The following is a 72,089-nucleotide window of genomic DNA, read 5'->3' on the forward strand; positions in this document are numbered from 1 at the left end:
AACAAACAAAATATTAAAAACAAATTGCTTTTCACTTCTCACATACTCTTGTCATGGAAGATTTTTTTGTTTTCTATGGTTTTCTCTTATGAATGTCTTGTATTATGCCTGTGTGGTCCAATGGAGATTTTTCTGTTTTCTGAGCAGTCAGGCAGTTGAACTCATGTAGTCAAGAAAGCTGCTAGTCTTTGTTGTCTTTTTGGGATAACATTTATATTCTGTTGGCCAGATATGAAACTTGCAGGATCATAGTGTTCTGTACTGAGGATGAAATGATACAGGGCTGTAGGCTACCATGATTGACTCTATGACAAAATTCTGGAAATTCTCAGATTGTCTTTCTTGAAAAACTTCCCCAAATACTAGCCATTATTTCCATTAAGGACTTTAGGAATGGCAATCACAATGGAAAATAAAACATGCTTTCTTTTCTTTCTCTTTCTTGCATGTTTTGAATATGAAATGGGGGAAAGATGACCATTGGGTGCTGTTTCAAAATCTTTAAAAAATTACGCAGGCATGTAATAATAATAATAAAGAATGCATTTGACAAATCTAACACCCTTTCAAGATAAAATACTCAATCAACTAGAATCAGAAGGGAAATTCCTCAGCATAATCAAAGATAGAGATGAAAAACCTACGGGAGCATCAGGTTCAAGAATGAGAGTCTGAAAGCTTTTCCCATAAGATTAAAAAAGACAAAGATGTTCACAGTCACCACTTCTGTTCACCGTAGTTGAATAAGCAGCAGTTAGGGGAGATAAAGAAATGAAAGGCAACCATAATAGAAAGGAAGTAAGTCACAGATGACATGATCCTTTTTTTTTTTTTAATTAAAAAAATTTTTTTTAAGATTTTATTTATTTATTTGACAGATAGGGATCACAAGTAAGCAGAGAGGCAGGCAGAGAGAGAGGAGGAAGCAGGGTCCCCCACTGAGCAGAGAGCCCGATGCGGGGCTCGATCCCAGAACACTGAGATCATGACCCGAGCCGAAGGCAGAGGCTTAACCCACTGAGCCACCCAGGTGCCCCCAGATGACATGATCTTACATATAAGAAACTCTAAAGAATCCACAAAAGGCTATTAAGAGCTAATAAATGAGTTTATCAAAGTTGCAGTTTATAATATCAACATCCAAAAATGGGTCATATTTCTTACTTCTCAAGATTTTGTGTTACTTTTTAGAGAGAGAAAGAGAGACTCATGACTAGGGAGAAGGGCAGAGGAGAAAAAGCATTTTCCCCTATGAGCAGGAAGCCCAATGCAGGATTCCATCTCAGGACATTGGGATCACGACCTGAGTTGTAAGGCAGATGCTTAACTGATTGAGCCGCCCAGCATCCCGAGTTATAGTTCCATATACAAACAACTGGGTGTTTCAAAAAAGAAATTAAGGGAAAATTCCATTTACAATAGTATCAAAAAGAATGAAATATTTAGGAATAAAATTAACCAAAGAGGTGTGAGACTTGTTAGTGAAAACTACAAACATCGCTGAAAGAAATGTTAAGAGACTTAAGCAAATGCAAAGACATCTTGTGTTCATGAAGACAATACTATTAAGATAGAACTTCTCCCCAATGTGATATACAGTCTCAATGCAATCCCTCTGAAAATCACGATGGCTTTTTTGCAGAAATGGAAAACCTAAATCTTAAAATTCATACTGAATCTCAGGAGACCCTAAATAGCTGTGACAATTTTGAAAAAGAGCAAAGTTGAAGGACTAAAAATTCTCAGTTCAAAGTTACTATAAAGTCACAATAATCAAGACAGTGTGGTATTGGCAGAAGGATAGACAATAGATCATCAGAATAGAGAGTACAAAAATAGACCCATATATCTATGGCCAAGCGATTTTGACAGCAATGTCAAGACATTTCAATGGAGAAAAAGCGTCCTCTTCAACAAATGGAGCTGGGACAACTGAGTCTCCACACATAAAAGAACTATAGTTACATCCTTACCTCACAGCATATACAAAAATTAACTAAAATGGATCAAAGACCAAGATGTACGAGCTAAAGTTATAAAACTCTTAGAAGACAACATAAAGGAAAATCTTCATGATCTTAGCATTAGTAATATTTTCTTAAATATAACATGAAAGCTACAAGCAATAAAAGGAAAAAATGGTAAATTAAACTTGATCGAAATTAAAACTTTTGAGCATCAAAGAACACTAGTAAAAGACAACCTACGAAATGCAAGAAAATCTTTGCAAATAACGTATTTGATAAGGGCCTAGATTCTAAAATAAAAAACTTTTACAACTCAACACAAAAAACCACAAAAACAAACCCACTTTTTAAAAAGAGCAATGATCTGAATGACCGTTTTTCTAAAGAAGATATACAAATGCTAATGAGCACATGAAAAGAGCCTTAAGACATTAGTCACCAGAGAAATGCAAGTCAGTCTCAAAAGATACAATTTTACACCTACTAGTATGGATATAATTTAAAATACAAAACATAACAAGTATTGTCAAGGATGTGGAGAAATTGGAACTCTTTTTTTTTTTTTTTTAAGATTTTGTTTATTTACTTGACAGATAAAGATCACAGGCAGAGAGGCCGGCGAGAGAGAGGGGGAGGCAGGCTCCCTGCTGAGCAGAGAGCCTGATGCCCGGCTCTATCCCAGGACCCAGGGATTGGGGATCACGACCTGAGCTGAAGGCAGAGTCTTTTAACCCACTGAGCCACCCAGACACTCCAGAAACTGGAACTCTTAACACTTTTCTGCCAGAATGTAAAATGGTCCAGCTATTGTGGAAAACAATCATGGTTAAATAGGTCTGGGGTGGAGTCTGAATTTTTCATTTCAAAAAAGCTCTCAACTGTTGTTGGTCCATGGTCCACACATTGAATGACAAACTGCCAGGGTAATCTAGGAAGATATTTACCTCTCAGAGAAAAAAAGGGAGAGAGAGAGACTGAAAGAGAAACTTGCCTTCCATCTTGCCTTTGATATTGTCACATAAGCTGTGATTCCTGGAGCTGCTGTAACCTTTTTGTCACCGTGAGGACAAAACAAAGGAAACCACAGAGGAGATCACACAGAGCCCTGAATGACCAACCCTGAATCCCCAGCCCTAGACTTCTTGTTAGATGACAGAGAAAAGCCCCTTATATTTTAGGCTGTTTTGTGGGTTGAGTGTCCTATCACAGATGAAAGCCCCCAACAGACACAGTTCCACTCTCTACTGAGTGTGTTCCCTGGAGAAAAAAGGAGTGACATGGGAGCTGTCCACCTGTTACATTTTGAAGTTAGTGTCAGGTTCCATATTTCTGTCACCGTGAGGATCTCACTTGACTGAGTGTGAGATGAGTATTTTCCCCCATTGGAAATGCATTGGAAATGACCTGTGACGTTAAGACAATCACTTCACCGGTCCTCTTCAAAAAAACAAAAAACCAAAAAAACCAATCACTTCACTTGTCCTCTAAAAAAAATCTGTTTCTGGAGAAACAATCAGTTTTGTTTGTATTTACGGAAAGTATTATGTCAAATCTCTAACCAGGCACGCAAATGTGGCCAAAATGAACCTAGCATTGATGGCCATCAGCAGTCACTCAAGAGACATTCGTGGGGAATTTTTGGGTGATTTAATGAATTTTCTAAGGAAAGTTTAACTATATAAATTTTCCACATTACATTATGGACTGAATTTGGAATCTAATTTCTATTTAAAATGTAATCCCACTATTATTCTATTTTTTCCCCACAGAATGGAATGGTAGATTCAGAAAGTCTATCGTATCCTCTCTCTTTATTTTGTAGATGAGTGAACCGAGGGCCAAAATGGTGAAATCCCAAATCACACTACTCCAGGACTCCTGATGCCCAGACCAGTGCCTTGTTTTGCAAGAAGATAAGTTATTACTGCATTTTTGGTATATCGATTGACTTAAAACACAAATTTTCGAATGATAAAGAAGCAGTTACAATTGCAGACAGACAACCGGGCCCTGAATTTTGATAGGCAGGAAAGTGAACCAACATAGAAGGTGAAAAGAGAAACGTATGCAGAAGTATGGAAGAGAAGAAGTCAATAAACTAGAGAAGTCCTTCCATCAAGAAGGAGCTAGAACATGTGATCATAAGTAAAGGGTTAATGCTAATAAATGCAACAAATAAGAAAGCAAAATTCCAAATAAAAGCAGACTGAAAGTATAATTAAATGTTAGTGGTACAATGTCGGTGTAAATTGATGGGTATTTCTGAAATTTTTTTTCAACTTTGCCATATGTTCGAATTTTTTCAAAATGAAATGTTAGAGAAAAGCAGACAGACATCCTGATGAGGCAATCCAAAAAGAAGAAATACAAGTGGTTAAAAAAGATAATGAAAAAGTGTTCTAACTCCCTAGTAAGTAAATAAATACGAACTACTGGATACTCAACATTTGACACTTAATTAAGCATTGGAGACTGGCTCAGCTCTCCCCACCTGCGGGGCACATCAAGGGCACATCAAGGCACAGGGAAAGCACCTGAAGCAGTCAGACGCTATCCTTGCCCGGAGGGGCCGCCTGGCCTGCATCTAACCCCAAGTCCATTTAAGGCAGTAGTGGGGTCAGGCAGAATGGGGGTGGCCCTACGGATGCACCAACACTGGGTTTCCGGGGTTGGGCTTTTACCAAAACCGGGGGTCATGCGCGGTACCCAGAGGCTCTTAAGGTGGAGGTGAGGTTTCTTCAGTCTGTAGTCTCCTCCCAGGTCCTCCTGTAGGTGTGAAAACGAGCAGATGGGACTCTGCTCCCGAGGATATCTGCATCTGTCTGATGAGGGCCGATGTAACTACGGGGCTAGAAGAGGGCTGTGGGTACAGGTCAGCCTTTGCTTGGGCCTCCCTGGGCTCATTCAGGGGTGCTCTGCCTCCACTCGGCCACCTCTACTGACTCCCGGTGCAGAAAACCTAGTCTCTCTCCTGCAGGCCCCATTGGCCTGAGAGGATCGACCCCCACATTCTTAGTCAAACACATTTATTTTCATTAAGACAACATAAAACTAAAAATAGTCCTCACTATTGTGGTGGCTTTCCCTTCCAAATATATCTGAAATTTTTAAACAAGTATGGAATCCATTGAGGGCCCAAAGAGAACACGAAGGTAGGAGTAGAGCAAATCACCTTCTCCCTGTTGGAGCTGGGGCGCTCATCTTCTCCTGCCCTTGGACCTTGGTGCTCCTGGTTCTCGGCCCTTTAGATGTGGCCTGGGACCGACACCACTGGACCCCCTCCAGGTCCTCAGACTTCAGGAACGGGACTGAGCCACCTCACGGCTTTCCAGTTTGCAGATGGTGTATTGGGGACTTCTCAGCTCCCACACTCTGGAGAGCCAATTTCTAGAATAACTCTGTCTCTAGATAGATAAGAAGGCAGATAGATCGATCGATCGATCTCAGGCCAGTAATTCTACCCTACATCTATTCCCAAGAGAAATGAAAACCTGTGTCCACACGAAAACCTGTTCAAATGTCCATTGCTGCATTGTTTATAATAAACAAAACACGGAAACCACCCAAGTGTCTGTCAGTGGAGAACCAGATAAATAAAATGTGGTCATAGTCACACCATGAACTGTTCCTTGGCCACAAGGAGGAACAAAGTGCTGATACGTGTGAAAACATGGATGAACCTTGAAAACGTGTCAGGTGAAAGAAGCCAGGCACACTGGGCCTCCTACTGTATGATTTCACTTTGATGAAAAGTCCAGAACAGGCAGAGAGATAGGATAATGGGACTGGGGAGGGGGACAAACCATAAGACTCTTAATCTCAGGAAACAAACTGAGGGTCGCTGGAGGGGAGAGGGTGGCTGGGTGATGGACATTGGGGAGGGGAGGGTATGTGCTATGGGGAGTGCTGTGAAATGTGTAAGACGGATGATTTACAGACCTGTACCCCTGAGGTAAATAATACATTATATGATAATTAAAAAAAAAAAGACAAGACAAAAAACAAGACAGAATGTGGATAACAGTTGCCAGGGCCTAGGGCAGGAGGACATAAGGGAGGGACTACTAATAGGTACCAGGTTTCTTTGGGGCAAGGGAAATGTTCACACATTGATTGTTGTGATGGTTGCACAACTCTGTGGGTGAAAAACGCTTTAAATGTGTGAATGATATGGTATGTGAGCTACACAATAACACAGATCTCAATAAAAGTACTGGAAAGTGCTCAAAGGGAGGCGACCCCTCCAGTCCCTCAGACCATCTGGCAGGCCTGTGCCTTCACTCACTCTAGAGTGGGAAAGCCCTCCACTTTCAGCTGCCATTCTCCAGCTGGCCCCACTTGGGTATTCTCGGTGGGGTGGGGGCTTCTCCTGTTCTCAGGTCCATCAGCTGCTGCATTCTTTCCTCCTCTGCTTTGTCGAGAACAAGCAGGTCTCATGGCTGTTCGGTGCGTTGTCCCCCTCCCCCCACTTGTATTTTGGGGACACCTGTCACCTATTTCTGTTGTAATTATTGCCTGCGGCTTTTCAGTTTTGCTCTCTAGATGCCCCCACGTTTATGTGGGGGGGTTTAGAAAAATCCAAAAATGATCCTGGAGTCGATGCTACCATCTTCCCAAAATTCCTGTGGGAGGCCTTTGAAAGGCCCTTCTTTTTTGATATGAATTTCAACACTGTCCTTCCTTCCCCATTTACATGTCTTCTGTCATTTGAGCTTTTGGGGTGTGTGGCTTGGAGGTGAGTCGTGGGGGAATCTCCAGGGGAGTGATTCCATTTCCCCTTCCCCCACCCCTAATTTTTAATAGCCTTGAGACTGGTGGAACAATTTGGACTTTCTCAGGTTACTAGTTTCTCCTGGGCTTCTCCCATAACGCAATGCAGTTCACCTCTCGCTCAGAAAATATTGCTATGGAAACCTACGCAGGCAAGAGAAGCAGGTCCTTAGAGGTGAGGCGGAAGATGGACAAAAGCAGAGTCCTCCAGGCTTTTGGTCCCATTTATGCCCCCAGGCCCTGAAAGAGTTAAGGGAGGTGCACACATAAAAGTTAGTTGCCAGGTAGTTGGGCTACCCCCACTGGATTTGTCGGGGGACGATTCTCTAAGGCAGGGAAAGAGGTGAATTTAATTCCAGGCCACAACGGGGTTTGTAGAATCGTCCGTCCTGAGGCCGCTAAGTGTCCACTTTAGGGTCGACACACAGCTTGTCTTAAAGTTCCTTCAGTTCCTGTGGAGTTCCATTAACATTTAACCTTAGTTTTTATAGCTGTGAAACATGGTCCCAAGACTGAATACAGCAGCCCGGCTTTTTACAGCTTCTTTCAAATGGTTGCCAAGAATCCTGAGAAATGTGCAAGTGTACAAGCAAGTCCTTCAACTGGCAACAGAGGATGCAGAGAACGAGGTTGAGGCCGCACTCATGTGGTTTCTAACCTTGTTTGTTCTCCTCAGTGAAAGCCGGTGGCCCAGGTAGCCATGAGGCGTGGTGTCCTTGCCCGGGACCGGCAGCCCCATGAGGACTCAGGCTCTCAGGCACTGACCACTCTCCCCCGCCTGCACCCGGACGCCGGCGTTCCCTCTCCTGCAGTTCAGCCCACCCAGGAGCCCAGTGAGAGGGATGGTGCCCGGCTTCCAGCCGAGGACAGCACCACGGAGACAGTGCTGTACCTAAGTGGCCATCGACTGAAGAGCTATTAGTGACCTTCCCTCAGCTTCCTTTTCCTCTTAATGTGGGGAGGATACCTGTCCTGCCCAGGGATGTCGGGATGCAAGTGTAAAGGAATTCAAGTCTCCGGAGCTCTTAGGTCAGAGCCTGGTCTCTCTGAGGGTCCTCAGTGTCCTGAATGCTCGCTTTGAGGATGATAGAGCCCGGTGGGTGTTTGCTCCTTGCTCTCCCCCAGACTGTCCCCTTCTCTAGCTGGAGAGAAGCAGCCCCCTGCAGCCCTCCTCTACCACAAACCAGAGCCCGGGAAACCCCTCACTCCCAGGAGTCTATGCAGAGATGTGGGGGGGAGAGCCAGTGGGCCTCTAGCAGCCTCACCCCTTCCAGCCCTGGCTGAGGGCCCTTCCTCTGCTGCAGAGCTTTGGGAATCAGAATAGGAAGAAAGGCCAGTTTCTTGGCCTAAGGCCGCTGAACACATGACATTCTGGTGGTGGGGAGAGCAGGGAGGTCCTAGAGAATATCATTTTGTCTTGTTTCTGACCATGTACCTACCCCCTTTCCTGATATTCTTGGAAGTGGTATCAACAGCTGTCATTTTTTAAAAAAGATTTTGTTTATTTGACAGAGAAAGATCACAAGCAGACAGAGGGGCAGGCAGAGAGAGAGGGAGAAGCAGGCTCCCCGCTGAGCAGAGAGCCTGATTCGGGGCTCGATCCCAGGACCCTGAGATCATGACCTGAGCCGAAGGCAGAGACTTAACCCCCTGAGCCACTCAGGTGCCCCAACAGCTGTCATTTCTAATAGGTGAAATGCTCTGCTAAATGCTTCTCTAGCCCGACTGCACTTAATCCCATGGCCACCACCGCTTCCCCTACAGCTGAGGATCCTTGGCCCAGAGACGGAAGTTACTTGTTCAAGGCCTCATAGTAAGCAGTGGAACGGAGACCCTACCCAGTTCTGTCTCCCTCCAGAAACTGCTGCCTGGGGCCATCCAAGGACTGTCAGCCTGCCCCTTCCCCTGGCTAGTATTCCTCAGATGCTGGGGGTACCACTTTCTCTGGCCTCCGAAAACTCCAGCAACACACCAGCTTTTCCAGAATCTGTCCTGAGAGGTGACGAGCTTGTCACTCATTCTTCCTTTGATGCATCTTTGCCTTTCATGCTTCCAGTCTCAGCCTTGCTACAAACCCATCCTTCCCTCTGAGCTCTGGAGCAGGGTGGCTCTGGGAAAGGAGAGCTTGAAGGATAGGAAGCAACCTAGATACTTTACCCACAGAGGGAGAGACCAGACTAGTCTGAGAATCACTAGATGTTAGAAGGGCCTTGGATTCTCAGTTACGAGCAACAGAGAACTACTCTGAATTCATCAAAAGGAGTGAATTCAAACAATGGCAACTGTAGATGTTTCGGGGACCAGGGCTGGAAGACCCAACCAGTCATGCCCCGCAGTCTCCTGGGTGGCCCAGCAAACCTGACCTCCTGGCACAGTGGCCTCTGGAGCAGGATGATGAAGCTGCCACCTGCTTCACTAGTATCTCCTTCAGAGGCTTGGGGAGGCATAGCTCATCTGTCAAAGCTAGGTCACAGACCACTCCTGGCTACAGGGCACCTTTCTGATGGGAAGTGCTATGAGGGCCCAGCAGGACTTAAATAGCATGGTCTCCAAACATAGGAAGGTAAGACACTGGGCAGCGGTTCCAACAAAAAATGTCCACTAGTGTCACCCACTTTAAATTGTCACATTCCCCCTTAAACATGGATGAGGAGACAGAGTCCTAGACAAGTGGCCTCTCCTATACCAACACCCATCAACTGAATTCCAATTGAATGGGGGTTCTGGAAGCTCCAACTAGAGGCAGTGGGGGCCATGGCTGTTAGGCTGAACTACAGTGTGCCTCTTCCCATGTAAACTGTTCAAACCAACCCATAGCTGTTCTTTCTGGAAAGCCCGGTCTGTGTGCCTCCTTGGGGCCACCTGTTTGTGGATGACTAAACATCCTAACACCATTTCCTGCATTGGGCATTTTCACCCTGCAAGATGAGAATGTAAAAGCTTTATTACTTTCCATATCCATATGCATATGGATATTACTAAACCTATCCATACATAACAACACTCTAGAGGTTCTTCTGTCCCACCAAACACATCAATCACGATATCCTGGACATGCAGCAAGAAAAATCTCAAAACATGTTGCTGTTTCTTAAGTAGCTATTCTGGCACAACCAACATTTGGTAACTCCCATGCCAGAAAAGAGGGCTACCTTCTACATGCAGAGAAAGTTCCAGTACTTTTCTACCAGCTAACGTTTACCAGAATCCAAGAATGTAGATTTCCCAGGCTTAGAAATGGTTGAAATCTCTATCTTCCAAGTCATGCAAAGGCTTGGAAAACAATACTCCAATTGTTTAGGACACCTCTTTCCCTTTGCTGTACTGTAACCAGGTTTCTTTTTTCTTTTTTTTTTTTAAAGATTTTATTTATTTATTTGACAGAGAGAAATCACAAGTAGATAGAGAAGCAGGCAGAGAGAGAGAGGGGGAAGCAGGCTCCCTGCTGAGCAGAGAGCCCGATGCGGGACTCGATCCCAGGACCCTGAGATCATGACCTGAGCCGAAGGCAGCGGCTTAACCCACTGAGCCACCCAGGCGCCCCTGTAACCAGGTTTCTAAGAGGAGCTTGGCGTATTTATTCCTGTCCTCTGGCAGTGAACAGGCTTTCGATTCATGATGACCTGGGATTATCCGAAGGCACAATTACTGCCTCCATCTAATACACAGTACGATGGAGAGTAGCCCTGAAAATTGCATTCTTCTATCTGACAGCTGCCGGAGGAAGACGCTGACCTGGAGCACTTTCCAAAACCTGGGCCAGATCACAACTCCAGGGGACTGAACGGCCAGAAATCTCGTGTGCACTCCAAAAGGCCCAAGCTGGCTCTGGATTTGATGAGCCACTGTAGCTGATGCTATTAACAGCAGGCCTTTCCTCTGGAGTGCGCTCAACAGAGAGCATCCTAACCCTCCTGGATGAAGCCACTTAAATCCTGTTTGTCCAGTTCATGGCCTCAACGCATACCACCAGTGGCTGTGCTCATAGCATAGAAGCCCAAGTATCTCTTCCTCTTGTACAAATGAGTCTTGCATATGAGGCTACCCTGACCCTGTTTCTGCTTCTAGTCACTGGCTCCCTCACATCCGAATCCTGGCCAGGTTGGTCAAGAGTAACTGTTAGGTCCCTTGTCTGGGCCACGCCGCCAGCAGAACCTCCTGACTCTGCAAGGACCTGGAATGAGCCATTACTATAGAAAGCACAATCTTTCCTACTTAACTCATAACATCTCTGCAGACTGACTTCTACTCCTACTGGATGTCAACCATGGCAGGACAAACAGAAGCATGAGACAGGTTGAGACAGGAGAGTCCCTTGGGGACGAGTAGGGACTTAGAACCTTGGTCTACACAGACCAAGCAGGGGTTAACAAAACAGTCATAAAATGAAATATAAAATGGATGTAATTATTTAATGACACAGGAAAATAACATGTTATGAAACAAGCTGGTTACAAGCGGGGAGTAAAGGATGACTTCATTTCTGATAGAAAATTTAAAAGTACGTATATAAAACCTCTGATGGCTATGTATGAAAATACTGAGTTTTCATTCTTGCTCTGTGATTAAAGAGTCTTCCCTTTGTTTTTGTGTGTTTTTTTGAGACATGATTATTTCTTAAAAAAAAAAAAAAAAAAGTCACTAAATGTCTTAGGTGAAGCATTCTTAAATGCCACGAGTCTAACAGTCAAGGCCTGAATCTGAGGTCAGGTCCGGCCAGGGGACAACGGTCGAACCCAGACACAGAGGATCACTTTTTAAAAAAAATTACTGGGATGCTATTTGTATTAAGCTGTTTCCACCACATTTGATGTTCTCAGTGTATTTGTACTTAACAGGAGACTATGAATATTAACTAGCACAACACCAAAACAATGCCAACAACTTTGGTTTCAAACTGATCAAAATGTAATAACCATTTTATAGTTACAAAATGTACTGGAAATAGAACAAGACATACTAAATACTCTGGAAGTCAAGAGTTCTACAACAAAAACCCCATGTGATGAAACCCCCATCTTTGCTGCTCTTTTTGACCGTTGTTCATTTCCAATTTCATCATAAACCTACTTTCCATTTCACAAATCTAGAAAGGGCAATTTTTCCTCAAAAAATGTTCTGCCTCCCTGAATACTCTGCAGAGTTAGAAGGGTTCAACAAAATCCAAACCACTTGGAACAAAGTTGAATGAGCAGTATCATCATTATGTGCCTTTTGCAAAAAGATATTTGCTAAGTTATTAAAGGGAGAATAACAGATGATTACACATATATTGGTGTAAATGAGGCTCAAAAATCTCAGGTTCCCACTGTTTCCAACAAATGTTAGGACTGCGAAGGGTGCTTTATTCAAATAACAATGACAAATAACCTACACTGTGGGCTCTTAAAAGAAAAATTAGGAAAGGCTCACCGCTTTAAAATCTGGAGTATACAAAAACCTAACGCCACCTTTAATGTAACATGCTTCCGAGCCACAGTAGCATTTTCAAGGGAGGTCAAGAACTACGGTTAAGGTCCAAGAAACAACCAAAACAACAAAAAAACCCAAAAACAAAAACAAAAAAACTGAGATAATTTTCTGCATCACCACCCCAGTGTACCAGGTCACTGCCTCCGAAGGTAGGCTGAACTGGGTAATGGACATTAAGGAGGGCACGAGATGTAATGAGCACTGGGTATACAGAAGACTGATGAATCACCTAACTCCACCTCTGAAACCAGTAATATATTTTATGTTAATTACTTGATTTTAAATAAAAAAATAAAAAATACCCTGCCCCCCAAAACAATGACAAATTCGGAGGCAAAAGATCTAAAATTCTCTGCTGCCCAACAAAATCCAAAAGATCCCTTGTTTTGCTCTTGAACAACCTAGAAAAATTGAACTCTGTTTTACATCCCCAAATAAGAGCGGTATCTCCCCGAAGTATCAGTGCCTGGAGCTTGAAACCGTCAACTCATACTCTTGTTCCATCAGTCCCAATCCTGAAGCTACAATTCCTTTGTTAGAGAAAGGGGAAAAAAATCCATTTCAGGACAAAGCTACTCGAGACAAAAGGAAGGTGTGTCCTCAGTGGGAGAACTGCCGGCTGTCAGAGGACTTCTTGCTAATGTGTTTGAAGATTTTGGACTTCTCGACTTTTTTGGCTTTCTGGTAGCCGAAGCCACCACCGCCTCCTCTCTTTTTAAGCTTGCCGTCATTGCTGTTCACGTCTAAAGGTGAAGGTTAAGGAAATTAAGCAACACCAAGACAATGAGCTCTCATCTAATACTCACACAGAGAACAAGCCAGCATGACCCCCACCGCTCCACTCCCACAACCCCTTCCCACACTAGGAAAACGGGACCTTAAGCCCACGTGACCCATTTCCAGGAAGTCTGGAGTGGTCACGGGATCACCGACTAAAGTGAGCAGGTGGGACTTTGAAACCCAATGTAAAAGCTGTATTGTTTTCCATGCACAATGAAACTGAAGACCATGATTTATAAGTTTGAGAGGTACATCAGCAAGTCTAGAGAAACACAATAAAAATCACCCTGTCAAATGACTTTCACCTCTGTTCGGAGTGGATTCAGAAATGCTTAGCCACCTGAAGGAATTGCTGCTCTTCCTCACGATTCAGCAAGTATGCATCACAGCAGACACTTACTCACTACCTACAATGAGGACGGGGACCCCTGTCTCGTCCCCTTGGAGTTGGCGCCACAGCGCTCACAGGCCTCACTTTTGCTGTTTGTGCCTCGCTGGGAAACACGAAGATCAAATACAGATGATCAACTGCAACAGAACCAATTGCAGGCGTTCCCTTGGCTTTTACCCTGGGTAGCACTTATGTGTTTCTGTCTTTTGCTAGTCTTGCAACTTCCTTGCACGAAATCCTTCCACGGCTCTGAGGCGATAAACATTCGGAGGCCCCATCTTCTCCCTTTAGCCCCAGGGTGTGCTGCTCTCCATGACCTCGTAAGGGGAAGCCTCAGAGCAGCCGAGCCCTGCCACTGTACCTCTCTGGCTTCTCTCCGGACGCACAACTCTTTCGCTTTCCCGGTCTGCCTGACAAGTTCCTAAAGGCCTAAAGCCCAGGTTGTCCTGTGTCTGCAATCCCCACCGCGACAGCTAACCCCTGCCCACGTTGTGCTATCGCTGACAAGCAGTGACCAGAATGAACTCCCAGGGCTCCAGATAGTTGAAGCACACCCCAAACCAAGTCGACCTTCTGTCAACCTTCTGTCCCTCAGTTCCCAGATGAATTCCTGCCAACAAAGAAAAGGATACTCAGATCAACAAAAGGAGGCACCTTGAAACCAAAAGAAAGAGCAACCTGAGGCAAATTTAAGTTATTAACATTGAAGATCTGTTTCAGAGAGTGGGAATCATATGCTCGAATGTAGGACTTATATGCTTCCTGGGCTGACTTATGAAGAAAGTAGTTCTTTTCAATCAATTTTTCAAGCTGAAACGAAAAGAGACATTGGTTTCAATAAAATACAAAAGCAGATTTCGTATATATTAGAACAAAAAAAATTTGTTCCAATACACTTACTACAAGTTTTGTAATATTTGCAAAATTAGGATGCAGTAAGAATAATGTCATACCTTATAAGGTATGAACTGGAACAAGGTAGGGAACACAGAAACATGGTAAGCAGCATAGCAAGGACCCTAAAAGATCACAGTCCAAACCTGGTTCATGAAAGGGGAGAGTCAGAGGACAATGATTACCAACTGAGACTCCCTCTTCCTCACAAATGTTTAAATAAAAAACCTCCAAAAAACAAAAACCATGCAAATAAAAATACCAAACATACCTGAGACTGAATGTCAGAAATTTTGGACCAGGAAAACTGAAATTCACTTAATGGAACCTAGAAAACAAAAGCACGAAGATTAGTAAACCAAGATGGATCAATATTCAGACTTGTAAACGATCCAGCAGTGACAAGCGTCTTGTCCCATGAAGAACCAGAAGGACAGCCAGGCCTGCGGGACTCCCTCAGGACAGAGAGAGCCACTCCTCTGGTCTCCTGCAGCCAGTGGAAAAGTCTTATCTAACCTCTGCTATCTTCACATATACTGTGCTGAGGAACCTTCCTGAAAGGAAAGCCGAGAAACTAGACAGGAACATAAGTCAATGAAGCCCTTTTCTCTACGGATGCAGCACGAGACAGCCTGATGCTTCCAGTCAGGACCACTGGTCCCTCCCTCCAGGTCAGGAGAGCTGTCCTACTGCCACCCTGCCCTGTGACTAGGGTCTGTGATACTAGAGCTCATGATGACCACACACCCTCTATGGGAAGGATCTCTCACCAGTCATCACTTATTAGGTAACTGAAAAAATGCCAGATCTCAGAAAAGTGCTAGAAAAACAGCTGTCCAAGTCCCGCCCTCAGAGCCTGCAGTCTTGCAGAGAAGATAGGTTGGGGGTAAGGGTACAGCTGGATGAACACTCGTGCTGTGGGAACTCCCAACAACAGGAGATCAGTGATGGCGTCCCACAACATAGCACAATTCACTGAAACCAGGAGCATTCAGAAGATCCAGAAATGGGCATTCTAGAGCAAGGGCACCAAGGCCATTTCTGGGAACTGCACACACTTTCAGGGTGGAGGAAAATCCTCCCGGTAAGACTGTGCCAAAGGAGGCCAAAGGGGAAGCAAATGTCAAGAGAAGTCCTGACAGGTGCACACAAGATCGAGCAACAAAGAGGTCAGGTAGGAGTCTAATAAAATCAGGTGTGGTGGATGGAGTTGAGGCCAGAGCCAGATGAGGGTGGGCCAGGGATCAGGCTAAAGGGACAGTAAACAGAGGAAAGAAAAGCCACTTTCCAAAACAGCAGAAGGAAGAAAGACAATCAGCAGCAGCCATGGTAGAGGGAGAAGGAGAATAGATTAGGGTCAAAGTTGTTTTTTTAGTAGGAGACTTGAGATGTAATAGGAGAGACGGGAAGTAAAAGAGGGTCAAGGACTACGGGACAGAAGAAGGAGAAGAGGCAGGAGTGAATGGAGTCCTCATGAAAACAAGGCTGCAGCAGTGGGGCACGTGGAGACAACCTGGTGTGAGGGAGCTTAGAAGGAGTGGAAGCGGTTCCACACAGGGCAAGGGAAAGGGACAACACCTGGGGACACCGAGATGCACTGTTGAGCAAGAGGGGTCAAGGGCTGTTCACTTTTCAGGCCAGATGCTCATCTTTTCTCCGCGGCCCAATCTAACTGTTCTAACTGTTCCCAGAGCACTGCAATAACTCCCGACGCCTCAGACCCATCCAGAAATGGTGCGTAAGGCCAGTGGTACCGAAGCAATTTCTACCAACAGGAATCTGCCCCCAGCTTACAATTTTCCAAACCAAGATCTTTACCTTGGATTGCTTCAAGTAACGAAGGAAACCCAATTCTTCAGGGCGTAAAATGAGCAAGGCATGCCCTCTCCCGTTTAGGCCTCTGGCTGTTCTTCCTACACGATGAATATATTCCTTTGTTGGAGAGAGAAAACCTGAATTAATACACCAACTTCCATGGGTACCTGCCTTTCTAGAACCTGCACCGTAATGGACAGAGCATGTCAGCCCATTTGGATGAGATAAGCGCTCTTCCCCTAGGGCCACGCCACACACATGCTGGCCATGTTCCCTACTTCTGTATGGACCATGACCAAAGAGGTAACGGCCATGATTGAGGCCTGATACCTACTGGATGAAATATTCACATTAATGACTACTAAGTGTGCTTTGTCTTCAAATTACCTTTTGAACATGTTTTTGTGCTAGCTAACAATTTTTATCATATATCGCTGTTGACAATATTTAATAAAACTTCTTCTACTACATATCCTGCAGAATCTTACCTATTTTCTGGAAGTGAATTTTATTTTCTTCTAACACCTACCACTCTTCAAAGACCATTCTAGGGTGCCTGGGTGGCTCAGTGGGTTAAGCCGCTGCCTTCGGCTCAGGTCATGATCTCAGGGTCCTGGGATCGAGTCCCGCATCGGGCTCTCTGCTCAGCAGGGAGCCTGCTTCCCTCTCTCTCTCTCTCTGCCTGCCTTTCCATTTACTTGTGATTTCTCTCTGTCAAATAAATAAATAAAATCTTAAAAAAAAAAAAAAAAAGACCATTCTAAGCACATGACATTCCTAACTTCAGCCGCACTGAGGCTTCTCAAATCTTGGCACACCCCCTTTGGATCTTGCTACCGTAGCCCTAGCTACCAGAGAAATACTGCAGTCAGCGTGCAGTACAACAGGATAGTGATAAATATGGATCAATCTCTGAATATGAAATACGGTGTGTCTCAGGGAAACCAGAAAGTTCATTCCTTAGCACAGAGCCCTTGGGGAGAAATCCCAAGGATGCCAGTTACCTTGGGGTCATCTGGAGGGTCATACTGAACAATCCAGTCGACTTCAGGAATATCCAGCCCTCTCGCTGCCACGTCAGTACATAACAATATCCCTGAATCTGCGTTGCAAAACTGGAAGAATGTGGTTGTACGCTTATTTTGCTTCTGCCTTCCCTAGAATCAAATCAAAGCATCCATTAGAGCTGGAAACTTGAGGTCATTTCTGGGAGGTCTGGATGTACAACCCCCTAGCTGTGGAGTTGTTAACCTGCTTCATTTCCATTTCACTCTCTGCCCTGGATCTCATTTCCCTAGGTGAATGGCATCTCTTATCCCTTTGTGGTCTGCACCCTCCCACACCCAGCAAAACTCCCTCCACATAGGATCATTCTATATTTAGAGAGAGTGATACCGAAAACCCCACAATCCATATACTTGATAAGTGTTAACTGTTTTTTAATAAACTCATGATGACCACTTACATGAATGGCCAAGACAGGTAAATCGATGTAGTTCAGCAACTCATAGTGGTATTTCACGGACTTACAGGATGAAAAGAAGACCATCAGTTTCTTCTTCCGGTTCTTCTTAAGGAATGTAAAAAGTAGGAGGAATCTCTTTTCCGAGGGACAAACAACATAGCCCTAGAGTCGTTCAAGTGAACAGATAAAAATATAAAAATAATCACACTTTCAGCTTCATGAACCAATATAATTTAATGGAGAGCTCAGATAAATAGTGTGTATATACCAACGTGCCTTACCTAGAGCAAAATTACTGAGTTCATTATAGTAAAGCATCTCTAAACTGAAGACTAATTGTAGCCCTTCTGACTCCGGTTACTGGATACAATCACTAAATACTAAATACTTTTTGTATTTCTGAGGTTACAGACTTCTGGTTATCCACAGTTTGTGCAACCATAATAAAGTAACATCTCTACATGTTAGAACCCTTAAAGCATAGCAACGCTTCATTTTTGAAAAGGTCCCTAGTAGCAAGATCTCAAAAAACTACAGCCTGAAGGCACTGTCTTAAACAAGGTAACAAAGCCTAGTAAATATATTTTTAAAAATATACAACGAACACAATTTTTAAGCAAGATCATTATTTGAAATATTTTATTCAGCAAAATACTCAAAAGTTCTGTCTTCAGTCCACCTAGTTTGGATCTGTTACCTCAATCCACCTAGTTTGGATCTGTTACCTCATTTCCAATTTTTCACAGCAATGTCCTGAAGCCAGCCTCTCTATCCGCTAACTCACCTTGCAGCTTAGAGCAAAAGATCATTAAAAAACACTTTCACTTTTTATTGCATTTACACTTGGTAGTGATTAGTGTCTCCTATGTAGCAAGCAGTATTAAGAGACAGAATAAAGAGAGCTGATCAAATTATTCAGAATTCAACATTTGTGATGTCAAGAGCCCATACCCAAATTCACTGTATTTGAATTAAAAGTTCACCAGTCCATCTGCTTTTGGGATGATCCTCCAAACAATTATAAGGACACACCGAAGATGATCCGAAAATGTAAGATCTTGGGGCACCTGGGTGGCTCAGTAGGTTAAGCCTCTGCCTTCGGCTCAGGTCATGATCCCAGAGTCCTGGGATCAAGCCCCGCATCGGGCTCTCAGCAGGGAGCCTGCTTCCTCCTCTCTCTCTTCCTGCCTCTCTGCCTACTTGTCATCTCTGTGTCAAATAAATAAAATATTAAAAAAGAAAATGTAAGATCTTGACAAAGAGTACCTGCTCAAGACCATCCACTGTTGCATTAGCTTTATCGTCATCAACACCAACATACAATGGCTCCTTTTTCAAAGAAATCCTTGCCAAGTCCTCAACTTTTCGAGTTTGTGTGGCAGAAAAGAGCATGGTTTGCCTGCGTGCTGAAACAGATACAAATAAAAATAACCCCAATATTTCAGGGACTCGTTAGCATTGCCACCGCTAGAAATACTGAGTAGAACTAGCAAGAATGGGATGTGTGATATCACTACAGATATTAAGATGGGAATATCTCAAACAACTTTACGTCTATAAATCTGACAGATAAAACGGACAATTTCCTTGAGAGATAAATGGTTAAAGCTCGCTTGAGATAAAAGAGAAATCCTGAGGGGCACCTGGGTGGCTCAGTGGGTTAAAGCCTCTGCCTTCGGCCCAGGTCATGATCCCGGGGTCCTGGGATAGAGCTCCGCATTGGACTCTCTGCTCAGTGCAGAGCCTGCTTCTCTCTCTCTCTCTCTCTGCCTGCCTCTCTGTTTACTTGTGTTCTCTGTCAAATAAATAAATAAAATCTTTAAAAAAAAAAAGAGAAATCCTGAATAGCTTTGTATCCATTACAGAAACTGTAGTTAAAATTGTCACATAAAGAAAACTCCAGCCCCAAAGATTTCCACTGGTGAATTCTATCATATACTTAAGGAAAAAATATTAATAATTCTGCACAGTCTCTCCAGGATTTGCCGAGTTTTTATTTCCCAACTCATTCTTTGAAGCCAGCCATTACCCTGATACCAAAACCGAACAGTGATTCTTAAGCACAGATGCAAAATTTCTAAAAAATTTGAGCAAAGGTGAATGCAGCATATAAAAAGGATAATGCATCATGACCAAGTGGGATTTACTTCAGGAATGCAGAGCTGTTTAATATTTGAAAATTATTATTTGATAAAATTTACTGAGTTAACAAATTTAAAATTTAAAGAAACATTTAATGAAAAAAGCAAACATCTGATCATTTAACAGGCATGGTAAGAGCATTTGATAGAATTTAGTATCTATTTCTGATTGTGAGGTTACTGTTCCGTTTTATGCTGTTCCTGCATTTTTTTTTTTAAAGCTTTTTTTAAAAAAAGGTTTTATTTATTTATTTAACACAGAGAGAGATCACAAGTAGGAAGAGTGGCAGGAAGAGAGAGAGGGAGAAGCAGGCTTCCCGCTGAGCTTGCACTGCAAACTACCTCTAGGGCTGACTACCACTACTGCTTGGCTTGGCAAGATTACAATTCGGGGATGAATGGCTTTCCTAGAGGAACCGCCCTCATCTCTTCCAACAACCACTTGGCAAACCACATGCAGCTATTAAGCCTACTTACTTGGCAGAAGTTTAATAATTTGTTTTAATTCCTCTTCAAACCCAACATCTAAGATACGATCAGCCTCGTCAATAACCAGACACTGCAGATTTTTATACATAAACCCTGGGGTATTCTAGCAAGACAAAGGCAAAGAAAAACATATTAGCTGTCAGGTTCAGGTTTCACACGAGACAAGAAGACAGGCAGCCCCCTCCAGTGTTGCTCTACCTGCATGTGGTCTAGGAGGCGGCCTGGGGTGGCCACGATGATGTTGATCCCATTACCGAGTTTCTGTGCTTCAGCCGACCTGTTGCTGCCACCCATTATCAAGCCGTATGTGTGAACATGGTACGTCATTAGCTCCTTAAGAACACCGAAAGTCTGCATGGCCAGTTCCCTAGTAGGTGAGAGGATAAGAACTCCCGTTCCTAAAAGGCAAAAAATGACAAAAGGCTAAAGCCTAACTGTAGTTATTGACATGAGCCCGTAACAGCTATGATAACCTTCTAGGGAGATAACACCAAAAACCACTAGATCAGAGACTCACCATTCCTAGGCATGAACTTTAACTTGACAATGAGTTCGACTGCAGGGATGAGAAATGCCAGCGTTTTACCACTGCCTGTTTTTGCAGCTGCTAGAAGATCCCTAAATATTAACAATGGAAAGGAAAAAGAGACATTCAGTCTACTTATTCAACAAGCATTTACTGAACACCTACTATGTACTATCACATTCCAGGCATCAAGGCTAGAATGTGAATAAGAAAAACAAAGTCCCTAGCTTCTTTATCACTGAAATCGTTCAGAGGTTACAGATCTAACCCAGAAATAAGAATTATGCTATAAAACAGAAATGAACACTTTTCTTCAAACATCAGTAACTTAAAGCCTTTAATGAAGCGTGGATGTTATCAACCCAAAGCACAGTGCAAACATCAACAGAACATCTTCTTTCTAAATGACTAGCACTAAAAAAGGCACCTGGGTGGCTCAGTGGGTTAAGCCTCTGCCTTCGGCTCAGGTCATGATCTCAGGGTCCTGGGATCGAGCCCCGCATCAGGCTCTCTGCTCAGCAGGGAGCCTCCTTCCTCCTCTTTCTCTGCCTGCCTCTGCCTACTTGTGATCTCTCTCTCTGTGTCGAATAAAGAAATAAAATCTTACAAAAAAAAAAAAAAAAAAAAAACTAAAAAAACAAAAAACCTAAAAAAAGGTACTAATGCCCACACATCAATGTTAATCATACCTGCCTTCCAGAAGTGGTCTGATACTTTTATGCTGAATTTCAGTCATGTTTGTAAAACCCATTTCTTTTATTGCCCTGAGAGTGTTCTCATTGACAAGATCAGTAAGAGAAGCAAATGAAGTATCCTCAAAAGCGCCTAAATAAAAGATAGTTTATCATTAGCAAACTTATCTTTAATAGTTAATACTGCAACGGCTATATGAATTAGTTTTGCTGTTTGAAAACATCACCGGGTGGCAATGAAGCTGAAAACAGCTTCTTCCAGTAAGAAAGACTAACCCCCACCATTCCCATAAAATAACTAAGAAAAAGAATCTGACTTTTCAGTTTCTCCACTGCTGACAGCTGTGTAGCGTCTAGAACCTACCCTGTAACAAAAATAGTAATGGGCAGAGAGGAGATATAGTCCAGGGACTTGTGTGAGATGAGTATGTCATGCACTGGGGTGGTGCCGAGAGAAATGAAAATGTTTAATAAAAAGTGAAAGCATCTAGTATAGAGAAACTAAGTGCAAAATCAATCAAAAGAGCTGTTAATCTCACGCCAAAAAGACAAGCGAGAAGATCAGATATAGCCACACTCCATTAGACTGGACTCACACGTCAAGCGTGCAATGGTTCTTCAACCGGGGAAGACAACAAAATCCCCTGGGGAGCCCCCACCCCATCCTTGCCCAGCTTGTCAGCCAGCTATTGTCCACTTTGGTGCTACTGACATTTTGGGTTGGATAATCCTTCATTGTCAGAGGCTGTCCCATGCATTACTGGATGTTTTGCAGCCTCCCTGACCTCCACCCACTAAATGACAGTACCAGCCCCCAGTTCTGAAAACCCAGTGTGTTGGCAGTCAACCTTCATGGTTTGCCTGTGACTAGTTTATGCACAGGACTTTGGCTGCTAAAATTGGTCAAGTTCTGAATAAACCGGGATGATGTGATCACCCCTCCAAGGAAGGAGAACTGCCCTGGTTGAGAACCACTGCCATAACCTTTACAATTTTGATTAAGCAACCCTGGGTTAGAGTTAAATTTAAATATATTTAAAAAAAATTTATTTAAAATTTAAAAACAAATAAATTTAAGTAAAAATTTAAGTAAAATTTTTATTTTAACAAATAAAAAATGCACACCGAACAACTCAAGGAGCTCCTAGACATTTCTGGTTTGGGCAAGTTATTTTGGCCAAATTCTTGACCTTACGAGGAAACAGGCCAGAGGAAGTCACCCTGGCAAAAGTCCCTCAATAATGTGAATTTCATCCTTCCTTACTACTAAGTGGGTCAGTATTAAACTCCTGGGCTAATGATTTTCCTACTACAAAATGGAATGAACTTTAGAAAACAACAAACCAAAGGAAGAGAGGACCCCAAAAGCTGTTTGTGTGCTAACCAAAATATTTTGCGTCAGAAATGCAGAAAAAAATAAAACAGAGAAATGACAAGAACTAAGGCATATAATGTAGATAAAGCCGCAGTAACTAGATAAAAAAATATTTCTTGTCAATACTTTTCCTAGGTAAATTAAAAGTTACAACTGAAACTTCAAATCCTATAATCCAGAAGGCATGCCATGTTTAAGGTCTCTCTGGAAAACTTCGTAAAATTACCTGTCAGTCCTAGGGGTAGGCTGGGCACTTCATTGTCCTCTTCCTGATCATCTGGCTTCTCCACACTGTTTTCTGTTCCTTCAGGAGCTTGGGCCCCTTCTTCAGAGTCCCCTTTGTCTTCAGTTTTCACTTTTTTGGTATCTTTGGTTTTAAAGGAAAACACCCCCCCCCCCAATTTTTTGGTTAAAATAAAATACCAAATGCAATCACAAAACAAAAAGATGTGTAATGCAAAGAGGCATGTTTTCAAAAGCTTAACACACTTCCAGTTTTAATATGCTAAGAATGTCTTTTTCATGACTAAAGATTTAATTATATGTAAAAACCCAGGGAGACATACAGATTTGCCAACAAAACTTCATTTTTCAGGTCTATTCTAGCAGCCTGAGTGATTGATTATATATATATATACACTTTAAGATTTTATTTATTTGAGAGAGACACAGTGGGAGAGGGAATACAAGCAGGGGGAGCGGGAGAGGGAGAAGCAGGTTTCCTGCTGAGCAGGGAGCCCAATGCAGGGCTCGATCCCAGGACTATGGGATCATGACCTAAGCCGAGGGCAGACGGTAAAGACTGAGCCACCCGGGTGCCCCGAATGACCAAGACATATTTGAAAAGTTGAACCATCTAAGTATACTGATTACATCAAGTTCTGTGTATTCCACCGAGGAAAAAAACGACTGTGATTAATAGTTTGTCGAACTCTTAAAAAGCACTAATTTGTCCGACTGTACCATTAAACATAAATCTTCCATTAAAAAGCTAGCTTTGGTTCAAAGATGAGCAGAAACCCTGAAGGCTCTTCATGTTACTAAAGAGACCTCAGTGCAAGTACAATTCCCTTAGGCGTCGGACACTGGTAGCTCCTGGAAACCAAGTGGTGAGGGGAAGCAGGGGGGAGGCCTCCTGGCATTTCATATAGCTTTCCTAACAGGGCCCTACACTATCCTTCCAGCCTTACCTCCCATCACACTCCTGAATGTTCCACTTAGGATCAATGGGTTAACTACCATGCTGGGCTCCTACAAAATCATGGTAGCTAACTATGCGAGTTAGAACAGAACTGACCTGAACCAAAACTCAGGACTCTCTGTGGCCCAGGACTGGCCTCTTCCTTGCACCTGACTACCACCCTTCTAGAAAACAGTCAACCAATGAGCAGCAAAAGCTCCTTTCTAAATGAAACCCTCATTTCAGCTAAGTTAGATGAACAGGAGATTCTAACCCAGGTGTTGAGAAACTTTTTCTATAAAGACCCAGAGAGTGAACATTATAGGTTTTGCAGGCCTATAGGAATTGTCACAATAAAGACACAGGGATTTCACAATAAAGACCAAGTAAACAAATGTGCACTGCAGTGTTCCAATAAAGCTTTATTTCCCAAAGTAGGTAGAGGGCTGCATAGTTTGCTGACACCTGTTACATTCTCCCTTGAAATCTCTGCTTGCTTACATCTCAAATAAAATGCCTCTCTTTCACGTAAGCTTATCCAAATCCAACCATCTTCCAAAAGCAAGTGGCCTCTGCCCCATCCTGGCCATTCTACTCATTGGAAATTAACATTCCATTTATACAGAAGTTACCTGCTATTTTTATATACTTTGCACATCCAAATTATTACTAAGTCTCCTTTCAAGAGGAGGAATTTACAGTAGGCAAAGAAAATTGGAACAAAAAAAGGGTAAATAAAAAGAGTCATTAATGCAAAGTCTACTGAAATAAAGGCCCGAGACGACAGGAACGTATTAGCCCAGATGTCTTTAGCGTAATGCCACAATTCTGTTTGAAAACAGTTAATAAACCTAAAACCCTATGCCATAATATGGTCTGTTTAAAAGCCTAGCCAAGGGGCGCCTGGATGGCTCAGTGGGTTAAGCCGCTGCGTTTGGCTCGGGTCATGATCTCAGGGTCCTGGGATCGAGTCCCACATTGGGCTCTCTGCTCCACAGGGAGCCTGCTTCCCTCTCCCTCTCTCTCTGCCTACTTGTGATCTCTGTCAAATAAATAAATAAAACCTTAAAAAAAAAAAAAAAAAGCCTAGCCAACTATCAAAAAGAGCAAATTTCTAGAATTCAAAGGAGGCTTTCATTGAAACTCAAGGTTTTCTTCAGTCCTTAGAGCGTGTAAAAGCATATGAGACCTTTCTCAGTATCTTAATACAAATAAAAATGTCAAACCCCCAGTGCGCACTCTGCTTCTTTTTGCTACTAGGTTATTTTCTGGTATGTTAGTGAGTATAGTGACTCTTGCATGTTCTGTGAATACAACATTAGAAGGAAGGTGAAACTCTGAAAATTTGTCTGAATGTCTGAAGTTCAAGGAAACTGAAGTACTTACCAGGCCCAGCATCATCCACCATTTTTCTCTTTTTCTTTTTCTTCTTTTTCGGTTCTGAATTGGGAGGCTGTGTTGCTGCTTCTCCATTGATTTTTATGGTAGATTTCTTTTTTTTTTTTTTAACTTGTACAGTTTCCACTGTTTCTTTGGTTCTCTCTCCATTCTGGGCTTCTGAGGAGCCCACATTCACAGACTGTTTCAGGGATTTTTTAACCTTCCCACTTCCCACTGGTTCTTCAGACATATCCACATTTTGCGTTTCTGATATGCTCACATCCGAGACTCCTGTTTAAAAACAGAACGCAAACTGTGAACAAAGAAGGGGTTTGCTTAAAAACTTTGGAATCCCAGGTAAGAAACCTCATGGTATCCATGACTGAAATGATTTAGCTTTTAATACCCTTTCATGTACATTATTAAAACCACTTAAATTGGGACGGCTGGGTGGCTCAGTTGGTTAAGCAGCTGCCTTCGGCTCAGGTCATGATCCCAGCGTCCTGGGATCAAGTCCCACATCGGTCTCCTTGCTCAGCAGGGAGCCTGCTTCCTCCTCTGCCTCTGCCTGCCATTCTGTCTGCCTGTGCTTGCCCCCCCCCTCTGATAAATAAATAAAATCTTAAAAAAAAAAACAACCCCACTTAAATTTATGGCATTCTACTACAGGACAAGTAAGTTTCCTTTAATGAAAAATGCTGCAAAAGGGAAAGCAATATTGATTTCTTAACTTCAAAAAGCCACATCTCTGTCCATACGGCTTTAAGAATCTGGGACAGCAAAACTTCAGTGAAGTTAAACATTTAAAAGGATGGGGCCAGACACCGGTAGCTACAAATAAACATTTTTGTATCAAGTATTTGATAAATATATGGCTAGCTGACATATCAGAAAAGACTATCATCTATTCACACAACTAGTGCTTTTCCTGTAACTTCAAAACTTTCAATCTAACTTTCCTAAGCAGCAGTGAATTGAAAATTCACTTACTGGTCCCAGTATTTATCATGTATATACAAACGCCTAAGGATGTCTTTAAAAGTTTCCCTGCTTACATATAATAAAAGGTAACAACACTTTAAAACACTTTATTTTTTTAGAATTTTAATGGTCTCTTTAAGTACCAAGATGTAGTTAGTAGTGCCATATAATTTGTAAGAACTGAAAATACAAGGGAAATTCAAAAAACCATTTCTAAAACCCACAAACCTGCCCTCGTCTTCAGGATTCCTTCCAAGCAACTAATCTCTGCTGGAATCCAACTAGGGTCAAGAATTATGCCTCCAAGGTGCCTGGGTGGCTCAGTGGGTTAAGCCACTGCCTTCGGCTCAGGTCATGGTCTCAGGGTCCTGGGATCGAGCCCCACATCGGGCTCTCTGCTCCGCGGGGAGCCTGCTTCCTCCTCTCTCTCTCTGCCTGACTCTCTGCCTACTAGTAAACTCTCTCTGTCAAATAAATAAATAAAATCTTTAAAACAAACAAACAAAAAAAAAGAATTATGCCTCCAACATTGCCCTCGGGAACTGATACCTTATATATGACCCCAAAAAGGATAAGGTAACTTCAAGATCTCTGGCTCATTGTTAGGAACTTAGAACTGCAAACGAGGGGAGTAAGAAAGGTAACGGACATTCAGGTAAGCACCTTTCCAGCGAAGTCTTTATTAAGGATGCAAATACCTGGAAGCGCTCGAGGAATTCATAACCTAAAGTTAGGAGCAACGGGAAGAGAGGGAGGGCACGCGCTGGACACGTGCAGAAGGCACTTCTAGAGCTGAAAACAGTATTGTCCAGGAAACGAGAGAGCCGACCTGAGCAGGGGAAGGCGATGGTGAAACGAGCTTGTCTGAAGCAATGCCGGCATTACATAGAGGTGAAAAGGCGACGCGTGGAGATGACCGGTTCCACGTGTCTGACTGGACATGGGCCGGCGGGTTTGGGTGGGGGCTGAGGTGGGACCTGAAAGTCGGAGGGACACAGAATAAGGGAGACACAGAAAAGCCGGCTTGGCTGGAAGCCCGGTGGGAGGACTGGAGAGAAAACTCAGGCGGCCTGCTCCTGCTGCGACTGTGCGGAGACACTGAGGCTCGGAAAACCTCAGGAGCGGGCCGGGGGCACGGGGAGCGCGGCACCCGAGCAGGAGCGACTGGAAACCGCGCCAGGCTGCCTTTCACTCTCAACAAACACACGTGCCGCGGGGGAAGCGGCCGCGCCACCTCAGGGATGCAGGGACTCCGAAGCAGAGCAGCGCCGCGACGCAGGGGCGGGCTCCCGCAGTCCCCAAGCTCCGCGCATCTCACCCTGAAGCTTTAAGTTTCGCTGGCGCAATTTGAGGTTCCGTTTCTCGATCTTCTTGCGCAGGAGTTTCATGGGTAGATGGGACATGTTGTCGGTAAAGCGCCTCCGCTGCGGCGCCACAACTTGGCTACCGGGTTGACGTTACTTCCTCCCGGTCGCACGTGCGTACCCCGGACGACCGGAAATACGTCACGGGACCCCCTGGAAGACGGCCGACTGATAAAAAAAATGAGTCCGGGGTGGAAATGCTTCCGGCGACCCGACTCTGCGCAGCGCCCTCTAGAGGAGTGGAGGTCCCACCTAGGTTCACATTGTGTCCGCCGGTGGCGTGTGTTAGGGGCGGTGGAGGGTCCTGAGAGTACGAGCTTCCGCAGAGGAGGCTGAAGAAACAACGACGAGCAGGGGGTTTAGGGAGTCTCCAGTTTCATGTGTCCTCTTTGTATCCTGGGCTTTTCGGGATATTGAATAAAACCTAAATTTCATCTTTACCTCTGGAGGAAGATTCCGAAGTTAAGCAGTGCCAAGAGAGGGTTGGGAGCATATTGAGAAGAGGGGTCTCTTCACGGCTCCTGTTTCAGTACTTGGAACACCTTGAGTTCTTGACTTTGGTCAGTTGCAGCTGGTTGGTTGGGACCGCCTGCAACACATTCTTCTACTTCGGACTGAAATAGAGCTAATGTAACTTCTGCAAGCTAGATTGACAATGGCATAATAAATAGTCTTTTTAACTTTGCGGGGGTAATAGTAATTCTTTTGAAACAAGTTATTTAACCTTGTGGCTTTTGCCTTATAAACCTGCTCTCCCTCCTTGCAGTTCAGAGTCTTGACACTTTTAACAGAGTGAGTTTCGAGGTCTAGCAAACAAATCAGTATCATTAGATCAGATCCCAGAAAGCCTCCAGGAGAGTTTGGGGAGGTGGAAATTGATCATGTATGTGCCTCCGAAATTCTTTTTGTCCCTCACTGCTAAAACCTATCTTAGTATCTGTTCAGTGTATGTTTAACTATTTGAAATTTCTGGCTTGGGGTCCCCATCCCAAGTGTCTCTTTTTCCAGAATATATTCATTATCAGTTATTCACTGATTTAGCAATTTTTAAAAGCATATGTATGCTAGTAATATGTGATAGGTGTGTGCTCCGTCCTGGGAATAGAATGGTAGGTAAGATGCACACAGTTCACCTTCATGAAACTAACAGAGTTGACATATGGAGAGGATAGAAAATTAAACAAGGTAAACTACACAGTGACCAGGGAAGCATGTGACAGCTCAGCACCCCTCATGTGGGAATGGGGATCTGATGGAGTCTTTCATGCCATACCCTCTGTGCATATGCACTGTGCTAGTAGCAAACAGAGAAGAGAATGAAGATGATGTCTTTATTTAAATATTTAAATTTCATAGGGATCATGGCTCACCCATGCAGTTCTTCCAATTTTGTTTTGTCACCTGTGTGCACCCTTGGCCCCCTGAAATCAGGACTGGCTCCCTGAACTCAGGGCTGACCTCCTGAACCCAAGACACTCCTAGAAGCTTATGCTTAATTTTTTAGAAACTAACTAACGAACTGCTGAAGCACAAAAAGAAACATTTGAATAGGATGTTTTCAAAGATGAATCAGGAAGTGAGGGAAATGACCAAGAGTTAACCTCAGCCTCAGTACAATGTTAAAATTCCACTCTGAACATCATTGCAAACCATATTGAAAGGATCCTGCTTTCCCTTGTTCAGGGAGTCATGTTTTGGAAATTATTTAACAAAATCACCTTGTAAGGCAATCACCTGGTGCAGGTTCTGTGTATAGCTCACCAAGGAGCAGGCTCTATTTGATCCAGTAACAATCTGAGATCCTTAAGCCTTAGACAAGTGTTCATATAGTGAAAAGAAGATTTATGTGTATTATCTTTTCATTCAAATAAGTTAAAAAAGCCTCAGTTTGGAGTACATGGGTGGCTCAGTCAGTTAAGCATCTGACTCTTGATTTCAGCTCAGGTCATGAATTTGGGGTTGTGGGATCGGGTCCCAGTTGCTACTTCTTTATGGGTGTGGAGCCTGCTTGAGATTTTCTCTCTCCTCCCTCTACCTGACCCTTCCCCCCCAACAAAACAAAACAAAAAAGCAGCACTTCACTGGGATAAGAAAACATGTCTATTTCACAAACTCCTGAATTTTAAAAACAAGTAACTCACTCACTCTCTCCAACCATTGCATTAAGACTCCTTCAGTGATTTTCTGGGAACTTTCAAATGCTAGTTGTTACAGGCGAACCACTCTGTAGTGGATAGGAACTTAAAAAGGTCTGCATTACTGTAAATAAGTGGGGTGTTTCTCCCTTCAGGTGGCTTAACTCTGGTTCTCTGGATTGTACTAAGCAGATGGCTGGTGCTTAAGAAATGTCTTCTTCAATGAACGGATGGATGTGAAAAGGAGAGATGATTTCAGGGAGCCCTGCTACAATTCTCCAACGCATCATTGGTGTCGCACTTCTAGAAAGTGGAGAGGATATAGAAGTACATTACAGAAACCTTTCTCACGAGAACTACATTCACTTATGGTTTTTAAAGAAATCTACTCTGTGCCAGGTGCTATTTTGGGCCCCTAGGGTCAGACAGTCAACTAGACAGGCAAGACTTTTTTTTTTTTTTTTTTTTAAGATTTTATTTATTTATTTTACAGAGAGAAATCACAAGTAGATGGAGAGGCAGGCAGAGAGAGAGAGAGAGGGAAGCAGGCTCCCTGCTGAGCAGAGAGCCCGATGCGGGGCTCGATCCCAGGACCCTGAGATCATGACCTGAGCTGAAGGCAGCGGCTTAACCCACTGAGCCACCCAGGCGTCCCGACAGGCAAGACTTTTGTTTCCAGAGAGCTTACCGTTAGAGAGGGAGACAGATATGGATCAGGTAGACAAGTGAGACAACAAGGTAACTTACATGGAGCTAAAATCTGGGAAGACATTAAAACAAGATGATGAAGTGTAATAGAGACGGATGGCGGCGGTGGGGGTGGGCAGGGCAGCACGCTCCTTTGTGTTAGAGGTGTTTTTGTGGAAACAGCCAAGCGAAGACCTGGGGTCAGAGAAAAGACTGGCAAAGACAGCCTTGTATATCATTCAGTAACAATACAGGACCACAGGAGCAGTTGTGCAGGGGGCAGTCCAGGGCTCTGCTGAGCTTGGGGGGGCGGTGAGGCTTGAATGCGGAGGGGAGAACTTCAAAAAGACAACTTCCTTTGACCTTCCCACCCCAAGTGCCCCAGTCTGACCGCTAGTGATTGAATTACACACTGACCCTTGCTTCTTCATATATTGTGGAGATAAGACTTCAGAATTGGGATTTATTTTTAATACGCTTTTATTTGACATGATTTTAGATTTACAAAAACATTGCAAAAATACTATCCCCCACCCAGTTTGTCCTAATGTTAACAATTCAGCCATGAGACAGTGGTCAAAATTAAGACATTGACTTTGATAAATTATTATAACTATAAACTAGTTACTATTAACTCAAGTTTATTCAGATAATACCAGTTTCTCCACTAACGTCCTTTTTTTGGGTCCTAGGATCCTAATCAAGATACTACACTGCACGCAGAGAATTTTCTGAAATGTAATTTTAACTGTTTCCTGAACAATCCATATGAAGGTGTAAATGAGGGGAGGGGAGGGGCTATCAGCCAGAGGCTGGTAAGTCCACACTGTAATTCTCAACATGTCATTTTTACTAGTTCGTTATTTTTATTTTTATATTTTTAGACACTTCATTTATTTGTCTGAGAGAGAGCGAGAGCGAGCGAGCGCACGCAAGCAGGGGGAATGGCAGGCAGAGGAAGAAGCAGGTTCCCTGCTGAGCAGGGAGCCCAGTGTCCTCGATTGCAGGACCCCGGGACATGACCTGAACCAAAGGCAGACGCTTAACCGACTGAGCCATCCAGGTGTTCTGGTTCATTTTTTATTCATGTACAGCTCAAGATCTCTCTTCTCCCCATGCTGACTCACCTGATTTCCCAGAGTAGAGTTGGGAGTCACTTAACAGTCCCTTCAGAGTCATACTAATATCCATCAGGTCAACTTATTTCCATAAATATTTTTGAAAAGGGATTACTTTTGGAGAATGAACTTAGGAAAGCAACTGTCACCCCTCAGGCTTCTACCCACCTATTTTACCAGAGTGAAAACTAAAATGTCCGACTCTTCACCAACGCAATTTATCAAACTATCTGCCCATATTTCATCTTTCGTCTGGGTCTTAAATTCTCAGCTAAATTTGCCTTCTTGAAAATGGGGCTGTTAGTTCATTCACTTGGATGAATCCATCTGGGACCGCTCAGACGAAGAACTTTCCATTCATTCTCTCATTCTTTCAAACTAGTATCCATTAATCAACGGTGATGGGCCAGGAAATTGGCGAGGGGCTGGCAATATAAAGTTAAATTATCCAAAGCTCCCACCCTGAAAATACACTTTCAGTGGAAGTCAAAGACATCGAAGTTAGACTTCCAATGCCCAGCATAGTACCTGGAGTTAAGTAGGTCCCCGATAAATATTTGACACCTGTTTGGAGAAGAGCTGTGACGGGAATGGAGAGAATAGTGGTGAGATGATGAATCAGGTGGCTGTTGCAGTGGTTCAGTAGGGATGTTATGAAGGACATGGGGGCTAGAACGGAGTACGCTGAGATATGTTTTCTTGGAGAGAATGGACATAACTGAGTGGCCAGATATGGTGTGGGTGTTAAGAGAGAGGAAGGAATAGGGGATGCTTCTGAAATTTCCAGCTTGGAATGCATCATATAGAACATAGGAAGAGGAAAACCCATTTGGAGGAACGAGGGGAAAGAGTACATGAAGTTAGTATGGAACATTTAACTTGAGAAGAATTATGTAAAACATGTGACCCACAAGTAAGTACCCATTGAATGAGTGAAGTAGGTGGGGGAATGGATGAGTGAGGGGTCCATGAGGTTTTACATGCTACTTGAGTAATGGTGGGCAGATGGAAAGATGGACTAAGGGGAGGTAAGGTATAACATTACCATTCTGAGTGTGAACCCAGTTGCCCAGCAGTTTTGGCAGTTGGAGTAGGCAATGGAGGACCAAGACTAGGTGGCATAGGAAATGGGTCCTGAGCATGCATGCATAGGGTTGGGTTGGGGGATGGTAGAACAGCTGTAAGTTATGGTTGAACCTACTGTCAGCAAGAAAATAGACTCATTCAAAGTTTTGGAAGGGATCGATCAATAGTAGTGAAGATAAGGAAATGTGGGAGCAGATCACACATAAGCCCCTTAAATAAGAGGCAGCATTTAGGGGACAATTTTGTAATTTATGACAATATAGGCTCTTGAGAGGGAGGCAGGGGTGGAGGGTGACCGAAATTATGCTTCTGGAGAACTTATTTGTCAGCAGTGTTCAGGCAGACTTGGATAAACAGCCGGTGGCTCTTTTTTCCCAGTATTTGGGGAACAAAGTGATGGGACTTCACCGCGCTTGTTTCCTGCCCCCACGTGATCTCTGTGGCCTTGGTGCACCCTCTCCTCCTTCTCTGCCTTCCCTCAGTCTTGCCCAGCTCTCAGCCCCCTTCTCAGCATCCCCCAAGACTCAGTTTTAGTGCACCCCCCCCCCCCCCCCGCTGAAAAACTCCTCCAAACCTCCAGGCTCCCTCTGGGGAGCTCCTCCAAAGCAGGCCAGGGTTGCTCACTCCCTCTTCGGGGCTGCCTGTGGGTTGTGAACAATTTCTATTGATGTTCCTTTTGCATCAAATGGCAATGTTGTTCTCTTAAATAGCTTTCTTTTTTTGTACCCTGTGAGCTACTTGAGTACAGAGATATCCCTGGTTTCCAGAGTTCTGCCTTGTATGTAGTAGGTACTCAGTACACTGATTTTAATCGTGTTGAATACATTAATGACAGAAAGAATGGAAAAAAATATGGATCAAGGGTATATTTGGAAGAAAAAACTGGTAAGATTTACTGATTAAAAAAAGACCAGCTGTCACTATGGAATTGTTGTATTTGTTGTGGGTATAGTGGGGGTGGTGGGATGTTTGGGAATGACAGATTTGGTCTGGAAGAGGATCATATATATGAATATATAACAGTACATAATATGTAAATATACTTAAAATAATATAGAGTGTATGTAATAATACATTGTATGTAAATTATACACACACACACACACATTTACTTTGGAAAACATAGAGTGCTAAATATTTTGATTCCAAGAGAAGAATTAAATTTAGTGGTTAAGGGCTCAGGTTTGGAATAAGACAGGTATAAAATTGAATCTCAGCCCTTCTGTTTACTGGCTATGTTGGTCTGGGCAAATATTTACCCTTTAAGAGCCTCAATTTCTTTATCCATAGCAGACATGTAGTAATGGTTTTTATCCCCTGGAGCTGTGTGAGGGGTCCATGAGGTTTTACATGCTAAGGACATTTAGCTTGATGGTCAGCTGTTAGTATGTGACAACTGTCATTATTATTCATACACATGTGGCAGAATTAAAGCACAGTTTGCTCGGAGGAGGGAGAGCCAATGAGAAACCCCGGACTGTGGGGAAGCCCTTGAGCTGAGGTCTAGAATTTCTACCAGCGCGAGAAAATGAGGTGTACGAGAAATGTCTCTCTCATACATTCATGTAATCACTGCTGAGTACGTTTAATTAAACTTGCACCTATATCATGGAAGCATCTCACGAAAGAATCTCTATATTTTATACAGGAAATTTGAATGGAAGTACTAACCACGTTCATGTAACTAATTGGAAGGAATATATATACGCCAGGATCAAATTTCTGCATCAAAAGGAAGAGGTGTTAGCCTTGGGTCTAGGGTTATGATTCTTGAGATGAGATTTCTTGAAGCCCCGTGCTGTCTATCCATTTTTAGAAGACAGAAAGAAGATGGTTATCAAAGCCAAAGGAGTGTTTTCATATACCTTAATTGAATATCATTATTATTAAAAGATTTTATTTGTTTATTCTACAGAGAGAGACAGCGAGAGAGGGACCACCAGCAGGGTGGTGAGAGAGGGAGAAGCAGGCTCCCCGACAAGCAGGAAGCCCTGAGGCAGACATGCCCAATGCCTAAGGCCTTGGAGGAAGGCTATGGAAACATGGGCAGGTCACATACATGATTATGCTTTGTTGCCTTCTCTCTAAAGTGATGATGATGTCACTAACTACCACATTGGGTTGCTGAGAGAATAAAATGAATAAATACATGCCAACTGCTTAGAATAGACTTGTCACATAGGCAAAAAACAAAACAAAACAAAACCCTCGGGGTGCTTGTGTGGCTCAGTCGGTTGGGTGGTTGCCTTAGGTTTGGATCATGATCCCGGGGTCCTGGGATCAAGTCCTGCTGCATCAGGCTCCCTCCTCCCTCTCCCTCTGACTGCCGCTCTGCCTACTTGTGCTCTCTCTCTATCTCTGTGTCAAATAAATAAATGAATACATCTTAAAAAGAAAAAACGCTCAGTGCTTATTGGCTAATGTCGATAAAGTGTTCCTCTCATTTGCTATTTTGTGTTTGTAAAGAAAGCCTTGTGCAAAGTGAAAGTAGCCAGAGAGCTCCCCAGAAATGCACTTACTGGGCCCTGGGTTCTCAGTGCCAAAAGGACGTATCTTATTAAAGTTATCTTCCAGCATGAAGCCTGGTGCCTGTCCACAGTCAGTACTCAGTAGGAAGTGACTGAAGGAACCTGTTCTCAGTCTGTCTTTAATTCCTCTCACATCTTCTTTGGAACCTACTTGTGAGTTACTTGGTATAGTTCAGATCCCTTGGCTTGAAATTGTCCAGAGGGTAGGGGAAGAGGGAGCCTCTTTCAGGTGCAGAATTTAAGACATGAAGTACCACGGACCTGTTTGACTAGAATACCTCTCCCCAGAACTTGCCATTTACTTTGAAAGCTTCAAAGAGTCTTGTTCAGAATCTCCTTCCATATTTTTCTACTTGAAGTAATATTAGCCCTGCAGATCGTTCTCTTTGCTGGCAAGGTTAGCAAGTCGGGTCAACTGAATAATGAGTAGATTAATCAAAACTTCAGATGCTGCCTCTAGCTCATAACTTACGGACTGACAGGTTCATAATCCTTAAAATCATAATTTTCCCTAGGGTGCAGGGCTCTTCTAAACGAAGCAATTCTTTTTTTGTTTGTTTGTTTTGTTTTGTTTTTAAAACACATGGAGTTTCTCAATGAAAGGAATACAATCTCTTTTCCATCAAGAGAATGCATTTCGATTCTACCAATTCAGCTAAAAAAATGTTTAAAGAAGTTCTGATGAGAGATGGGTTCACACACACATACGCACACACAAAGAAAAATATGGGCTAAACCTATAGACTTAGCTACTGTTTTCAGTTCAGAAAGCAACTTACAGCCAAGAAGTCACGCAAAAATGCAAGTTGCTATTAAGTCATTATTGTTGTGGGTTTAAAGTTTGTAGTTCACTGTCTGGACCTAAACCAATGTCTGAGCAAATATAGTATAATTGTTCAGGTTCTGCATTGTATTGGGAGGTGCTGAGAATTTGGATTTTTGTGACTAAAACAATATATTGAATCATACTATTTTTAACCAGAATGACACAGACACAGAATGGGATAAATATATCTTTTTTTTTTTTAAAGATTTTATTTATTTATTTGACAGACAGAGATCACAAGTAGGCAGAGAGGCAGACAGAGAGAGAGAGGGGAGGAAGCAAGCTCCCCGCAGAGCAGAGAGCCCAATGCGGGGCTCCATCCCAGGACCCTGGGATCATTACCTGAGCCGAAGGCAGAGGCTTTAACCCACTGAGCCACCCAGGTGCCCCCTTCCTTGACTTTTGATGGAGGTAGATCCTGATAAACTTGTCTTGACTTGAAAATGTCTAAGTTGAACGTGAATTTACAACATCTCACCTACCGCCCATCAAGGCTCAGCCTCATCTACCTAAACATGCTCATAACACCGGCATTAGCCTACAGCTGGGCATATCATCAAACAGATAGCCCGTTTTATGATACAGTGTTGAATACCTCATGTCGCTTGACTGCCACATTGAAAGCGAGAAACAAGATGTCTGTCTGGGGACAGAGGTGTGGTCCATGTATTGGTTGGTTGTTCTTGTGAGTGCCTGGCTGACAGGGAGCTGCCCAGCCCAGCATCAGGAGACAGCATGTTGCTAGCCTGGGAAAAGATCCAAATTCAAATACAAAGTATGGTTTCTGCCGAACGCATATCATTTTCACATGATCCTAAAGTCAAAAACCCGTTAAGTCAAACCATTTCTGGATTGCTATATCTTAATTTTAGAATTTTAGGCTTTTTTGGTTTCTGTAAGGATAAGAGCCTTTTGGGGCACCTGAGTGGCTCAGTTGGTTAACCCTTTGACTCGTGATCTCAGTTCAGGTCTTCATCTCAGGGTTATAAGTTCAAGCCCCGTGCAGGACTCTATGCTGGGCGTGGAGCCTACTTAAACAAACAAACAAACAAACAAATAAACTAAAACCAAAACCAAACCAAAACAAAAAATACCCAAAAGGGATAGGATCCTTTTTCTGTTGAAGAGGGTTTCCCTTTCATCCTTCCCAGTACTAATTATTGTTCTTAATTATTAATTCATGTTTACCTCATTATTCATAGGCAAATATTATCATGATAGAAGCATGAGGTTTTTAAAAATCTTTTTCAGTTACTTTAATAGTCGTATTTTCCACCAAATTTATTATCCACCTATGTTAAATTTTGAAAAGATGTTGTAATATCATGAATGTTTCCTGGCCATGGGATTATCTTTTTTTTTTTTTTTTTTTTTTTTTTTTCCCAGAGCCATCTTTTCTGGAAATCTCTATTCTACTCTTTCAATCTTGTCTGCTTTTGGACCTGTTACCTGGTGCCAAAATTTTCAATACATTGGGGCAGATTTATACAGCTTGATAAATATCTCCTTCCAAACTGTAAGAAATAGATTGGGAGAAAAGATGCACACATACATCACTTTTAATGAGAATGCTCTTAGGATCTGACACTGAGAAGTATTTATCTTTTTCCCCATGTGTGACTTAGGCTTGAACAAGCCTGCTCTTGGCTCCTCTTGATTCCAGCAACGTTTTGGACTACAAACTGGGCTTTATGATTTGGAACAACCGAGTCCCCCTCTCCGGTCCTGATAATCACATGTAAAATAAAGAGGAGTGAGCTGATCACATTTCCTGGGGTCTAATTCCTCTGGCGCAACAATTAGACCCTGGTGCATCTTATCTGTGAATAACCTGAAGCACGTGAATTGACTAGAAGCTCTTTTGTGGCCTCTTCCAGATCAGTTTTTATGACAAACTTGTATTTTGTCCCTTTCACCATTATTTGAGGGTCTATTACAAACTGTGTGATTTGGCTCTTAGTTTGGTGCTACTGTAAATGTGAGTACAAGCTGAACTTGTACTTTTTTTTTTTAAGATTTTATTTATTTATTTGACAGAGAGAAATCACAAGTAGATGGAGAGGCAGGCAGAGAGAGAGAGAGAGGGAAGCAGGCTCCCCACTGAGCAGGGAGCCCGATGTGGGACTCCATCCCAGGACGCTGAGATCATGACCTGAGCCGAAGGCAGCGGCTTAACCCACTGAGCCACCCAGGCGCGCCCTGAACTTGTACTTTTTAAAAATAAGATTTTATTTATTTATTTGAGAGGGCAAGAGAGCATGAGCAGGGGGAGGCATAGGGAGAAGGAGAAGCTGATTCCCCGCTGAGCGGAGACCTGGACACTGACTGGGTGATCCCAGGACCCTGGGTCATGACCTGAGCCCAAGGCAGATGCTTAACTGACTGAGCCACACAGGTACCACTAAACTTGGTAGGTCTTAAGGACAAAGGAAATGTATTACGCTTAACAGATGATATGGACAGACGTTTGTGTCTCCCCACCCCCAAACTCAGATGTTGAAACTCTCCCCCACAGTGTGATGGTATTAGGAAGTAGCCTTTGGGAGGTAGGAGGGATTAGATGAGGTCATGTTGTGGAGCCCCCATGAATAGAACTGATACTCTTGTAATTATGTGAACTTGTCTGTCCTCTCTTCTCCCCTCCGTGTGAGGCTACAATGGGAAGAGGGTCGTCGCCGTGCTGGTATCCTGATATTGGACTTCCAGCCTGCAGAACTATGAGAGATTTCTGCTATTTATAAGCCACCCAGGCTCTGGTATTTTGCTATAGCAGCTGAAACTAAGACAACAGGAAAGACACATAGGAGCTCTCTAATCAAGGTAATATTCCTTGTTATGTCTGAGCTCCCATTCTGCTTCTCCTGTCAGGGGTCACCAGCAGAGCCAAGCACGGGGCTGCCTGCTTTTCTAGAACACAGCACCAGAGGACTTGTGTTCAATCATTCACTCGGAGAAGTGACAGAGTGCCCACCTAGGCAAAGCCCTAGGAACATAAGGACAGACAAAATGCCTATTCAGTGACTCTTCCCCAGGGGCCCCAAGTCTATGAAGGTGTCAGACTGTGAGTATTTACATGAGGATGTTGTATTACAGAGGAAAATCAGGGGCCAGCCAGGGCTTATGGTATGTGGTCAGTGCTAAAGATCAAGGCTTCTATTACCTGTCACCCAGGAGGAGCTTTTGAAATTTGTGGGGGCACATTTGGTTGCCCCCACAAATGATTGGAGGAATTTGATGGGAGAGGAACAGAGTGTTAGACATACCACAGCTCACAGGGCAGTCCTCTCCAGCAAGTATCGTCTCTATCCATATGCAACTTCTTTTCTCTTCTCCCTCTTCTGTTCTGTTCTGTTCTCTTAAGATTTTATTTATTGTAGAAAGAGAGAGAGAGCATGCACAAGAGAGCACAGGCGGGTGGAGGAGTAGTGGGAGAGGGAGAAGCAGGCTTCCCGCTGAGCAGGGAGTCTGACATGGGGTTTGATCCCAGGACGCTGAGATCATGACCTGAGCCAAAGGCAGTCGCTTAATTGACTGAGCTACCCAGGTGCCCCTTCACACGTGACTTTCAAATGACTTTCTGGATGCTTATGGGTTTGATTATCTGAGTTTGGAGCTGAACTCAGTTTTCCATAGAAATGCAAAGCATTTTTGCATGATTTTAATGTACCTAGAATTTTCCAAGAATGTAACCTCAGCGTACATGGAGGGAAGATTGTACTTGATTTTGTTTGCAACTTGCCTAAGAGCTGCTCGCCATTTTGGAAAATCACGTCGCTGGTTGCAGAAATGCAGATGGAATTGAGTCACCAACACAGCAAATCTGTGTCAGTCTGTGTTTGGAGCTCTTTCATTCTATATATGGAATCCTATGCAAACATGTGATTACTTTATTGGATCTTTTTATGTGGCCATGACTAATCATTTACATGTTGAAATAGAGATTACTTTTTATTATAGATTACTTTCCTATAATTTCCGCTTTACATTGCAGTTTGGGTGCTATGCTGAGAGTTCTAAAAATTTTATTTATGGGGAGGTTATATGATTCATAAATGTAGTTTTAAGACACTAAATAAAACATGACAAAGTATTTTTTGTAAAAAGTGTTGGGTCTCATGGAGTCAAATACAAGTCTAAGGGAACTTTTCAGGACAAGTCACACCTCACCTGAAGACTGAATGATGAGTCAGGATTAACTAGGCAAAGGGAGAGGGGAGGGGGAGTCGTGTGGTATCAGACAGCATGGTAAGTGTCCTTGGAGGATGGAGTCAGATTCAGCGGTTGAAAGCAATTCATGTGGCTGGTACTCAGAGTGAGACGGAGAGTAGCGCGAGGTGAGGATGCTCAGGTGGGTGGACTGGTGCCTTCTAGGACTTGGAAACCAAGTTAAATTAGATTTTTGGTTTTAATTTCAAAGTCAACTTAATTTGAAAGCCACTGAAGGGCAGAGAATGATGCTATCATATTTTCACTAAAACAAAACCAGGGGCACTTGGGTGGCTCAGTGGGTTAAGCCTCTGCCTTCAGCTCAGGTCATGGTCTCAGGGTCCTGGGATCAAGCCCCGAATCAGGCTCTCTGCTCAGCAGGGAGCCTCCCCCGCCCCTCACCTGCCTCTCTGCCTACTTGTGATCTCTCTTTCTGTCAAATAAATAAATAAATAAATAAAATCTTAAAAAAACCCCACAAAACCTGAAAAACTGTCCATGGTGTGAAGAAAAAAAATCAGAGGGGGTCGGATGCAGAATGAATGTGGGGAAATGATGGTGCAGGTGAAGGATGACTATATTCTGGGTTGGGGTGGACGTAGGGGTGATGAGAAATATTTAGAAGGTCAACAGATAAACTCTGGAATGAACTGATTGTTTGTTATGGGAAGAAAGGCACCACATAGAGAATAGTGTCCATGATGAATCACAGGACCTTGGCTTGTGCATGTGGGAGGTGACATGAGTAATGGAACCTTGGAAGAGGAGGAGGACCTGGTTTGAGTAGGGTCAAGATCACACGTCTGGCCCTGGGACGTTGAGTTGGTGATGCTGTTGAAACCACGAGGTGGCGATGTTGAGTAGGCAGTTGTTGCTTAGAAGCAGCTGGCCAGAGCTAGAAACATGTTTAAGGGGCAGTCTTGGCGGTAACTGTATAGAAAGGGAGGATAATGTAAAATGAAAAAGAGTCCAGGATAGAACCTGGAGGAACTTCAATATGTAGTATAGGAGGGTGGTTCTTAGAGTATGGTCCCTAGGCCAGCAGCCGCAGCATTGCTTGGGAACTTGCTCTTTAAAATAAATATATGAGGGCTGCCTGGGTGGCTTGGGTGGCTAAGTGTTTGCCTTTGGCTCAGGTCATGATCTTGGGATCCTGGGATCCTGGAATCGAGCTCCGAGTCAGGCTCCCTGCTCAGCAGATAGCCAGATTCTCCCTCTCCCTTTGCTGTTCCCCCTGCTTGTGCTCTCTCTCTCTCTTGCGTCTGTCAAATAAATAAAATCTTAAACTAAAAAAAAAAAAAAAAATGAATGAATGAATAAAAAATCTCACTAATTTTATAACTCCGAAGTTACTCTGTACAGCTTAGCTTTTATAGTTTCTGTGAGCATGAGATTTAAAAATTTATAATTGGCTGTAACCCGAAATATTAAGTAGTGGGTAGAGTTTATTGGCTATGTCACAATCTTGCATGTAATTACAAGGAGGAGAAATAGTGGAAGAGGGGAATGTGGGTGTAGAAAGCCACCCTTCCTATTCTGGCCTTAGTGTAAGTGGACATGGGAGCAGCTCCACTGCGCTGCTTGGAGTCCCTGGGAATAGTGTGGTGGTTCTCAGCCACTATCCTTAAACATTTCATGGGCAGTTTTTACAGAATACCCATGCCTGGGGCTTATTCCAGGCCAAGTAAATCAGAATGTCTGGAAGTAGGGTAGCTTCCTCTTCTTAAAAACACTCGCTCGTTGATGATCATGTTCATTATAATGAACTTTTGAGCAGGTTCTTTGGTGAATTCAGGTTATACTAATTGGGCTGTCCACCTTTGGGGTGGATTTAGAAGAATGGTTTATTAGATTCGTCTCCCGTGGCTAGGGAGAGCATGGCAAGTTTAATAGACCACCGAGAAGCTCCCTTTTTGGGTTGTAGTTCCTGGTAAAAATCAGTTACATACTCCTTTCCATTTTGTTAAATCCACCACTTCTAGCAACATATTGGCACTTAAGAGATTTAAGCCAACAGTAATTCATTTGGCAGCACGGAGAATAAGTAAATAAATAGATTCCACACAGATTTATGAGTTTGTATTATACGACGCTAACCGCAGTGTTGTACAATATGCTTTTGGATGGAATTATCTGAAGGGGGAGACAAGAAGGGTTATTTGTGTCAAGGCATTAAATGTTCATTTTTTTTAAGTTGCAGGGAATTGAGAGGTTAAAAAAACAAACACCTCCCCCCCTTTTTTAAAGTAGAGTACACAGGTTGAATCCACTGTGGTCGAGATGGACAGACTGCACACAATGAAAATGCTAAGAATCTTGTAGACAAGATACCAGTTTGTGGAACTTGGTTGTAGCTCATTTGATTCATGGTCATTTTTATCTGATGGTCAAGGTCCATAAATCACCAGCAGGGGCCCCCGAAGCATTTTTATCTGATTTCAAGGACAGAAGTGTCTTCCAGGGAGTGCCCCGATAAAATACTCCCAGCGCAAATTGGAGGAGTGCCTTGGTCCTTATTTAAATTTGGGCTTTTTCCATCAACATTTTCTTTTTTTTTTTTAAAGATTTTATTTATTTATTTGACAGACAGAGATGACAAGTAGGCAGAGAGGCAGGCAGAGAGAGAGGAGGAAGCAGAGAGCCCAATGCGGGGCTCGATCCCAAGACCCTGAGATCATGACCTGAGCTGAAGGCAGAGGCTTTAACCCACTGAGCCACCCAGGTGCCCCTCCATCAACATTTTCATCTGGAATGGGGCAGCAGCTGCAGAAAGGGCTTGGATATAGTCTGAGTTTTATAAAATTTTTATTGTAATGTTGAATAATCTTTTATGCCTTGACTTCTTTTTGATGAGCTAAGGTTTTGTGTAAATTTGATGTTCATTGCGATAAGGCAAAGAGGTCCATTTCTTCTTAAAGGCCAAAAAAAAAAAAAAAAACCAAAAAAACCAAAGTTAGCTGTGTTTCTCTACCTTTTTACTGATCTAGACTAACGAGGGATTTGCAAGGTCCGTGCTGAGTGTGGTAAGGTTTCTTAACACCCTATTCTTTGGACCAGATCTGTCCTGAATTTTCCTCTAGAGCATCTATTTCAAACCCTGAATTATTTTCAAATGAATAATTAATTGTGGCTCCTACAAGGTAACTCTTAATTGCCCAAAGGGGATAGAATTTGTAGCCATAAAATACTCATCTGAATCTGGGCAATTCATTTGAGTTTTTGAAGAAATGCTTCTCATATTCAGATAGATCCTAACAGGCTATGCATCAGTTTCCAATTGTTATTATTTTAAAAAAATTCTCTCTTTTAAGGATTCACACTACTTAAAACGAGATACAGGAATAGTAAGGCTCTATCATTTTGAAGAAGAGGGAGATCATCGGTTTATTCTGCTTATGTTTTAAATAGTCTTCTGTGGGTTTAACATTTATCTGAAGTATGATTATCTTTAAGTATTAGAATTTTGTAGTTTTACTGAAACTTACATTGGATTCAAAATTGAAATTGTACCAACTGCAAATATTTAATAGTACCTGAATATATTCTAGTAAGATTGAATACATATAGAACTGATCCAGGACGTTCTCTGACCCTGTGTTCAATGATAAGCAGAGGAGCACTTGGGGGACTTGGCAGGAAAGATTGAAGCATATGAATCTGGCGAGTAGAGATGCCCTTTAAGATACTGGCCACATTTCACATTTTATACCTATGTGAAATCACATATGACATTCAGTGTGTAAAATTGTGGTTCCCCCAGACTCCATGGTTTCTTTAAACACAGAATGTTTTTGTGATGTGAAATAAACTTGAAATTTAATTTAAAGGATGTTTAAGGCCCCTAAAGGAATTAAGTCATTTGACTGGCTTTGTTTCTATAACTGGTCATTGGGTGCAACCAATCTATGCACTTCTAAGGTTTATCTGTTCTGTGTCTGTATGTATGCCTTATGAGATGCAGTGACCATATCATCTTAGAACGGGTTTAACAGTTTGTTTCTGGAGATAACTTCTTTCTCTTGGTGAACTCCAAGACTTCTGGGTTAAATGACAAAGTCAGGTGTTGTGTTTGTGTATGTGTCTGGGGTGGAGAATATTTTCTTCGCCGGCACTTATGGATACATATTTTATATAAACTTAAGTGGAAAGACACAAGAGTCAATTCAACAATTTGCATTTGAACGTTAAGTTACTAGTAGATACAGTTATTAGAGTGAGAGATACTAGAAATATTTCCTCAGCTGAGAAAATAGCATCACCATCTACTGTGCTAATTCATTCTTTTTTTTTTTTTTAAAAGATTTTTATTTATTTATTTGACAGACAGAGATCACAAGTAGGCAGAGAGGCAGGCAGAGAGAGAGAGAGAGAGAGGAGGAATCAGGCTCCCTGCTGAGCAGAGAGCCCGATGAGATGCAGGACTTGATCCTAGGACCCTGGGATCATGACCTGAGCCGAAGGCAGAGGCTTTAACCCACTGAGCCACCCAGGCGCCCCATGCTAATTAATTCTTGATGGTAGAGAATTTCTTTACCTACTTACAGGTCACTTCGCTTGTAATACAGATTTGGCAATCTGGAAATCTGACAGAAAAACATGTTTGGCTATCAAGATAGATCACTCAAGGTACAGAATGTAAAGCCCATGTCCTTTATTCAAGAAAGAGCTTCTCATGTCCTGCTAGTTTCTGGATTCTTGATTTACCTACACTTCTGTGAAGCCTAATGACTTTGATTTCTCAGTCTACAGAAACCACAGATGTTGGGGGTGCATGGGTGGGTGGAGGAGAGAGCAGATACTGGAGGTCACACTGATCAGCCACAAGAAGTGATTGCTAATGTTGGGAAGCACACATAAAACACATTCAAATTAAAAAAAAAAAGCAGTTTTGGATCATAATTCGGGATTACTGACTATGGCACAATCTTCTATCTCTTAGCAGCCCTAGAAAGTGTTTCTATGTGACGCAAGTATTTTCTGATGACGCTCCCATAATTAAGGTTTTGTATTGTCCCAGAGATACTGAGTGGGTGGGACTATGCTCTACCCCCATCCTTCATTTCTACTCTTCTTTTTTTTTTTTTTTTTTAATTTTTTATTTTTTATAAACATATATTTTTTATATACATATATTTTTATCCCCAGGTCTGTGAATCACCAGGTTTACTTTTTATCTGTGTTATATGTTAGAATTCTATCAAAGGGCTTTTCAGCTAAAGTGTATATTTGAAATCCAACATTTTTGAATATGGTTTGGTTCTGTAATAAGGCTGAATCATAAAGAAAAGTTTAAATTATTCTCAGCATTCTTTGTGTAAAAGGCAAGGAAAGATACAAAATATTTCAGAAGTATTTGCAGTACATGGTGAAAATAAAAGTTTTGGCATGGGATGCTGTAAGTAAATATTTACTGAATGGGTGAATTACAAAATGCAAAGAGAGGAACTCAGTGCATCAAAACACTTGCCTTCTTCCACATCCCTGAATAAATAAGGCATTCCTGAATGTGACTCCTTTGTTGAATTTTGTTGTGTTTATAGATACGGGGTTCAATCTTGTAAGAACAACTCAAATAGAGAAGTGACAACATTTGGCAAGGCACTTGAAGAAAGTGCCTTCAAGTATCATCCTGCAATCTTTAAAACATCTTTAAGAAATATATCATCAAAGTATTTGGAGCAAAAGTTGATGACCTTTTCTTTTACAAATGTAGAAATTGAGACTAAAATCAGCTCTGGAGGCAAGTATTTTGTCTATATAATTGATTTTTAAAAAAATTTTGTTAGTTGACACACAGTGCAATATTGGTTTCTGGAGTAGAATTCAGTGATTCGTCACTTACATACAATACCCAGTGCTTATCACAATTAAAGTGCCCTCTTTGGTACCCATCATCCATCATCTATAATTAATATATTTAATTAAAGAAAGGATGTCGTGCTCTCCCTGCCTGCAGAAATGACGCAACACCAACACACACACAGGTCGATGCGCAAGCTCTTGTTTATTCCCTGGTCGATCTTTTTTCCTCCCCCTGCGGGGAAGTTCCCTTGCCTTATATAGGGCATAACAGCCAATCACAGAGGTGTTCACGTGAACAGGAGGTATCTGGGGCTCCTAGGCAGTGGTGGCATGCAGTGTTCGTGTGGCGAGCATGAGGTCACGTGTGGCCAGGGCGGATGTTTTTCAGGCTGTCTGTGCTGCTCGGGCTATGTAGCTGACGCCATCTTAGGGGCGCGACCGGCGCCATCTTGGGGGCGTGACCCGGACAAAAGGAGTATGTATTTTTTAAAGGTAATTGGTTTACTTGCTATTTTGTGCATTGAAGGCCTTTGCCAAAAATGAGGAAGAGCTAAACATAGAATTTCATATATATATGAAATATATATAAAGTTATAAAATATAGCATGTATGTATATAAATACAACATATATAAGACATAATTTACATTGTATATGTATATTGTGTGTAATAGATAATGTAACATATATTATAATATATGTATATTATATGTAATATATACATACAAAAAGAAAACGTACAGCTCGGTGATTTATTATAGGGATTGGCAAACTTTTTGTATAAGAGGGCAGATGGTAAATATGCTCCGATTTTGAAAAAAGAATATATTCAGATTTTGGGCTATATGGTCTGTGTTGCAACTACCATTGTTACTGTAAAAGCAGGCACAGGCAATACATAAAGTTATGCGTGCCTGTGTTTCAATAAAGCTTTATTTGCAACAACAGGTGGTAGAGTTGGGACATGAGTGTCCCTGGGAGAGAGAGGGAAACTGACCGTGGCCACCTCCCACCTCCCAGCCCACCAGGCTCCTTGGGCCTGAGTCAACCACAACTGGGGGCAAAACCTGTCTACCACCTAGGATGGCCCACTCCAGTCAAATGTGGTGGGGGCTTGGGGGGTTAGTGTGGAAGGGAACACACGTTTTCTCTTGTTAGAGAAGTTCTTGGTTAGATAACATCCTCAGTTTTGTCTCTTGACTAAATAGCCTAAAACATTTACTATCTAGCCATTGACAGGAAAGGGTTGCCAAGTTTTTCCTATTCTGTAGTCTCACCAACACTTGGATGTTGTCACAATTTTTTAATCTATTCAGATGGGTCTGCAATTATATTGCATTATAATTTAATGTGTATTTCTCTAGTTTCTAGTGACATGTTGATTGGCCATTTGAATATCACCTAAGAGTGTCTTCTCAGACCTCTTGCCCATTTTTGTTTTGGGCTTTTTCTTATTGATATGTAAGAGTTCTTTATATATTCTGGATATGATGTATGATATATGATATATGATAAATGATAATTTTGCAGTTGTGTTATAAGTTTCTTTTTCTGAGCAGTGATTTGTTGTTTTCTTCATAATATTATTTGATGAACAGAAGTTCTACCTTATTATGTCCTCATCTTCTCCTTGGTAGCTGTGCTTTCTTCAGGAAGTCTTCCCTTCCCTGGATCATGCAAATATTCCCCTGAGTTGGCTCTCAGACTTCAATGTGGGTGAGAATCATTTGGAGGGCTTGCCACTCCTCCTGGAGTGAAGGATCTGTATCTGACCCAGCAAGTCCGGGATGTGAGTGATGGGGGCGGAGTGGGGGGGGGGGTGAGGGAAGGTTGCAGAATTTGCATTTCTAGCAAGTTCCTTGGTACTGCTGGTCTAAGGACTACACTTTAAGAGCTAGTGATCCAGAAGTTTTGTTGCTTTGCCTTCCACATTTCTATTTATAATTCTCCAACAATTATGACATGAGGGTCAGTTTTCATTCCTTTCATGGGAATCCAAGTACCACTTGTTGAAAGACTGTCTTCTCTCCACCGCTTTGTAAACCAAGTGTCCAAACATGCATGAATCTTTTTCCGGACTCTCCAGTCTATTCCACTATCCTCTTTGCTCACTTTGGGCCAGTACCACACTCTCTTCTTTACTGTAGCACAGTGATAAGTCTTACTATATATTGAAGCAACCTTCTACATTTCCTTTTCCTTCAATATCCGTTTATGACCAGCTTGTCAGTTCACACACACACACACACACACACACACTTTCTCTCTCTATCAGAATTTTTATTAGACGTGCACTGGATCCATAAATCAGTTTGGAAGAACTGATATATTAACAATAGTGAATCTTCTAACCCAGTGCTTCTCAGCTTTTCCCCCCTCCTGATATTCCCCCCAAAGAATCTTTTTTAGATGTTCCCCTTAAATAACCCCACTCCCCTGAAATTTTAATGCCACAGATAACTGTATATCTGTGCCTTACACATATTAACAGATTTCTTTACTCCCCGAAGAACCACTTTTTACCTCTGTGGATGGGGGCTTCATCCTCACTGTGACTGTGAATCCCAACCATAGTGTAGCTTTCCATTTATTTAGATATTCTTTGATTTCTCTTAATATTTTTTTCTGCACAGTAGTCATTCACACCTCTCTGTGGGTTGATTCCTAGGTCATTAGTGTTTTGGAATGTAGAGATGTAGGGTTCATGTCCTTTTGGATTGGCTGTGCGGCTCCCAAGTGGGCTCAGGGGGACAGCATAGTCACTGCTGTGCAAGTCCCCTTGTCCTCTTGACTCTACACTTAAGAGTCTGTCCGTTGGCTGCCCCCACCTCATCAAGTCCTGATTTGTAGGATCCATTTTTCAAGACATATGCTTGAGGGGTGCCTGGGGGGCTCAGTTGGTTAAGTGACCGACTCTTGATTTTGACTCAGGTCATGATCTCAGGATCTTGAGACCAAGCCCTGAGTTGGGTCCACGCTGGGTGAAGAATCTGCTTCAGATTCTATTTCTCCCTCTCCCTTTGCCCCCTACCCTTCACATTCTCCCTCTGTTAAACAAACAAACAAAAAACAAAAACATATGCTTGAAAGTCCTAGTGTAATTCCAAAATTATTTATCATTTGTGGCTATAAAAGAAAATAATTTATTAGGTTTTAAGTGCAGAACAGACATTTGGGAAGAAGGGTCATGTCTTGGAACACGTTCATAATTAAAGGCAAAAACAAGTGAATTTTCTCTCGGTTCACAAGAACAGTGTCAAAATGCATCAGTAGATGGCGCTGTTTCTCAAGAGATAGACAAAGCCCTAACCCCGTGGCGTAGGTTTGAGGAAACCATTTTTCTGCTAAATTGGAATTAAGAGTAGTATAAATAACACTAGCACAAGTTCTGTGTGGAGTCCCTTGTGTACTTCTCTGGTGAGTTTAATTAAAGCCAATGAAAGAACTTAAGCCCCCCCGCCGTGTCCCCCCCACCCCTCTTACTTTTGGGGGGCTGGGGCTCTCACAAGGTGTCTCTCTTCAGACCAGGCTGAAGGAAGTGGCAGCATACTGTCCAGCTGGTGTGGCCAGAACACAGTCACCCAGACGGAAGCCCCACATGCTTTCCTGTATGTGGCTCCGTGCTCCAGGGCAATGCTGGTTTTCATTGTGAGACCCATCTTTGTGGTGGGGTGGAGGGGCTCTGCCGTAAACTTTGCTATTGGATCTTGGAAAACGGTTTGATCTCTCTGACCTCAGTTTTGTTGCCTGAAAACCGGAGAGATTATTGACATGACATGACACAGGGTGTTGTGAGATTAAATGAGGCAATGCCCGTATAGCATTTAGCCTGGCACCAAGCGGTGACAACGTGCCATTGCGATTAGTCCTTGCTCTCTGGAGCTTTGAAGTGCTATAGGAAATAGAGCTCGTGGGCTGTAAGTGGTACCTGTTGTGTGCCCGGAGGACAAGCGTCACTGAACCAGGTTACTTGTCATGTTCCCAGGTTCGAACTCCGCAGCCTGGCATATGGCCCTTACATAGCAGAACCCAGATCTCTTTGCTTCCCGGCTCCCCTGAGGAGCTTGCAAAAAATAGCAATGCCCAACCCTAGAGAATCTGATTTAATTGGTCTGTGGAGGGTCAGGTCCAAGGTGACTATAGGGGACAGCTGTGTTGAGAGATCCTGTCTCCAGTATGCTGTGCTTACACGGTGTCACTGACAGAGGTGAGACTGGGTCTCAGGCCTGGAGTGTGGTTGAGGGTTAGTATCTGAGTATCTGTGGGGTATGAATGCTGATCCTTTCTTCCTGGGCACTGGGCAGGTCACTGACAGTTATCTATGACAGCCAATTCTGACTGGGCGGAGGTGTGGTTAAAATGTAAGGGCCATGCTTTCTCCTGAGAGTCTTTACTGAAACAGAGAAATAATGAAAGTTATAAGAAAAAAATAAAGCATCATGAGATACTGTATTTTTTCTCATCTTCTTGCTAAGTTTGTTTGTGTTTCTGCTTCTGTTTGTCTGTGTGCCCGCCCGTTTTCTTTCTGTCTTGTCTGTTTCTGTTCCTTCTGCTTCTATGTTTCTCTATCCGTGTGTCTCTCTGCTCTACACATACTGTCTGTCTGAATCTTTTTCTGTATGTCTCTGTCTCCCTATGTTTGTGTCTCTCTCGACTCCTGTGTTTTGGTGGGGTCTGGTTTATATACCCCAGGGTCACTAAGTGTATCAGTCAGGGTTGTCCAGAGAAAAGGAAACAATAGATGACATCTATCTCCTATCTATCTATCTGTCTATCTATCTATCATCTAATCAATCATACATATGAAGGGAATTATTACAAGGAGTTGGCTTACATGATTAAGGAGACTGACAAGTCCCAAGTTCTACAGTCAGCAAGCTGGAGACCCAGGAGAGCTTATGGTATAAGTTCTAGTTCAGTCCAAGTCCAAAGGGAGGAGAAACTGAGGTCCCGGCTCAGTCTCAAATCAGTCAGGCAGAGAGCAAATTCTCCCTTACTGAATTTTTTGTTTTATGAATTCAACTTTTCTTCAATGAACTGGATGAGGCCCACCCACGTCGGGGTGGACGATCTGCCGTGGTCAGTGTACCGATTCGCGTGTTAATCTCCTCCAGAAATACTCTCACAGACACAGCCAGAATGATGGTTGACTGGATACCTGGGCAGCCTGCAGCCCAGTCAAGCTGACACATAAATTTAACTAACCATCATACCATGGAAGTCCCGACGCCTATCATCCTTGAACTTCTGGATCACAGAAATCTTTCTTTTTTTTTTTTTCTTCAGATTTTATTTATTGATTTCAGAGAGAGATAGAGTGTGTGAGTGTAAGTATGGGCTGAGGAGGGGCAGAGGGAGAAGCAGACACCCCACCGAGCAGGGAGCCTGACCTGAGTCTAAGGCAGACTCTTGACTGACTGAGCCACCCAGGTGCCTCTGGGTTGTCTGTCTTGAGGAGAAAACCCACTTCCTTAGGTACTTATCTGTGGAAAGAAGCATGCTTCATGCGTTTGTACCCCTGTGTGCTAGGGTGAAGCCCAGGACAAAATTTTGCTGTTTGCTGTTGTCCATCAGGAAAGAGGGTTTCCCCTGACCTCCTTTCTCCCCCATCCTGACTTTTCTTTCTTTTTTTTTTTTTTTTTAAAGATTTTATTTATTTATTTGACAGAGAGAAATCACAAGTAGATAGAGAAGCAGGCAGAGAGAGAGAGGGGGAAGCAGGCTCCCTGCTGAGCAGAGAGCCCGATGCGGGACTCGATCCCAGGACCCTGAGATCATGACCTGAGCCGAAGGCAGCGGCTTAACCCACTGAGCCACCCAGGCGCCCCCTGACTTTTCTTTTTAAAGGTCACCTAATGCTCCTTCCTTACTGGAATTTTGCAGGACCTCCCCTCCCTGACAGTTCAAACCTTAATCAAGTGGGACACACACCACGGGCTGTTCTGGGCGTAAATGTTAGAGTTTGAAAATATAGGTTTGTCAGGACATAAATTTTATGATTTTAAAACAGAACTTAAAAGGTTTTAAAACAAGCTACTCTATCTGACAGGAATATGAGAAAAGACAGATTTAGAACTATAGAGGAGGAATCTAAAACCCTAAGCTAAAGACGATGTAATTATGCTGGTGTTTTGCATCCTTTTCTGAAAATCTTTGTGACAGATTATCACAATTTCTCTGTCTTTATGTGGTACATTTGAATATTTCCAATAGGGTTATGTTTTGGAAAGTGTAGGGCAAGAAGCAGTCTCAAATATTTAACACTCTAAAAATATGTGGCCATTTCTGGGCTCTTGCTGCCTGGCAGGTTGAAGGTGGAGGTAAGGGCTGTGGGGAGGGAGATGAGGTGGGAGCTGGCTGGGGAGAAAGCCGGAGAAGGCGAAGAATGGACAAGGGAGGCCCAGGGCTTTTTTCCTCAGGATGTCAGCAGCCACTTCTTGGCAATCCTGGTCGAGACTTAAACCATCCCAGAAACACCCTCCACTCTCCGGGAGCAAGTTCAGAATCAGTCTGGGCCCTTTCCAGTCAATCCGGGTCATTTCCAATCAATCAACCCAGTGGCATATCCAGGTCTGGAAAGGGAACTGGGATAAACTCTGGCCATCCACTGTGTAGGAGTTTCTGAAGCCTCCCAGTCTAGTGAGAGGCAGATTGTTTTTCGTACTTCAAAGGAATCCAGCTTTTAAAGTAAAAACGGAAGCAGGAGGCAAGGATGGTCTCCTGGCATTCGGGCTCCTGGTTTTTGGGTTGGCTGAGCACAAATCATGAATTTGGTTAGTGGCACCAAAGAAATAGATGAGAGGACAAACAAAGGCTGTGTCATGAAGAAATGACAGCTTGGTTTGCTTTGAGGAACCCTGGGGAAGAGGCCTCTAGGCCTCCATGGCTTGACTAGAGGTAGGCTGGGCTGTGTTTGCTTTTTCAGAGTTGCTGTGTGCCAGACATCAGTGGAGACTGATCAGCGGTTGGATCATCTCCAGGGGCTCCCAGCACTCTCTAAAGCCCTGTCTCACCACCGTGGCATTCCTGGCTGCTCTTCAGCAATGGCGCCCATAGTTCCTCTGGAACGTTCTTCTGCTCCTTTCAAAACCAGAGTAAGTAGACGTAGAGACTTGGGTAAGAAGTCTTACACAAGGTTGAGATTTCTGCAGTGCACTTGCTGACTGCATCTCTTCATTGAACTGTAAGCTCTTCAGAAACAGGGTGACAAAGATGCTCTCTTGGGCCAAATCTGTCAGCCTCATCGGCGCCGTCTTTTTGACGAGACCCTGATCTTAAGCTCTGCCCTTGGCCCATTTAGTTGGGTTTAAGAAGAATCCTGCTAGACCAATTGAGTGAAACCTCCTACCCTAGATATTGAATCAGATTGCTCATTCCCACAGCCTCAGTGTCTTGTCGCCCTGTCCTGACTTCAGCAAGAATCCTGTTGAATCGGTCTAGCAAGAATTCCCTCTTCCCCCTCATGGTTTTTATTTTTTTTTCTCTTAGAGTAGAAGTTTTAAAATTTTGGTGGTTTTTGTTTGTTTGTTTGTTTGTTTTAAAGTTAATTAACAAATGGTATTATATTAGTTTCAGGTGTATATACAGTGACTCAACAATTCTCTACATTACTCAGTGCTCATCAAGATAAGTGTACTCTTAATCCCCTTGATCTATTTTACCTGTCCCCCCCCACCCCCCCGCCCTTGGTGACTAGCAGTTTGTTCTCATAGTTAAGAGTTCTTTTTTTTGAGGGATGCCTGGGTGGTTCAGTTAGTTAAGCAGCTGCCTTCAGCTCAGGGCATGATCCCAGTGTCCTGGGATCGAGTCCCACATCGGGCTCCTTGCTTGGCAGGGAGCCTGCTTCTCTCCCTCTGCCTCTGCCTGCCACTCTGCCTATGCTCGCTCGCTTGCTCTCCCTCTCTCTCTCTGACAAATAAATAAATAAAATCTTAAAAAAAAAAAGAGTTCTTCTTTTGTTTACCTTTTTTTTCTTTGCTTGTTTGTTTGTTTTGTTTCTTAAATTCCACAGATGAGTGAAATTATATGGTATTTGTCTTTCTCTGCCTTACTTCATTTAGCAGCATACCCTCTGGGTCTGTCTATGTTGCTGCAAATGGCAAGGTCTCATTCTTTTTTTTTTTTTTTTTAATTTTATTTATTTATTTGACAGACAGAGATCACAAGTAGGCAGAGAGGCAAGCAGAGAGAGAGAGAGGAGGAAGCAGGCTCTCCGTGGAGCAGACAGCCCGATGTGGGGCTCGATCCCAGGACCCTGGGATCATGACCCGAGCCGAAGGCAGAGGCTTTAACCCACTGAGCCACCCAGGTGCCATTCTTTTTAATGGCCGTGCAATATTCCATCATATATATTTATGAGATCGATCTATCTATCTATCTATCTACCTAATGTCTTTTTCTTAGTAAATTTCTCACCCTTTTCTTTGGCTCTAAATCCCCACTTGTCATTGTTGTAGTCAGAGTTGAGCCTGATCTCCCTCCCAGACTGTGACCCCCTCCTTGCAGGGCCCCTTGAATAAAGTCTTCCTTACTGTCTCCACAAGTGGCAGAATCATTTTTTCTTTGACAAGGATCAGGTTGACTTTGCATCCCCAAGATCTAACATAGGGCCTGAATCATAGTGGGTGCTCAATTAATACTTTTTTTGAAATGACCAAGGAATGGAAGATAGGAAGAAATAGGAGGTTGGTTTTGGATTACAAAGCCAATGATCTGCCCACAGATCTGTGTTCAAATTCCTGTTCTCATATTTACCAGTTATGACATCGTGGATAAGCTACTGAATTTTCTTTTGCTTGACTTCCTTAGCTGCAAAGAATGAGGACAATATAATTTATTTTACAGAGTTGTTTTGAGGAGCAAATGTGACAACATGAAAAGTCAGGCACTTCAGAGTTGACCAATAAATGGCTACCATTGTTATTGATTTTAGTAACAATGATGTCAAGATGACCACCTAGTTTGGGGCTTGTAAGAAAGGTATAATTCCACCTAGAATTTCTCCACTTGTTCTAATCGTTTTTCCATTCTGTTGTGGACTCAACTGTGTCTCCCAACCCTTGAAGACTTAATGTTCAATGTGACTATTTTTGGAGAGAAGGCCTTTACCGGGACATAATTAAGGGTAAATGAATTCAGTATGGTGGGGCCTAATTTGACAGGAATGTGTCCTTATGAGAAGAGAAGGAGATGTGGGAGACCACTCTCTCCCCACACTCCTACAGAGGAAAGGCCATGTGAGGACATGGCTCCTGTCAACAAGCCAAGAAGAGAGGTCTCCTTGGAAACCAATCTTGGTACCTTGATCTTGGTTCCAGAACTGTGAGAAAATAAATGTCTGTTGTATACAGCACCCAGTCAGTGGTGTTTGTTAGGTCAGCAGAACTGACTGAGACCCATTTTGAGACCCAGGGCTGTCACTGAGCTCCCCGCTGTATAAAACCTCCTCCCTTCTCACACTGTGATTTCTTCCCTCATCCTTGTATTCTTATCCATTGAATCTGACTTTTTATCAATTCAAGCTGTTACTTCCCAAATTTGGCTCTTTAAAGACTACGATTATCTTCTCATCGAACTATCTTCCAAATGAAAATTGGTATTCAATATTTTGAGTTTATAATTTTGTGTGACCAAGGCACTAATTAATTTTGTAAACAAGGCTTGAGATGGTTAGAAACATTACAGAGAACTGACACAGACTTGGAAGGCTTCATGGAGGCGCTCTACCATGTGTGATGAAGGGAGGAGAGTTTCATTATCTTGGCCAAAGAGAAGGTGGAAGCCTGCATTTTTCGAGGCACTAAGCTCATTCATGTTTGTAATTCAACTCTTAAAAGAGTAAATCCCTTTTCATGACACCATTTGGATAAGCAGCTGTCCCAGTTATGTGTTGCCTAACAGACCACCACATGATATAGTGGCTTCAAATAATAATAAGGATTTATTTTGTCTGGGAATCTGAAGTCTGGCCAAGGCTTAGCAGGAATAGCATGTCTCTGTTTTATGTGCTGAGAGCTGGGGCAGATCTATTGGGAGCTGGAGGAACCACTTCCAAGATGGCTCATTCACATGGTTGGCGAGTCTGGTTGCTCAACCAGGCTCTGGGTCAGGACCTAAATTTCTTTCCATATGGGCCTCCCACAGGCTGCTTGGGCTTCCTCTCAGCATGGTAGCTGGGTTCAAAGAATGAGGTCTTAGGAGAGAGAAAAAAGTGGAAGCTTACAGTTGTTAAGGACTGGACCTAGAACATGGCCCAGCATCTCTTTTGTCTTATAATCTATCAGTCAAGTTGTCATGAAGCCCAGATTGTAGGAAAGTTTCCCTAGACCCCACTTCTTAGTGGGAGGCATGTCAAAGAATTTTGAGTCCAGATTTTAAATCTGGCACAGCAGATGGTATAAATCAGAAGTTCTCAAGCCCTGGCTATTTTTTAGAAACTCTTTGAAGTTAAAAATAAAGCACCAATGCTTGTGAATACCTCAAGAGATCCTGCTTTGATTAAATGGTGAAATAGGTATTTGAAAGAATTTCTAGGTGATTCTGGCAGGCAAAGTGGTCTCTGGGTCAAAGTTCCTATGTCCAAGAATTGGCAAAGATGGGCCATGAGTGTAGGGGTGGGAATGAGGCTCTTCCTGCCATGCTGATCCCAGGAAGAAGGAAACACAGCTCCAGAGGTTGACTCAGGAGTTGTCCCAACACCACTGCCTACTGGGGAAACTGCTTCCAAATGAGTATAAGGGAAAGCATTTCCAAGTAAATGGACCTGCCATCATCACACATGCTTTTTCTCATATTACATTTTACCTACAGTTTGTAACTATTACAAGCAAATATCAATAATGCTGCCATATGGCCGTAATCGAATTTGTATTTTCTGATTGTGCAAAGCACGAGTGGGCGTTTGGCATCACATTTCCAGACCTCAGAGAACGATGTTAAACATTCATAGTGCATTTAATCATCTGTCAGAAATGTACAAAGGCATAATGTCTCATTAATAATTATTAAACCATTGAGTCGCACAGAAGGAGATGTTTCCCTCCTTACTTACATAATGACCAGTAACCACTAAAAGGCAGGTCATTTGTGATGCACGGCCAGCGCCTCTGATAGTGGAATCTACTTGAGGAAATTAATAAAAAATCTTATTAAGACACGGGCTTTTAGAATAGAAGGAAACATGCATAGGGATTGCTCACGATATATTCAGACACGGCAAAGTAGATGCTCCCTCCCCGTTCAGAGTCAGGTTGAAATTCAGGTAATTGCTAGGAATGAAGAGATGTGAAAGGAAATGATCTTATTTGCTCTTGGAGGTTAGAGAACTCATTTCAAAATGCCCAGCTTTGGGCTTTTATTCATAAGTATATGTATCATTTTATGAATAAAAGAGATACATAGTTTGATTTGGAATGAGGTTGGGATGGAAGGTACAAGCTGAATTTTTTAGGGCTTGCATTTTATTTCCGATGCTGTTTGTGAGGATTTTTTTTTTTTTAAATTTTATAAGAACTTTTAATATTGAGCAATGCCATTTTAGGTTCATATAAAACAAGAATTGAATTCCATCTGTTGTAAATTCCATCCCCCATCACCCCATACTCAGCCTAGAGAATTTTAAGTGTTAGCCTTTAACAAATTCGCAGGCTGTATGTGTCTTTAGAGCAAGCTGTTGTGACATCGACGCTTCCTCTTTTTCATTTTTAACCTTAAACTTTCTTTATTCTGGGAAAAAGCAAAGCCTGGCAATCTATACATGTTGACAACGGCATGATGCAGTCAACCCAGGTGGTGGGTCAAGGTTGCGTGGAACAGTTATGGGTGTCCGGAGCTCTCAGTTTTGCTCTGGTGTGATGTTCTGTGCCACTAACCTTCTTCCTTTAGCCAAGCCTTTGGAGCCTTTCACACCTTGCTCCTTCCTGTGCTTGGGCTGGTCTTTGGCAAAAGTAGGACATACACAATATCTGTCTTTGTTGTGCATCCTTCCAGTGCTGGGTCAATAATCAGTAACCACATCCTTCCCTGCCAGTTGTCCGCCTGCCCAGTCCTTAAACACAGCATTGCCTGTTGATCTTAGAAACCTTGTGGTTTGAAGCACTTTTTGTTGCGTCTTCTGGGAAAAATCATCAGCACACACCTTGTTTGTGTTACCAGGTCTGACTCAGGTTTAGGGATGGAGGACCTTGTTTCAAAGGCCTGTGCACAAATGGTAAGATTGGATTTCGTGTTAGTGTGCCTGAACAAACTAATAAATTTATGCCCTTCTCTTGTCCACACATGATTTAAAGCACTTACAAGAATACCTTTGATTTTTCAAAGCTCCATAAAGAGAAGTAGGTGAGAAACAAGAAGACAATTTACTGGTGGAGATATAAGAAGGGGCCAGAAAGGAAGCTAACCCAGAAATGCAGACGATACAATCTGTTACTCTTGTAGCAGATGGGCCTCAAATTGCTCTGTGAGTATTTTAGAAGTGAAATGAAAAGGGATATTTGATTGGTTATACTACTGAGCTCCTGAGATTAAAAACAAATCCATACGTAAGGAGTGTGTCATTCATTTTGATACCATGGCAAGACCAACATCCCTTCTAAGACTCTCCCTGATGACAGCACTGTGTCCTGCAAAAGTACCCTCCCCTTCCTTGGTGTAGATACGTGGGGTCCGAGGGGGATGTCTCTCACTGAGTTTCTCAGTGTAGACTGATGGGGTCACACCATAGCCTGAGTCAGTGGAAGCCTTTCAATGGGAGGCAGTAGAGGGGGAAAGGGGTCAAAGACTTTCTTTGCTCACAGATTTCTGCTGGTCCTGCTTAAATCGGAAGTGGACTTTAGAATATCTGGATTGGAGGATATGAAGGATAGATTTTATGTATCCTCCCAAATAATTTTTTTCCTCTAAGTTGAGCTTTGGGTACATCCCCAAAGGCAGCAACATGTTTAATGTTATACTTCCAGGCAAATGTTTAATTTAGGACATGTGCACTTTGTGCTGTCAGTTAAGTGTGGTGCTGGACGCCCTGACTGCTTGATTGGAGTGAGGCTGACATGCCCTGTCAAATCCTCGTGCTGGGAGGGTGCTTCCCTGAGTCGACTGCCATTCGGCTCCACTAGGAGGCGAGCTGTGTGCAAGGGCAGAGGGCTCATGTGTTTTACTGTCCCTGAGCATTTTGGCAATCACTGTCTCAGGAACATGAGTCCAAGAAGATGAGCTGACAAATAATCATAGTTACCACCAAAGGCAGAGGGAGTGAAGAAGTAAGATGGCTGATCCATCTAGATTCCAAGGTTTGTCTAAATGGAGCTTTCTGGCAAAGCGATGGATTCACTTGTCATTTCATTCTTGCAATGCATACCCTCTGAGCACGGGTAAGCACAGTGCTGAGTGCTGGGCATGCCCCTAGAAAAGGCGCATGGTTTCATTGTCTCTCTCCATTTTTTTCATTCTCATCTTCCACAGAGAGATCGATGTTCCTGTGCCTCCCACCAGAGGTTCTAGAGCTCGCAATTGATCTTCCAGCTTCTCGGCACCAATGACCTTCAGAAAGCAGAGGGCCAGGTCTACTCCTCTGCTCACGTAAAGACTTCCATTCTGTGTTCTGGTAATGACAGAGGTCTTGGTGTCTAGGAGAATATTGTGTTCATTTTTGTGTTCTTAAATCAAAGGAGAAGATGACAGTTAGGAATTACTGTCAGCAACACAGATCGGAGAGAGGCATTCTAGCTTCCTTGCCAGAGTAATTGTTGGGAAGCCATAGTTTTATGCTGAATGATTTTGAGACCTAATTACTGAATCTGAACGGCTGTGTTTTAAATGTCAGTAATGGTAGAAAAAGAGCCTTTATTCTTAAGGACCAGCAGGGAATGAGCAGTACAAAATGTTCTCATTAAAATTTCCCTTCCCTTTTTAAAATAGAGGATCAAAGACTTCCCAGAGTTCCCAACATTTAAAGGCAATGTATACATGTATGAGGAACGACACCTAGGAAGACTCAGATCTCTACCATGGCACAGAGAAGTCCACAGAATATAAGAGAATTCGAGCTGCAAAGCAACATCTAGCCCAACCTCCTGAGTGCAAAGATGAGGAGACAGTTCTAGAATGGGGCATGCATGACTTATAAATGTCACAAAGATAATGACAGAGAAAGTACTGAGCTTCATGCTCCCCATTTGGAATCTAGTGGACTGTCAATAGTGTTTAGTGCACACGGATTGCCTCATTCTTCCTTGCTCCTGGAATACTTGCTTTATCATTGTAATAAATCTTAACGTACCCAGCCTCAGGGGCAGAGATGGTGATTGTCATGGTAATCGTGTTCCCCTTTGAGAGCCCAAGTGCTCTGGAATACAATATGTAACAGGATCTTTGCTGGTGCCCTTTGGAAAAGCTTTGCATGTGGACAAGAGGGAGGCACTTGAGAACAGACCCTTTTGGTTAATACATCCCTTGCTTTCTCCTTCGACACTGTTGTAGGAAGACACAAAGCGAGATGTGACAGCTCCCCTCGTGACTCATAAGAAGAAGTAGTTACCATTTCCTTGGAGCCAGCAGAGAGGGGGCCTGGTATGTTCAAGAATAAATGAAGGGCCTTGTGTTTGGAGAGCAGTGAATGAGAGGGAATATAGAAGAAGATGAGGTTAGGAGGTAAGGGGAAACCAAATCAGGTAGGATTTTGTAGCATGGTTAAGAATTTTTAGCCTTTAGTCAGTGGATGGGAAGCTATTGGAGAGTAATTAGAAGCACGAAGTGTTCCGACTCATGTGTAACTGAATCAGTCTGGCTGGTATGTTGAAAGTAGACTGTGGGAGGTCAAAGGTAGCACCAGGTAGTCTGTTGGGACTCTACTGACATAATCCAGGGCAAGATGGTGATAGCTTAGACCAGGAGAGTAGTGGTAAAAGGGGAGAGAAGTCATCATGTTCTGGAGACATTCTAGAAGTAAAGAACATTTCTTTTCTCCTTTCGTTTCTTTTCTTTTATTCCTTTCCTTTATTTTTTTCTTTGCTCTCCTCTCTTCCCCTCCCCTTTCTTCCCATCTCTTCTCCTGTTTTCTTCTCCTTTCTTTTCTTTCCTAAGAAAGGCAAAGTGTTACCTGCAATGCCCCATTTGAATGAGTCTGGAATGAGTGTGGAAACTTGGCTACTCTGTGTTTTCCTATCAATGGACTTTGAGAGCTTGTGTGGAGGTTCTAGAGGGGAGCACAGCTGCCAGATACCCTTGACTGAAGAATGGTCCTCCTCTGTTGAGGAAGGTTGTCCTTCTGGACCAGCTGTGCAGCTTTGAGAGGGATGCACATGGAATGGTGAGGGAGGAAGGGGACTCTTGCCTAGCCAGACAGATCAGCCGAATCAACCCTGGGGATCAAAGGGGTAACAGATATTGCTTCCAGGTTACCCTCACATCCAGAACATTTCTTGACATAATATGAGGCTATATCTCTGTCGATTGTTCAACTGCTCAGTCACTCTATCACTCTATCTATCTGTCTATCTATCCATCCATCCAACTATCAGAGAAAGGGAGGATGTAGAATGACTACAAGATTTTTAAAATATTTTTTAAAAATTTATTTATTTGACAGAGAGAGATCACAGTAGACAGAGAGGCAGGCAGAGAGAGAGAGAGAGAGGGAAGCAGGAGCCCGATGTGGGACTCGATCTCAGGACCCTGAGATCACGACCCGAGCCGAAGGCAGCGGCTTAACCCACTGAGCCACCCAGGTGCTCTGACTACGAGATTTTTGACCCAAGCAATGGAAAGACTAGAGAAGGAACAGTTTCAGGGGGCAATCAGGAGATCTGGACACATTAAGTTTGAGGTGCCCTATGACTTATAAATAATGATATTAAGTGGGCTGTCAGATCTTGAAGTCTGGAGTTCACAGGAGAAGTCATACCAGAGATATAAGTTTGGGAATTTTTATCACACTGGTTGTATTTAAAGTCATAGTAGGATGTGATCTTTTGGGGTTGGGGATAGGAAAGAGGAGAGACCCAGCGACTGCACTCTGGAATACTAACACTTAGAGGTAGAGTGAACCCAGAGACTGAGAATGAGCGACCAGGAAGGTAAGAGGAAATGCAGGAGTGAAGGTGGTCTTGGAGGCCAAATGAAGATTATTCAAGGAGGAATGAGTAACCAACTGTGCCAACAAATTCAGATCAAATCCCATTTCATGATATAAGGATATGCTCAGGGTTTCCTTCTCCTCCTCTATTCTCCTTCTCCTCCACCTACCCCTCTCCCTCCTGTTCCTCTTCTTTTTCTTCTTTTTTTAGTTTGAGAAGGGGGAGAGAGAGAGAGAAAGAGAGAGAGAGAGAGAGAGAGAGAGAGATGGCTGTGGGTGGAGGGGCTAAGGCAGAGGGAGAGAGAGAATCCTAAGCGGGCTCCATGTCCATCGAGGAGCCTGATGTGGAGCTCAGTCTCACAACCCCGATATCATGACCTGAGCTGAAATCAAGAGTCAGATGCCCAGCCAACCGAGCCATCCAAGTACCCTTGGATTTCCTTCTAGTATTTTTCCATAGTCTTGGATGGGGGGAGATGCTTGCATTTTTCCAAGTTGCTTTTGACTTCAAGATCTGCTTGAATAGAGTTCTTAACCTCTACTCTGTATTTTGACTCCTCTGTTCACTGCCGCATTTGTTACCGAACCACTATGCTAGAGACCAATGTACCATCCCTTTCTCCTAGTCCACTGTCTCCAGGGTATGTCAGTAAACCAGTAAATTTAGGAGTACCTAGGAGGATGACATCACAGGCACAACATATGATGGAATTCGTCAACTGGGATAGGCTAGATTATGCTGTGGTAACAAACAACCCCAAACACCAGTGGCTTAAACCAACAAGTATAACTCATCAGGGGCACCTGGGTGGCTGAATGGGTTAAGCCTCTGCCTTCAGCTCAGGTCATGATCCCAGGGTCCTGGAATCGAGCCCTGCATCAGGCTCTCTGCTCAGCAGGGAGCCTGCTTCCCTTCCTCTCTCTCTGCCTGCCCTTCTGCCTACTTGTGATCTCTGTCAAATAAATAAATAAAATCTTAAAAAAAACAAGTATAACTCATCAAATGGGCATGTAGAATTTATGCATGTCATCGCATACATTTATACATTTCAAAATATATATGTACATTTTGCCAAAAAAAGGAATACAAATAAATACTGGGCTCTCCATAGCAAGATGCATTCGAATGGACTCCTGGGTGGCTCAGTTGGTTAGCATCTGCCTTGGGCTCAGACCATGGTCTCCAGGTCCTGAGATTGAGTCCCGCATCAAACTCCCTGCTCAGTGGGGAGGTGGCTTCTCTCCTCTCCCCTCTCCCCCTCCCCCCTGCTCATGTGTTCTCTTTCTCTCTCAAATAAATAAAATCTTTAAAAAATATGCATTCATAAGTATTTAGGAATGGGCATTATACTGACATCAGCAACTTAACTTTGAAATGTATCCAAAAATAAAATGGACTGATGAGTGGATAGAGGGATGAAAAAATGGATTGCAATGAGGTAAAGCAAATATTGCAAAATGTTAATTGTAGGCTCTAGGTGGTGGATACAGAGATGTTCACTGTAAAATTCTTCTGATTTCTGAGCATTTGAGAATTCCCATAAGCGAATGTTGGAAAAACAACTATAGCTCATGTTATGCACCATCAAGGGTCAGCAGGAGGTTCTGCTCACCATGGGTACTCAGGGTCGTAAGTGAGAGTAGCCATCATCTCAAGTGTTTTGGATCCCAATGGCAGAGGGCAAGAGAACTCTCAAATAAATGTACTGGACGGGAAGGGACTCATGTCTTTTTAAAGAGAACTAGGCGTATGGCTCTACTCAGTCTTAGGGTCTAGGAATTCCACCTCAACTGTGTGCCCAGAAATGGAAATACCGGAAGTACTGGGTGATTATCTCTAATGACTTCTACATGAATCACTAGATGTCTTTGTTCTTTAAAGCCCCTTAGCCATTTCCACCTTTGGGAGTTTTTACTGGCAGTATTTCTTATCCAATTTCCACCTTTTGCTGTGTTTGTTGGGGCCCCCTTTTCCACTTCTACTTGGCACACTTCTTACTTTCTTGTTAGTTTCTTTTTAAACCATTTTTTCTATGAGAAAATATTTTATTTAAATTCAGTTGATTAACATATAGTATATTATTAGTTTCAGAGGTAGAGTTCAGTGATTCATCAGCCTTATATAACCCTCAGTGCTCATTATATCACATGCCCTCCTTAAAGTCCCTCACCCAGTTACCCCATACCTCCATCCCCTCCCCTCCAGCAATGCTATTAGTTTCTTATGATTAAGAGTCTCTTATGGTTTGTCAGTTTCTCATTAATTTCTTATATATAAAGGTGAACCCTCAAGGATGCCTGGGTGGCTTAGTCGGTTAAGTGTCTGTTTTTGGCTCAGGTCATGATCCCAGGGTCCTGGGATCGAGCCTTGCATCGGGCTCCCTGCCCTGTGGGAGGTCTGCTTCTCCCTCTCCCTCTGTGCTCCCTCTGCTCCTGCTCTCTCTCTCATAAATATTAAAAAGAAAATCTTTAAAATAACCATAAACAGTGAACTCTCTATAGCTTTAGTTCTTCCAGACTATGCCTAAACGGTTTCAAATCCCAATCCCAAAGGTTCATGAAGCACGTTTTATTTATTTAATTTTCCCTGAGAGGCATTTTATGGCTGTTCTCAGAGTAATCACCATCCTCCTTGCCTTCCTGCCCCATGTTGCCTGTAGCTGGGAGAAATTGGCTGTCATCCTATCTCTGTGAGGTGTGATGGCATTCTGTGGCAAGTTGACATGAAGGTAGAGAGCCTGAAGTCTGCAGACACATCTCCTGGTTTAGGCTCCATCTCCCCCAGTTCCTGGCCTCTGTGACTTGGAGGCATGGCTTCTCTGTGCATTGGAATCTCCATCTTTAAAATAGGGGTGCTTATAATAGTCCCCCATGATTGTTATGAGAATGAAATGAGTTAATCCACCAAAGTGTTTCTCTTAGAAAGTAGCAGCTATTATGCTACTAGCAGCCAGGAACCTTCAGCGGACTGCTTAACTCCTCAGAACTCTTTTGTTTTTTCCACGTATAATAAAACTCCCGATGGCACTAGCCACTTCATCAAATGATTTCTCTGTTATAATTTTTTTTGCTCAGGCACTGCTGGGAGAGTTATGTGCACAGTGCGTACTGGGATTCTGTTCTGATTGCAATCCTCCCAGAAGGCAGGGACTCCACTATCTGCCCAGCTCGTTGCTGGGGGCAGACCACCACTTGAAACAGACATGATAATGAGTAAGACTGTAAACGTTGGGCTTAGGATCTCCCTTTTTCCAAATGTCCTCTGGATTCAATTTGAAGTTATAAACAACTGAAGTGTTTGAGAGTTTTAAAAAGGTGAGCTACACAGTCAAGGAGACTGTTAGAGAGACCAATATTGAATTCTGATACACTTTTCCTTCTGCCTTTTCTTCCTCCACCTCTGAAAAATCCAGTCTATGCCAAGCACTGTGCTAGGCTCTAAGTTTAAAGTGGTAAACAAAATAAAATGGTTCTGGCTCCCATGGGGCTTATAAGGAATGGAAATGCAGACAAGTAATCAAGTAACTACAGCCCAGGTGGGCTGGATCAGAGTAGAATGAGTGAAAGTTATTGAGTTTATCACTCCAAAACTGCTGTTGATCATAAGCTTCCCTAACCATATCACCATATCATACACATCTTCAGATGAATAACAGACATCATTCCCCGCCCCCCCTCTGGTTCTTTCTTTCTTTCTTCTTTTAAGTTTCAGAGGTAGAGTTTGGTTACTCATCAGTTGCATACAACACCCTGTCCTCATTACCTCAAGTGCCCTCCTTAATGCCCATCACCCAACTATCCCTTCTCTCTGTCCACCTCCCCTCCAGCAACCCTCAGTTTGTTTTCTAGAGTACAGCATGTGACCTCACTTGTGACCCAGGATGTGATCTATTCTGGAGAATGTTCCATGCGCATTAGAGAAGAATGTGTATTCTGTTGCTTTGGGATGGAATGTTCTGAGTATATCTGTGATGTCCATCTGGTCCAGTGTGTCGTTTAAGGCCTTTATTTCCTTATTGATCGTTTGCTTGGATGATCTGTCCACTTCAGTGAGGGGGGCATGAAAATTCCCTACTATTATTGTATTATTGTTGATGTGTTTCTTTGATTTTGTTATTAATTGGTTTATATAATTGGCTGCTCCCATGTTAGAGATACAGATATTTAAAATTGTTACATCTTCTTGTTGGACATACCCGTTAAGTATGATGTAGTGTCCTTCCTCATCTCTTATTATAGTCATCAGCTTAAAATCTAATTTGTCTGATAGAAGGATTGCCACCTCAGCTTTCTTTTGATGTCCATTAGCATGGTAAATGGTTTTCTACCCCCTCACTTTAAATCTGGAGGTGTCTTTGGGTCTAAAATGAGTTTCTTGGAGAAAACATATTGATGGGTCTTTTTTTTTTTTTTTAATCCACTCTGAGATCTTGTGTCTTTTGATTGGGGCATTTAGTCCATTTACATTCAAGGAACTATTGAAAGATATGAATTTAGTGCCATTGTGTTGCCTGTAAGGTGACTGTTACTGTATATTGTCTCTGTTCCTTTCTGGTCTGTTACTTCTAGGCTCTCTTTTTGCTTAGAGGACCCCTTTCAATATTTACTGTTGGGCTGGTTTGGTGTTTGCAAATTCTTTCAGTTTTTGTCTGTCTTGGAAGCTTTTTATCTCTCCTTCTATTTTCAATGAGAGCATAGCTGGATATAGTATTCTTGATTGCATATTTTTCTTGTTTAGTGCTCTGAATATATCATGCCAGTCCTTTCTGGCCTGTCAGGTCTCTGTGGATGGGTCTGCTGACAATCTAATATTTCTACCATTGTAGGTTACAGATCTCTTGTCCCAAGCTGCTTTCAGGATTTTTTCTTTGTCTGTGAGACTTGTAAGTTTTACTATTCGATGATGGGGTGTTGACCTATTGTTACTGGGTTTGAAGGGGGTTCTCTGTGCCTCCTGGATTTTGATGCTTGTTTCCTTCCCCAGATTAGGGAAGTTCTCTGCTAAATTTGTTCCAGCGTACCTTTTGCCTCCTCTTTCTTCTTCTGGGATCCCAGTTATTCTAACATTGTTCATTTTATGGTATCACTTATCTCTTGAATTCTCTCCTCTTGCTCCAGTAGTTGTTTATCTCTGTTTTTCTCAGCTTCTTTATTCTCCATCATTTGGTCTTCTCTATCATTAATTCTCTCTTCTGCCTCATTTATCCTAGCAGTAAGAGCCTCCATTCTTTATTGCACCTCTTTAATAGCTTTTTTGATTTCAACTTGCTTAGATTTTAGTTCTTTTATTTCTCCAGAAAGGGATTCTATTCTTATATGCTTTTGTTTCCCCCAAGCCTAGCTAGTATTTTTATAATCGTCATTCTGAACTCTAGTTCTGACATCTTACTAGGTCCATATTGATTAGTTCCCCAGCTGTTGGTACTGCCTCTTGTTCTTTTTTTGGGGGTGAGTTTTTCCTGCCTTGTCATTTTGTTCAGAGAAGAATAGATGAGTGAGAGAACAGAATGCTAGAAGGATAGCAACAACCCCAGAAAAATATACACTAACCACATCAGAAGAGACCTGAAACTGGGGGGGAGAAGAAAAGAAAAAAAAATATGATTAGGCTGGTGAATAGAACAGAGCCACACCCTTGACTTTGGGTGTATTTTGGTCTGTTAGAAGAAACTGCCTCCTGAAATTTTAAAGCAAGAAAAACATATATATAAATATATATAATGTATATTATATAGAATATATAATATAAATTTATATTACATAAATATAAAGAAAGAAAAACATATATACACACACACATATATATGTGTAACAATGAATGGCTATAATATTACTGTAAATATGAAAATTAAAAACAGATTTTAAAAAAGGAATTGGTAAGAAGTTGGTTGAAAAAAGAAAAAAAAAGCAGAGAATGTGAACAGGTGGGAGACTAGAACAAAGTCATATGCTAGATTTAGGGCATATTTTGGTCTGCTAGAAGAAACCATATCCCAAAATTTTAAAGAAAGAAAACTTATATGCACACAAAAAATAAAGTTACATACAATAAAGGGATAGAATATGAGTATAAAAATGAAAATTAAAAAAGATTTTTAAAAAGGTATGATGAGATAAAATAGTTAAAATAGGTTAAAATAGGAAGGAGGAAAAATCTAAAAAAAAACAGAAAAAGAAGAAAATAACAAAAATTAAAAAAATTTAATTATGAAAGAGCAAAGAATCATGGGGAAAAAGCCATGAATTCTAGGTACTGTATTCCTGGAGTTCTGAAGTTTTGCAGTTCTCATTGATAGGTGAACTTGGTCTTGGCTGGATATTCTTGCTGATCTTCTGGGGGAGGGGCCTGTTGCAGTGATTCTCAAATGTCTTTGACCGAGGCAGAATTGCACCACCCTTGCCAGGGGCTGGGCCAAGTAATCTGCTCTGGTAGCTTTCTGGAGCTTTTATGCTTTTGTTCCCTGAAGACTTTCTGTAGAGCTCTGGAGTAGAGGAATGAAAATGGCGGCCTCCCAATCTCCGAAGGGAGGAGCAAGAGCTCAGGGCTCTACTCCTCAGTGCACCCTCAGAGTAAAGCAGTCAGTCCCTCTATCTCCCTGGTCTCCGGCTGCACTCTGTGTTCACCTGGCCTGTGACTGAGTGCCTCCATCTCTGGCATACTCTTTGGAGTCTCCAAACTCCGCCGATTTCTGCAGTGCGCTCCAGTGCATTTGCAAAGGCTTATTCACTCTTGTATCTGGCACCTTGCTGGGAAGACACAGCATTTGGGGGCTGGAACAGCTGGGGCAATTGGGGACCTTTGGATACCTCTCTGCATCGGTCTGTTTTCTCCATATAGTCTCTCCTGTTGGATGGCTTCATGGTAAGTGTACTTCTTATTCTTACATGGTGGCTCCAGGCTCTGAAGGTGTGTGTCTCCAAAGAGGGCACAAAACACAATGTCTCACTGTTGTCACCTACTATAATAGAGACTTGACTCTTTTGCAGCACGGCTTTCATGCGTTCTGTTTGTGGAAGCTATCACAAAGACGTGCTCAATGTCAAGGGAAGCTAGATTCCATCTCTTGATGAGGGGGAGGAATAGCAGTTTACTGGAAAAGTATGTGAGACTACAGATATTGCTGTGGTCAGTTTTAGAATATGTCCCTTGCTGCAAATATTTTTCTTATGGGGAATGTGTGCGAAGCAGTGTCCAGGTGTGGTGCTTGGCCATAGTTTAAGGATGGGTTGGAGTTGGCAGTCTGGATGAGGTAGGTAGACCATGTTTATTATTTCTATTTTGTATATGGGGAAACCGAGGCACAAAGGAGTTGATAAATAAACCTAAGGTCATGAACATTCCTAATGGAAATGCTGGAAATGGTTTCTAGTCTTCTGGACCTCACTGTGGCTCTCAAGACAGCTACAGGAGTGTCATTGGTGTGGGGGGCATTTCCTCACCCCAGCTCCAGGAGGTACAACAAAATCTCCAAGAGTGGGATGTGAGTGCTTTTGTTTACCAAAAGGAAATATGCAGTTAGAAAGGGTAAAGAGTCTGTAGTATTTCTTATTGTTGCTATTATATACACCTTTGTGAGTTCTTTGATTCTGAGATCTACCATTTAATTAACAAAGAATATTTTATACAAATTCCCAGATATTGGAGATTCTAGGAGGTACACTTGAATTTAAGGAGGAAAGAAGAAAAACCTTAACTTCACAGAGTTCATTTCTTAAGTTCATTTCTTAAGTTCATTTCTTAACTCAATTGATGAATTGAGTTAGTAACTTATTGCTTCTCTCCTCCCCCACTGTCTGTTTTCTGTAAAGCTTTGGAGATGATTGAATGATCAGAGTACTGTCTTTCCTTAGGGATCTTCAGGTCAAAAGTGTTTATTGAGAACCTGCTATGTGCCAGAAACTGAGTTATAGGTTGAGAGAAAAAATGCATATGCCATAGTATTTGCTCCCCCGAAGCTTACACATAGTTAATCTGAATGTCAGACGAGAGCTGCTCTGATATGTCACGTGTGTGCGCTTCTATGCTCGTATTGAACTTGGTCGCGGGGGGAGGGCAGTCCCGTAGGACGGGAAGCTAAGCAGGGAAAGGAGGGACGCACAGGCATTCCCCAGGCGTAAGCTGATGGGAAACAGGCAGAATAAAACATAATCTTTCGGAATTTCATGGAATCCGGGATTAACTGGATTGGTAAGAATAGTGAATAAAATTCATTCGCTTTCCTTCTGGCATGGGAGATTCCATTTGTCTGCACATGGCTGGGGGAGGTTTCCTTCTCCAACGTCTCCTGGCACATTTGTGGATCATATAGAGGACTAACCTATTTTCTCATTTGCTTCAAAAGAGGAAAAATATTATAAATACATAAAAAGAACATAAAAGCACGGACTACGTTTCAAATGCTTGTTGTTTCATTTGTAGAGCTGTAATTCCTTCACTTGACCAATATTAACCTCTCGAGCTGGTTGGGGTTTTGGATGCATGGAGGGCTCAATTTTGAAGGACTTGCTTTGATTGTTCCAAGGAAGATGTAGCTATGCTTTTAACAATTTTGTTTGTTTTGCCTTTTGTTTTCACTGTGTTAAAATATACATAACATAAAATTTGCCACTGTCACCATTTTTGGGTGTCTAGTTCCACGGCCTTGAATGAATTCTTGTTGTTATGTAGCTGTCACCATCATCTATCCCCCAAACTCTTTTTGTCTTGGAAAACTGAAACTCTACCTTATGAAACGAGAGGTCCCCATTCTCCCACCATCACTGCCCCAGCCTCTGACAACCACCATTACACTTTCTGTCTTCATGATTTTTAACTACCCTAAACACCTTATGTAAGGGGAATCACATAGCATTTGTCTTTCTGTGGCTGGCTTGTTTTGCTTAGCACAATGTCCTCAAGAGGCATCCATGTTGTAGCACATTGCAGAGTTCCCTTCCTTTTCAGGGCTGAATAATGTTCCATCGTACGTACATGTGCCATTTTGCTTGCCCATCCATCTGTCTGATGCCTGGGCCTGCAGCCATGTTTTAGCTCCAGTGAATAATGCTGCTATGAGCACAGGTATACAAATACCTCTTTGAGACTCCGTTTCTAATTCTTTTGAGTATGTACAGAATGGTGGACTTGCTGGGTCATAGGTAATTCTATTTTTAAATTTTTGAGGAACCTACATACTGTTTTCCATAGTGACTATTTCATTTTATATCAACTACACTTTTCAATGTGTTTTTTATTTGCAGCCTCCTTTTTAGACTGGGCTTTCATAGGAACTTCTCAGTTTCCAACAGATGTGATTTGTGGCCACTGGGAAAAGTGGGATCAGGGGTCCTGCGGCCATCATCATGGGAGCCTCAGCCTTGGATTATAGGCTCCACATCTCTCTCTCCTCCAGGATGCTTTCTCAGATCATTCTCAGAGGTCTGCCTGTCTCAGGTCCTTAAATGTACCTGGGTCACTACCACATGTCACAGCAAGGCTGTTCTAACAGTAAAAAAGCCAGTCACAGCTTAAATGCCCCACAATGGGAGAATGTCTACATAAGTCACTGCACTGCCAGGCTACTGAATGCATTGTCGTGGTTAAGACAAACAAGATAGCTCTGGGTGCTCTATCTGAGAAAGATCTCGAAGATGTATGGTTGAGTTAAAAAAAAGCAAGGCGCAGAGCAAAACACCATTTCTGTGAGAGTTGCTTCCATAAAACAGTGCTATGTATTTTCATGGGTACCTATATATGAATATGAATGTGAGGAGAAGCTCTGGAAAGAGACATGCCAAGCCAAAGAGTAGTGACAGGATAGAAGACAGGATGGGAGTGGTGTTCCAGTAGGAGTTGGAGTTTATCTGTAATAGCTGAGCGTTCTTGTTACTCGTGTTTTTGTTTTTTCTAAGGAAGAGACCATGGTCATGTGTTACCTACACGATTTAAAAACTAAAGAGAAGCCAGGTGGA

General features: G+C 42.7%; 1 protein-coding gene across 4 annotated transcripts; it reads right to left on the bottom strand.

Annotated features, from left to right (window-relative positions):
• Positions 1–11,130: 11,130 nt before the first annotated feature.
• Positions 11,131–27,830, bottom strand: DDX18 (DEAD-box helicase 18). 4 transcript variants are annotated; one of them, XM_059166675.1, is made up of 15 exons: positions 27,637–27,771; positions 27,148–27,295; positions 25,344–25,628; positions 23,004–23,144; positions 21,400–21,535; positions 20,702–20,802; positions 20,383–20,582; positions 20,173–20,287; positions 18,821–18,960; positions 17,555–17,716; positions 17,094–17,246; positions 16,093–16,206; positions 14,546–14,602; positions 14,013–14,190; positions 11,131–12,952 (listed from the first exon to the last, which is right to left on the bottom strand). In XM_059166675.1, the coding sequence occupies exons 3-15, from the start codon at positions 25,585–25,587 to the stop codon at positions 12,810–12,812; spliced, it is 1,884 nt and encodes a 627-aa protein (XP_059022658.1). In that variant the 5' UTR covers positions 25,588–25,628; positions 27,148–27,295; positions 27,637–27,771; the 3' UTR covers positions 11,131–12,809. The 4 variants fall into 4 exon arrangements, 3 of the variants coding, with proteins under 3 accessions (XP_059022658.1, XP_059022657.1, XP_059022659.1); XM_059166674.1 differs by lacking the exon at positions 27,148–27,295 and having other exon boundaries at positions 27,637–27,830; XM_059166676.1 differs by lacking the exons at positions 27,148–27,295; positions 27,637–27,771 and adding an exon at positions 27,017–27,135.
• Between the last annotated feature and the right edge of the window lie 44,259 nt (positions 27,831–72,089).

The sequence above is a fragment of the Mustela lutreola genome, chromosome 3 (assembly GCF_030435805.1).
Source record: "Mustela lutreola isolate mMusLut2 chromosome 3, mMusLut2.pri, whole genome shotgun sequence".
Taxonomy (NCBI): Eukaryota; Metazoa; Chordata; class Mammalia; order Carnivora; family Mustelidae; genus Mustela; species Mustela lutreola.

Bases quoted from the DNA above. Each gene is read 5' to 3' on its own strand.
- DDX18 (XM_059166674.1), bottom strand. From the start codon at position 27,721: ATGTCCCATCTACCCATGAAACTCCTGCGCAAGAAGATCGAGAAACGG. The intron at 21,536-23,003 runs GTAATTTTACGA...TCTTTTATTTAG, and splicing joins CCTACCCCTAGGACTGACAG to GCGCTTTTGAGGATACTTCA. The intron at 14,191-14,545 runs GTATGTTTGGTA...TTTTCGTTTCAG, and splicing joins TTTCTGACATTCAGTCTCAG to CTTGAAAAATTGATTGAAAA.